Source organism: Lepidochelys kempii, chromosome 8, assembly GCF_965140265.1.
Source record: "Lepidochelys kempii isolate rLepKem1 chromosome 8, rLepKem1.hap2, whole genome shotgun sequence".
In the NCBI taxonomy this organism is placed as follows: Eukaryota; Metazoa; Chordata; order Testudines; family Cheloniidae; genus Lepidochelys; species Lepidochelys kempii.
The window spans coordinates 37,418,785-37,489,615 of record NC_133263.1 but is presented as its reverse complement, the minus strand read 5'-3'; the positions used below and the strand labels follow the sequence as shown (position 1 = coordinate 37,489,615).

At 48.3% G+C, this 70,831-nt stretch overlaps 2 protein-coding genes across 6 annotated transcripts; one reads left to right on the top strand and one right to left on the bottom strand.

Annotated features, from left to right (window-relative positions):
• Positions 1-27,890: 27,890 nt before the first annotated feature.
• ZMAT2 (zinc finger matrin-type 2) lies at positions 27,891-54,911 on the bottom strand. The gene is made up of 6 exons (XM_073356094.1): positions 54,787-54,911; positions 42,872-42,965; positions 41,546-41,669; positions 40,297-40,370; positions 31,582-31,727; positions 27,891-29,554 (listed from the first exon to the last, which is right to left on the bottom strand). Exons 1-6 carry the CDS (start codon positions 54,802-54,804, stop codon positions 29,411-29,413), a joined length of 600 nt encoding a protein of 199 aa, XP_073212195.1. The 5' UTR covers positions 54,805-54,911; the 3' UTR covers positions 27,891-29,410.
• A 181-nt stretch (positions 54,912-55,092) lies between these two features.
• LOC140915792 (histidine--tRNA ligase, cytoplasmic-like) lies at positions 55,093-68,695 on the top strand. Of its 5 annotated transcripts, none has more exons than XM_073356089.1 (13): positions 55,093-55,559; positions 56,773-56,862; positions 57,432-57,551; positions 57,931-58,026; positions 59,059-59,184; positions 60,929-61,036; positions 61,285-61,383; positions 62,042-62,135; positions 62,493-62,620; positions 62,702-62,944; positions 64,482-64,598; positions 65,338-65,484; positions 65,966-68,695. In XM_073356089.1, exons 1-13 carry the CDS (start codon positions 55,449-55,451, stop codon positions 66,020-66,022), a joined length of 1,536 nt encoding a protein of 511 aa, XP_073212190.1. In that variant the 5' UTR covers positions 55,093-55,448; the 3' UTR covers positions 66,023-68,695. The 5 variants fall into 5 exon arrangements, with proteins under 5 accessions (XP_073212190.1, XP_073212189.1, XP_073212193.1 ...); XM_073356088.1 differs by having other exon boundaries at positions 55,094-55,559; positions 62,490-62,620; XM_073356091.1 differs by lacking the exons at positions 57,931-58,026; positions 59,059-59,184 and having other exon boundaries at positions 55,099-55,559.
• The last annotated feature ends 2,136 nt before the right edge of the window (positions 68,696-70,831 follow it).

Here is a 70,831-nt window from a genome sequence, read left to right as displayed (position 1 = left end):
AAAAGTTAGGCATTGCAACACTTAAGTGTCTTTGAAGAACTGGGCCAGGGTTATGGAGTCTTATAGACTATCAGGGTTGGAAGGGAACCTCAGGAGATCATCTAGTCCAACCCCCTGCTCAAAGCAGGACCAATCCCCAATTTTTGCCCCAGATCCCTAAATGCCACCCTCAAGGATTGAACTCACAACCCTGGGTTTAGCAGGCCAATGCTCAAACCACTGAGCTATCCCTCCCCCCTTAAAGATTAAGATAACAGAGAGAAGCAGGGCTGGTCTTGGAACCCAGGTCTCCTTTCAGTTAGACACACATCTTAGCTACTTGTGATAAGCTCCAAATACATTGTTAAATTAAGTGCCTTCGTTTCCCTAGCTGTGAAATTGGGCTAATGGTTAAGGCACTTTGAGAGCGCAAGGTGACAACACACTACATAAGGCAACCAGTGTCTCCCACTACAGTCATCCTTTACAGAGTCAGGGTCTAATTCACAAGGGTGTTACTCCAGCTGTACACTGGCTTAGCTGCACTGAAATCAGTGGAATAACACTGATGTTAAATTTCAGAGTAGCAGCCGTGTTAGTCTGTATTCGCAAAAAGAAAAGGAGTACTTGTGGCACCTTAGAGACTAACCAATTTATTTGAGCATAAGCTTTCGTGAGCTACAGCTCACTTCATCGGATGCATACTGTGGAAAGTGTAGAAGCTCTTTTTATACACACAAAGCATGAAAAAATACCTCCCCCTACCCCACTCCTGCTGGTAATAGCTTATCTAAAGTGATCACTCTCCTTACAATGTGTATGATAATCAAGGTGGGCCATTTCCAGCACAAATCCAGGGTTTAACAAGAACGTCTGAGGAGGGGGAGGGGGGTAGGAAAAAACAAGAGGGAATAGGTTACCTTGCATAATGACTTAGCCACTCCCAACCTCTATTCAAGCCTAAGTTAATTGTATCCAATTTGCAAATGAATTCCAATTCAGCAGTTTCTCGCTGGGGTCTGGATGTGAAGTTTTTTTGTTGTAATATCGCAACTTTCATGTCTGTAATCACGTGACCAGAGAGATTACCGGAAACCTACTGACCGCTATTCCTACCTACATGCCTCCAGCTTTCACCCTGACCACACCACATGATCCATTGTCTACAGCCAAGCTCTGGGATACAATCGCATTTGCTCCAACCCCTCAGACAGAGACAAACACCTACAAGATCTCTATCAAGCATTCTTACAACTACAATACCCACCTGCGGAAGTGAAGAAACAGATTGGTAGAGCCAGAAGAGTTCCCAGAAGTCACCTACTACAGGACAGGCCCAACAAAGAAAATAACAGAACGCCACTAGCCGTCACCTTCAGCCCCCAACTAAAACCCCTCCAACGCATTACTAAGGATCTACAACCTATCCTGAAGGATGACCCAACACTCTCACAAATCTTGGGAGACAGGCCAGCCCTTGCCTACAGACAGTCCCCCAACCTGAAGCAAATACTCACCAGCAACCACATACCACACAACAGAACCACTAACCCAGGAACCTATCCTTGCAACAAAGCCCGTTGCCAACTGTGCCCACATATCTATCCAGGGGACACCATCACAGGGCCTAATCACATCAGCCACACTATCAGAGGCTCGTTCACCTGCACATCCACCAATGTGATATGTGCCAGCAATGCCCCTCTGCCATGTACATTGGTCAAACTGGACAGTCTCTGCGTAAAAGAATAAATGGACACAAATCAGAGGTCAAGAATTATAACATTCATAAACCAGTCAGAGAACACTTCAATCTCTCTGGTCACGCGATCAATCTCTCCCCCTACCCCACTCTCCTGCTGGTAATAGCTCACCTTAAGTGATCACGCTGTCACAGTGGCTAGGTGATGGTCAGAAAATGGGGCCAGCCGAATGCTGGAGGAGTGGGCTCATGAGAGATGGAAGCGTGATAGATAAATTCGGTCCAACCGGGAGTGGCTCGACCGGTGGGCTTCCACCCGGACAAAGGTGAACGTGGAAGTGTCATCTGGGTGGTGGTCACACCCACTGCTCGGTCCCCGAGCGGTCTCGCTCCTCGAGGGTGGTATTAAAATCCCCTCCCAGGACCAGGCACTCGTGAGAATCTAAGGTGCCAAGGAAGGCGGACGCCTGCTGATAGAATTGCAGCTGCTCCGGGCCCGATGTCGGGGCATAGACGTTAACGAGGTTAACCACGAGCCCCTCTATATGGGCCCGGAGATGCAGCAGGTGACCCTGAATGGCCTCGGCAACCCCTAGCACCTCGGGCCGTAGGTCGGGGGAGAACAGGGTCACCACTCTAGCCTGCCGAATCGTGGAATGGCTAAAGTAGACCCTGTCCCCCCACTTCAGCCGCCAACTATCTTCGGCGGTCGGATCCGTATGGGTCTCCTGCAGGAAAATCACAGAGTACCCTCCCTCCCCAAGGAAGGAGAGCACCTGGGACCTGCGGAAAGCCATCCTACAACCCTGGGTGTTCAACGTTGCGATGGTAGAGGTGTCATGGGGAGGGCTGGGGGGGGGTCCTCACTGGCAGGGACGCTCGCATCCCCCAGCGGGCAGCGCAACAGTCCTTGACCCATCCCGTAGGTGAGTAATTGGTCACGGAAAACGCAGACCCGCCAGTAGGCCGCGGCATCCTGCTTCCCCGTCCCTTTACCTTCCCCCATGAGGGTCCTTGTGGCCCGGAGGATTTGAAAAAAATCCCCCCATCACTGGAGAGCAAGCTGTACCTTGTTGCGGGAGCCACGGACATCCTCTAAAAACTTCCGCAGCTCTCCTCACAGCTCATGGGGGGGTGGGGTTACGGTTTCCAGGTTGTTCCCCGGCGGGGCCCTTGATGCAGCCCCGTGGTCCACTAAAATGGACAAGCAGGGTGTGGACCCCCGACGGGGTGCCTGAGGGGCTGGAGCTTCTAGGCCTGCCTCAAGCTCTGGGGCGATAGGGGGCAGTGGAGGGAAAATAGCAGCCCCTAATGGGTCAGGGCAGGAGAATGCAAAGGCCGCTCCCTGGGGGTCATCAGTTGGAAAAGGGAAGGAGACAGCCCCAGGGCCGGCGATAACATCGCAGGGGGTAGACTGGGTAGGGGCAGGGGCAGGGGCAGGGGCAGGGGCGAGGTTCTGGGTTTTAGGAGGCAAGCAGCTGGATGGTGGCACCTCCCGATCAGGCTCAAGGGTTAAGGGGGTGGGGAGGGAGCTCTCTGTGACACTGGGCACACACTCTGTGGTGGATTTAGCGGCCACAGCATTAGGAGGTGGATTATCTTCTGTTGGGCCCCCGCCAGGGAAGGAAATCAATTGCTCCGCACCAACGGGGGGTGCCCCTCGTGGCTCGTGCCCCGGCCGTGTGGCACTGGCTGTCACCTGAGCAGCCTCGGTAGTCGTCAGCGGGGTGCCATCAGCGGCCGGGTTGATGGAGAAGTTCAGGGGCTCCTCGGAGGTGGGATCAGAAACAGCAGTTAGGGGGAGGGAGCATGGGGAAAAGAGGGGTGGAGTGAGGTCGCCCAAATCGAGGTTTGCTGGCAAAAGGTTGTCCTCCCCCTGGGTGATCAGGGTCAGATCTAGGGCCTCGATCTCTTCAAACATGGAGGAGAGGACACTTTTTGTCACCCCGGGGTTCTCCCCACTGGCACCCGCCACAACGGTTGCCTCGGGGTTCACAGGGGCTTCGGGTAGTGTCAGGACAGAAGGGGCTTCCTCGAGGGTCTCGGAGGGGAGGGTCTCCCATGGAGGGGAGACACTACTTTCTGGTGCTACCACGTCTTTCTCAGATGGTAGCGGGGGCAGTGGGTGGGCGAGATGACGAGGCGGCAGGCAGGGGGGAGCCTGCCATCGCCCGGGCATATGTCCTGGGGGCTGGGGGAGGGACATTCGCAGAGCTGGTGGAGGGACCAGCAGGGGGGGACGCCACGGTCAATGACGGGGCCACAGCGGTGGGGGCAGCCCCTGCCATGGGGGGAGCCCCTGCCATGGGGGGCCTGGTGGTTTTAGCGGGGCCCTTTCCTTTCTTCCCGCCCTGGCCTTTTCGGCCAGCTAAGGGGGGGTTCCCAGAATCTGGGGGGGTGATGGACGTAGCAGTGGCAGTAATTGCCCCAGTGCCTCCTGCTGCTGGTGCCCCAGCGGGGGCGGTGGCAGGTATTTTGACAGTGGGGGGGGGGGCTCGGGGGTTGGGTAGGGGGGGAGGAACAACTGATATTGGTAAAGGGGCCTCGCCCCTCTCATTCCCCACCATTGTGAGCAGGGAGAGACAGGGAGACACCGGAAGGAGGAGGGGGGAGGGGAAAGCAGATTAACCGCTCCTCTCTGCTGGGCTGCAGGCGGGGGGGGGTTACCAAATGGGTTGGACTGGAAGGGGGGGAAAAGCAGAAATCGGGGTCCAGTGATAGGGGCAAGCTGTGGGATAAACAGTCCGGGGGGGGGGGGGGGTGTGGACCCACGCACGTTTGTCCAAAGAGTCTCGTTTGGTCTGCTGTTATGTCCAGTCCGAAAGGCAAAGTTCAAAGCAAACAGCTGGATCCGAAGGCAGATGGCAGGTTGCTAGCAGGGACAGACGGTGGGGGGGGCTGTGACAGTTGTAATAATGTTGGGGGGGGAACCGATGGATCGGGGGCAGCTCCATGCTACACCCCCTGTGCCGCCACAAACGCAATTAAGCCACAGTCAAACTCCCCCCCACTAGAGTATAATTCAAAAAATTACTCAGTCTTACGGCCCTTTCCAAGATGATTTGTAGCTTCCCTGGGTGATTTCTTCTGTCTGTTATCTTCTTCTTCTCCAGCTGTGTTGGCTGTGTTCCAAGGCTTTCAGCAGGCCGAGAAAAATTGCAGAAATAAGCTGACAGCAAAACGGCTGGGTCTGGGGGCTTCCACTCCCCCCTCCGGATAGCGGGTCGGCAGTCTTCCCCCCACTCCTCCGGGGGTTTCAGCTGAGGCAAATAGCTGCGCCCGGGAGCAGGCGTGGGGGGGGTGCTGGCGGCAAGTTGGCAGCTGACCAGCACTCAACGGCAGCAGAAAATGGCAAAAAGATAAAGCGAAACAAAAAAGCGTCTGGCCCAGTCGGGGGGGAGAACTAAGGCAGGCTCAAAAAGTAAGAAAAATCCAGGCCAGGGGGCTTTAGGAAAGAACAGAAAGCAGATAGCTGAGGAGCAAGCAAAAGACGTTCCGTTTCCTAACAGGGAAGGTTTTTTGTTTTTTTTTTGTTTTTTTTTTTTGAAACAGAAAGAAAATTTATTGGTAACGCTTACAGAATTACCAAAGGAAACAAAACAACTATGCAACAAAACAACGCAATCAGAAGGTATAACACAGCAGTGTTCAGGAGGGAGAAGTGTTCAGGCTAGCCTGGGCCCAGAGCGGGGGGGCTTCCTCGACACTCGTGGTCTTCCACCCTCCTGAGTTACCTGATGGCCTAGAGCGGGGGGGCTTCCTCGACACTCGTGGTCTTCCACCCCCTCGAGTTACCCAGTGCCGCGCCCAGTGTCACCGATCCTCCCTCTCCTGAGAGTGCCCGGTAAGATGGGCACGGCTGCGGGGTGGGCGGTTTGGGGGGGGGGTAGACACCCATGTATTATAGGACCCCTCCTAGATGACAGGAATGATGGTATCCACAGCGGCAATGGCTGGGGCTGGCGTCTCTCGCTCTTCCCCTCAATCAAAGGGTCAGACGGAGGGAACCGGACGGGGTCACCGAGCAGAGAACCCCAGACAGCGCCCACGGCTCCTCGAAGGCTTCAAGGGAGTCGGTGGACGCCGCCCAGAGGAACTCCGCTCGGATACGTGAGTGTACTGAGGATCGGAAAATGGCCCCACAATCGCAGGACGTTTCATAGAATCATAGAATCATAGAATATCAGGGTTGGAAGGGACCCCAGAAGGTCATCTAGTCCAACCCCCTGCTCAAAGCAGGACCAATTCCCAGTTTCATGGGCCAACCTCCTCTCTCTGGTTTTATAAATGGCTGTTTTAGCCAAAGCTAGGAGGAGGTTGACCAGAAGATCCCGCGACTTTGTGGGGCCATGGATGGGAAGTGTATAGATAAAGAGGTGGGGGGAAAAATGAAGCCAGAAGCGTAATAAAATATTTGTGAGGAGCCGGAAAAGGGGCTGCAATCTGGCACACTCTAAATACATGTGCGCCAGGGTTTCCCTCACATTACAGAAAGGACAAGTGTCCGGAATGGGGGTAAACCGTGTCAGAAACACGCCCGTGCTCACAGCTCCGTGAAGGAGCCGCCAACTGATGTCCCCGACGGGCCTTGGGACCAGGGTGGAATACAGGCTGGCCCACCGAGGTTGCTCACCCTCCAAAGGTGGCAGGAGATCCCGCCACTTTGTATCGGGGCGGGACACCAGGATGTGGGCGTGAAGGGTGTGAAGCGTAAGTGTATATAAATATTTCCGTGGAGCAATTTGAAAGCTAACCGGCTGCAATTCGTGCAGCCGGCTTGCAGTGAAAGGGTGAGGGGTTTGTTGGGATCTACGGGGTGGGGGCCCGATGGAAAGGTCCGGCGGGCCTGGGGTAAGGGATGGGCGGGGTGCGCCTTCGCACAAGGCTCGGCTAACATAAGCCCGAGCAGCGGGGGTCAAGGCGGCCTTCACCTCCTGAAGCACGCGCCGGGGGGTACGGAGGCTAGAGAGCCCCATGCGCCGAGCGAGCATCAGGGGATCCAGCCAGTCTCTCCGGTCGTAGTCCAGGAGGTCTCCGACCCTCGTAACTTCCGCCAGGACCAACCTCTGGCGCACCGAGCGGGACTCCGCCACCTGCACACGGAGCTGGGGGTTGTATAGCAGGGGCTCCGTGAGGAGATCTGCCCCCACGGTGGCCGCCACAGACCTGGTTGTTAGAAATAATTTCCAGGTCCGGAGGAGGTCCTGGTAGAAGGCCGGCAGCCCGGAGAGGTCTCGCGGAAAACCCCTCGGAGAAAGATAAAAGAGCTGCCGGTCATATCGAAGCCCTTGGAAACGGCGCAGGAAGGCGTGCGCCAGTATGCTCCATGCCGAACTACTTGCACTATAAAAGAGCCTCTGCAGGGCCTGGAGGCGGAAAACGCGGACCTGAGTGTACAGACACTTCAGGCCCTGCCCTCCTCCCTTCAGGGGTAGATGAAGAACTCCAACAGGGGCCCAGTGCATTCCTGACCAGAAGAACTCTAGAATCAATCTCCGGAGGTGGGTCAGGAAACCCGGGGCCGGGGCCAGGGTGTTGAGCCGGTACCAGAGCGTGGACAGGACTAGTTGGTTAAGCACCAGTGCTCTCCCTCGGAGGGAGAGACATCGGAGAAGCCTCGTCCATCTCCGGATCCGCTCTATCACCCCGCCCTCTAAATTTTGCCAGTTCTCCGGCGGGGAAGGATGCGTGGTGGAAAGGTAAACGCCGAGATAGAGCAGTGGACCCGCACTCCACCGGATGGTCTGAAGTGCGGGTGGGAGGGAGCTCACCTGCCGCCAGTCCCCCACCGCCAAGCCAGAGCTCTTGACCCAGTTGACTCGGGCGGAGGAGGCTGCCGAATAGATGGCTTGGCATGCCTCCACTCGCGCCAAGTCGCCCGGGTCCTGGACCACGAGGAGTACGTCATCGGCGTACGCCGACAGGACCAGCCGCAGCTCCGGCTCCCGCAGCACCAACCCTGTCATCCTCCTGCGGAGGAGACAGAGGAAAGGCTCGATCGCCAGAGCATACAACTGGCCCGAGAGGGGGCACCCCTGCCGCACTCCTCGCCCGAAGCTGACCGGTTCAGTCAGGGTCCAGTTGAGCCTAACCAAACACTCCGCGGAGGCATACAGCACCCGGAGAAAACTCACAAACTGAGGTCCAAATCCAAACGCCTGCAGAGTGCTCAGGAGGTACCCATGGTCTACTCTATCGAACGCCTTCTCCTGATCAAGAGACAGGAGGGCGAACGATAGACCATCTCTCCGCCCGAGTTCCAAAAGGTCTCGGACTAGAAAGAGGTTGTCGAAAATGCTGCGACCCGGGACAGTATAGGTCTGGTCTGGGTGGACCACGTCCGCCATCACGGACCCTAGCCGCAGCGAGATTGCTTTCGCTACGATTTTGTAATCCATGCTAAGGAGTGAGACGGGACGCCAGTTTCGTAAATCGCGGAGGTCCCCCTTCTTCGGCAGCAAAGCGAGCACCGCTCGCCTGCATGACAGAGGGAGGACCCCGCTCTGCAAGGACTCAGCCCAGACGGTGACTAGGTCTGGGCCGAGAATGTCCCAGAACGCGCGGTAAAACTCCACGGTCAGCCCGTCCATGCCCGGAGATTTATTGGTGGGCATGCGACGGAGGGCTTCCGAGAACTCGGCCAGGGTGAGAGGCAGCTCTAGCCGGTCTCGGTCGCCCACGCTGACCGTGGGGAGTTCCTCCCAGAGCACCTCGCAAGCGTCAGGATCGGTCGGGTCCGGGGAGAAAAGGTTTGTGTAGAAGTCACGGGCCCTCCCACACATCTCTTCCGGATCCGTGAGGGGGGTGCCGTCTTCCGCAAGAAGGCAGGTGACGTGTTTCTTGGCCCCCCTCGTTTTCTCCAGGGCATAGAAGAAGCAGGAGCCGCGGTCCATCTCCCGAAGGAGGCGGATGCAGGATCGAACGAAGGCACCTCGGGCCCGGTGGTCCTCGAGGGCCCGGAGCTCCTCCCGCTTCTCCCGGCACACTCCGCAGAGGGACGGGTCCTCGGGATCGGCGGCCAGGCGCCTCTCCATCTCTAAGACCTCCCATTCCAACTGCTCTATCGCCGCATTTCGCCGTCGGCTGGTGCCCCGAGTGTAGTCACGGCAGAAGAGCTTGGCGCGCACCTTCCCGAGATCCCACCATCGCCGCACCGAGGGAAAGGCACGCCACTGCTCTCGCCAGGCCAGCCAAAACTCCCGGAAGGACATCACAAAGCTCTCGTCCTCCAACAGGCTGTTATTAAAGTGCCAATAGGCCGGCCCCGGTCTCTCTGCACGGAGGGAGACCGTTACATTGACTAAATGATGATCGGAGAATGGGGCCGGCCGAATGGCGGAGGAGTGGGCCTGTGAAAGATGGAAACGGGATAAGTAAATACGGTCCAACCGAGAGTGGTGTGACCGATGGGCCTCCACCCGGACAAAGGTGAACGTGGAGGTGTCATCTGGGTGATGGTCACGCCAGACGTCCACTAGGGAGTGATGGTCGACTATCCCTTGGAGAATATTCGCAGCGGCCGGACTCGGTTCGGCCCCTGAGCGGTCCCATTCCTCGAGGGTGGTGTTAAAGTCCCCTCCCAGGACCAGGCACTCGTGCGAATCCAGGGTGCCGAGAAAGTCGGACACCTGCTGATAAAATTGTGGCCGCCTGGAGCTCATTTGCGGGGCATAGATGTTAACAAGATTTACCACGAGCCCCTCCATACGGACTCGAAGGTGCAGCACGTGGCCCGGCACGGCCTCATTGACCCCTAGCACCTCAGGCCGTAGGTTGGGGGAGAATAGGGTTGCCACTCCAGCCTGCCAGGTCGCAAAGTGGCTAAAGTATACCCCATCCCCCCACTCCAGCCGCCACCTGTCCTCGGCGGCCGGGTCCGTATGGGTCTCCTGCAGGAAAACTACAGAGTACCTCCCCTCCCGAAGGTAAGAGAGCACCTGGGACCTGCGGAGAGCCATCCTACAGCCCCTGGTATTCAGGGTCGCAATAATAAGAGGCGTCATGCGGAGGGCTGGGGGGGTGGGGGCCTCGTATTGGCGGGGGGGTTCAGGGCCCCCGGCGGGTTGCACAGCAACCCATGACCCATCCCGTGGGTGAGTAGATCGCGTCGGAAGTTGCGGGCTCGCTCGTAGGCCGCAGCACCGCGCTTTCCTTGCCCCCTGCCCTCCTTTATAAGGGCCCTTGTGGCCTGGAGGAGTTGATCAAAGTCCCCCCATAGCCGAAGAGCCAGCTGTGCCCTATCGCGGGCGCCACGGGAGTGCTCTAGGAACTTCCGTAGCGCATGCCGCAGCTCATGGGGGGGTGGGGTTACAATTCCCGAGGTATTCCCTGATGGGCCTCTTAATACAGCCTCGTGGTCCGCTAAGGCAGGTAGACAGGGTGCGGACCACCGACGGGGCGTCTGACAGGCTGGGGTTATGAAATTCATTTCACGCCTTGCGGTGGAGGGGGATGACAGGGGAAAAATTGCCACTCCTAATGGGTCACGACTAGAAAGTGCAAAGACTGCTCCCTGGGGGGAGTCTGCAAAAGGCGGAAAGGAAATAACCCCAGGGGCGGCATTAACATTGCAGGAGGAGGGACCTTGGGCGGGGGCAGGGGTGGGGGCAGGGGTAAGGCTCTGGGGTGCAGAAGGCGAGCAGCTAAAGGAAAGTGCCTCCTGAGCAGAGTCAAGGGTTAAGGGGGAAGGGGAGGGGCTCCCAATAATGCCAGGTGCTGGCTCCATGGTGGTCTTAGCGGTCATGGCATCAGGTGGTGGACCGCCTTCTGCAGGGTGCTCACCCGGTAAGGCAAATAGGGGGAGGGAGTATGGGGAAAGGGAGGCTGGGGTAAGGCTGCCCAGCTCGAGGCCAGCCGGCAGCAAATCATCCCCTCCCTGGGTGACCGGGGTCAAATCTAGGGCCTCAATCTCCGCATACACGGAGGAGAGGCCAACTCCTGCCACCCCGGGGGCCTCTCCTCTAGGGCCCGCCTCAACGTCCGCCTCGGGGTCCGCGGGGGGTTCGAGTAGCGTCCAGGCAGAAGGGGTGTCCTCAGAAGTCTCGGAGGGGAGGGTCTCCCGTGGAGGGGGGATTCTGCCCTCCAATGCCAGTCCGTCTTCCCCTCCCGACACCGGCGGATGGATCTCGCTCACGGCCGTGGCGGGAGGCTCGATAGCAGTGCTCCCTTTCCTGGTCTTCCGGGGGGCTTCCGCGTCGGGTGGATGCAGCGGAGCTCGAGCCTTCCGCTTGCCTCGCTTCCCCTGGACTAGGGTCCAGCCCTCCATAGCATCATCTGGGGGCTGGTTAGCAGGGGTCGTGTCGGGGGGGCGGAGGCGATGGTTTAGGGGTTCGGGGAGGTAGCGGTGGGGCAGCATGAGGGGCGGGGGCTTCTCCTTGGGGAGGGTCCTCTCTTATACCCGATAATATCCTTGCCACACCCTCCTCCATGGGCTCTATTGGGTTGGTACTAGCAAGGGTGGAAACCCCTTGCTCGCCCGGGCATTGTAGGGAAGGTCTCTCTTGGGCCCGGACGGGAGCAGCGATGGGTCGAGTAGGAGGAGGGTTGGTTTCAGGTACTGGGCAGCCAGGGGCGTCGGCAGCGACGGGGCCGATGTCCTGCCGGGTCTCGGGGGTTTCGGGTGCCCCTCCCCCCCGAGCCAAAGGGCAGTCTCTGCGGACATGCCCCGCTAAACGGCAGAGGTAGCACCGGGCCTCTCCGGTAGAATAAAAGACCCGATAGCGGGCTCCCTCGTAGGGGACTAGAAAGGACCCCTCAAGCGCCTCTCCGTCACGCGCCCCTGCCGGTGGTAGAAGCTGCACTTGCTGGCGGAACGAAAAAATGTGACGGAGGGTGGGGTCCTTGCAGCCCAACGGGAGAGGGCTGATGACAGAAACAAGTTTCCCCAGGGTGGAAAGAGCGGGTAACAGGGCAGCATTGGGTAAGAAGGGAGGAACGGAGGTAAGGACGAGGCGAACGCCCAAATCTTCTAACGGTTCTAGGGGGACAAACACCCCCCCTACCGTCAGGCCCCTCTCCACCGCCTCCTTATCCTTGTGGGATAAGCAATCCAGGGGGGGGGGGGGGGGGTGCAGACCCACACACGTTTGTCCAAAGTTCAAAGCAAACAGCTGGATCCGAAGGGAGATGGCAGATCGCCAGCAGGGACAGACTGCGGGGGGGCCGTGACAGTTGTAATAACGATGGGGGAGTAGGGGCACCGATGGATCGGGGGTGGGGGTCTCCACGCCACACCCCCTGTGCCGCCACAAACGCAAGTAATCACAGTCAAACTCCCCCCCCACGAGAGTATAATTCAGAAAGTTACTCAGTCTTACGGCCTCCGTCACGATGATTTATATTATTTCTTCTGTCCGATGGAATCTCCGTCTCCGGCTGTGTTGGCTGTGTTCCAAGTCCTCCGGTATGTTAAGAATGCTATAAGGTCCGAGCTACTGGCGAAACGGCTGGGTCTGGGGGTTTCCACTCCCCCCTCCGGACAGCAAAATAGGCAATCTTCCCCCCCCCCCTCCGGGGGCTCAGCTGAGGCAAATAGCTGCGCCCGAAAGCAGGCGTGGGGGGGATGGCCGGCGAAGGACGTAGACAAAAAAAAAACACAAAAAATGAAAAGAAAAACAAAAAAGCGTCTGACCCGGTCGGGGGGGACTAAGGCAGGTGCAAAAAGTAAGAAAAATCCGGGCCAGGGGGCTTTAGGAAAGAACAGAAAGCAGATAGCTGAGGAGCAAGCAAAAGACGTTCCGTTTCCTAACAGGGAAGGTTCCAGAACAATCAGGAACCTTCTGGAGACAATTAAGACAGACAGGCTGATTAGAACACCTGCAGCCAACCACAATTAAGCTGCTAGAATCAATTAAGGCAGGCTAATCAGGGCACCTGGGTTTAAAAAGGAGCTCACTTCAGTTTGTAAGGAGCTGAGAGTGAGAATGCGGACTGTTGGAGGACTGAGGGGTACAAGCATTATCAGATACCAGGAGGAAGGTCCTATGGTGAGGATAAAGAAGGTGTTGGGAGGAGGCCATGGGGAAGTAGCCCAGGGAGTTGTAGCTGTCGCACAGCTGTTCCAGGAGGCACTCTAGACAGCTGCATTCCACAGGGCCCTGGGCTGGAACCTGGAGTAGAGGGCGGGCCCAGGTTCTCCCCAAAACTCCCAACTACTGGTCAGACACAGGAGGAGTTGACCTGGATTGTGGGTTCACGAAAATGGCCAAACTGAGGGCTGCTGTGAAGCTCCAAGGCGAGCAAATCTGCCAATAAGCGCGAGACCCAATAAGGTAGAGGAGGAACTTTGTCACAATACCGCTTACTGGTTTCCATCACGTTTACCTTTACTATTTGCAATACACATTGTATAAATTTTATTACCTTTATTTTTGAACATGAATTAGAAAAAAAAAATTAAACCATTGCCAGACAGGCCAGCAGCCATTAGCAAACTAAACCACCAGTAATAAACCAACAGCAAACCAGGAATAAAACAAAGTGCATAAATCAAACGATGAACAGTGAAACCAGTGCCAACAACTAAACCCCCTACTGCTGTGTGTCCCCTGGTACCCCATTCTCCTTTCCCTTCCTTCCTTCCATGTTTAGCACTTACTTGGCACCTCTGTAGTTGGGTGGAGGTATTCACAGAAGTGGAAGTTTGCATTGGAGTGGAAAACTGCAGGGAAAAGGGGGTCAACATGGGGATGGACAAATGCAAGGAGGAAGGGGCCTGCATTGGGGGAGCACTGCATGGGGTAGATTTGCCCTGTCCCACTGCTGTTAAATCCCAATTGTATAGGCCCGACCATGGAATTGTCTCAAGTGTTTCCGGTCTGCAGCACATGGTACTGTGCAGCGAACTCCGGATGTGGCACAGGTACAGCAGGAGTCTGCACTCTGGCAGCCATAAGTATAAGCAGCTCTCAAACAGGTCTCTCTGCTTGAGTCTATATTACTCCCTCAGCCGACGTTCCTGCTCCAGAAACTGAGCTAGAAACCTCTCCTTGCACGCTGAAATTCTCTCCTTTCACTCTGCAGCCTGGCTGTGCCTTTCCACTAGCTGTGAATCCTTCTCCCTCTGGAACTGCACCTGCTGAGTGGCCCATGCCAGAATGTTGACCATAAGTTCACCACAGAAACACTTCCGCTTGGAGTGGTCTGTGACAGTTCTGCATCGTCGGGACCTGCTGGAGTGGGCCCATGCAGCCGAGGTGGAAGGATCAGCAGAGGATTGAAGGGCATAAAAGCAGACATCAAACAGTGTATTATTGTATTAGTGCTTCTGTGATGCTGGCAGACCAGATACTAGCTCATGCTAAGGCCCCTAGGTCCCAACTGAACCCTGACATACATAGCTGGAACCACTCACACTCACCTGCATGTTAGTATTATTAAAATAGATATTAGTTCTAAAAATGTGTTTAGACTTTATGGAACACTTGTGAGTTGCTGCATGCATTAATCTCACTTATAACATCTGTATCCCATCTTTCAGATAATATTTACAAGTTTGCTCTGCAACTGTAAATTGTCAGATAGGAGAGAAGCATTAACAACTGTAAAATACTAGTTTGCCCCAAGAGGTGTATAGCAGAGTGTTTGGAGGGCCAGGCGTCCTAGTGGTTGGAGCACCCAACCTCAGGCCCTGCATTTTCCTGGTCAAGGTGCCTCAGCCTTTCAGGCAGTGGGGTAGGGTGACCTGGGCCCTCTCTCTCCACTGGATCCCAGCCCAGGGCCCTGTGTGAGTCAATCCCTGAACAGGGGGCCCTCCCCAGAGCATCCCCTCGTGGATCTTGGGCGATACCCTGCCCCAGTCCCAGGCTCCTATGGGTGGAGCAGCTATATGTTTGGTGAGGCCAAACCTGCAATGTCTCTGTGCTTCAGTCACGCAGTTACCTCAGTTGCCAAAGGCTCTAGATCTCCTCCACAGTCTCCCTTGGCTGGGGAGAAGGTACTTACTCCCTGGTGACTGCCTTGGCTGGCAGGCTAGTGACCCTTCCCCTCTGGCAGGGAGGCAGCTAGCTCCTGCCTCTTTGCCAGTAAGCCCCGAACTGAGCCGGACTGTCTCCTTTTCTCCCCTCTCCAAGCCTGGCATTGAAAGCAGGCATAACAGGGTGGGGCTAGCTGGGCCCAAAGGCTCTCCTTACCCCTGGCATGCTTGTGGGCAGTTTCTCTGCCTCATCACACATCCCCACATTTTATGAACCCATTTGGAGTTTGACTCCTCAGTCCCCCCATCTGCTCTCCTCCATCTTGTGAACGGAAGTCAGCATTCATGTGGGTTCTTCCTGCCCGGTGTTGGATGCAGAAAGAGAAGGGCTGGAGGGAGAGGTACCACCTCAGAATTCAGGGATTAGTATCCTTCATGGCACATATCCATGCACCTCCGTAGGATGGCTTGTGACTAGAAGGTGGTAGCGGAGGGAGCCCATAGCCCCTTGCACTGCCAACGCCTCTTTCTCAATCACAGAGTGGGTTCTCTCCCTAGGGAACAAGCCTTGGTCCACTGGATCCTCTGATAGACTTTTGAGAAGATTGGTAAGAGGGGCTGCAATGGTTGAGAACCCCAGAATAAATTGATGGCTGTACCCAGCTAGTCCTAAAAACCGGTGTACTTGTTTCTTCGAGGAAGGTGTGGGGTATGTCTGGAAGGCCTGGACCTTATTGATCAAGGGTCGCACTGTGTCTTTTCCCAAAGTGTACCTGAGATAGGTGGTCTCATCTTTGCCAAAGTTAAAGTTATTAGGGTTCGCTGTCAGGCCGGCTTCCTTGAGGGACTGTAATATGGCTGTCACATGTTCTAGGTGGTCTTGCCAGTTTCAACTATAGATTATAACAACATCTAGGTATGTGGTGGCATAATGGCTATGCAGTTGGAGGACCCGGTCCGTTAGTTGTTGGAACATGGCTGGTGCCCCATGTAGTCTAAAGGGCATTGTTCAGAACTGGAAGAGCACGAAGGGGGTGGAAAAAGCTGTTTTTTCCTGGGATTCTGGTGTGAGCTGGATCTGCCAACACCCTTTTGTCTGTTGAACCATTCCACCAAGTTGTCTATTTGGGGATGGTGGCCAGACATTCTGAGGACCTTGGTTTTCAATAATTAGGAAAGTTGCTGTATCATCTCAGACAGTTTTCAGAGTAACAGCCGTGTTAGTCTGTATTCGCAAAAAGAAAAGGAGTACTTGTGGCACCTTAGAGACTAACTAATTTATTTGAGCATGAGCTTTCGTGAGCTACAGCTCACTTCATCGGATGCATACCGTGGAAACTGCAGCAGACTTTATATACACACAGAGAATATGAAACAATACCTCCTCCCACCCCACTGTCCTGCTGGTAATAGCTCATCTAAAGTGATCATCAAGTTGGGCCATTTCCAGCACAAATCCAGGTTTTCTCACCCTCCACCCCCCCACACAAATTCACTCTCCTGCTGGTGATAGCCCATCCAAAGTGACAACTCTCTACACGATGTGCATGATAATCAAGTTGGGCCATTTCCTGCACAAATCCAGGTTCTCTCACCCCCTCACCTCCCTCCCAAAAACCACACACACAAACTCACTATCCTGCTGGTAATAGCTCATCCAAAGTGACCACTCTCCCTACAATGTGCATGATAATCAAGGTGGGCCATTTCCAGCACAAATCCAGGTTTTCTCACCCCCCCATCCCCATACACACACAAACTCACTCTCCTGCTGGTAATAGCTCATCCAAACTGACCACTCTCCAAGTTTAAATCCAAGTTAAACCAGAACATCGGGGGGAGGGGGGGGAGGTAGGAAAAAACAAGGGGAAATAGGCTACCTTGCATAATGACTTAGCCACTCCCAGTCTCTATTTAAGCCTAAATTAATAGTATCCAATTTGCAAATGAATTCCAATTCAGCAGTTTCTCGCTGGAGTCTGGATTTGAAGTTTTTTTGTTTTAAGATAGCGACCTTCATGTCTGTGATTGCGTGACCAGAGAGATTGAAGTGTTCTCCGACTGGTTTATGAATGTTATAATTCTTGACATCTGATTTGTGTCCATTTATTCTTTTACGTAGAGACTGTCCAGTTTGACCAATGTAAATGGCAGAGGGGCATTGCTGGCACATGATGGCATATATCACATTGGTGGATGTGCAGGTGAACGAGCCTCTGATAGTGTGGCTGATGTTATTAGGCCCTGTGATGGTGTCCCCTGAATAGATATGTGGGCACAGTTGGCAACGGGCTTTGTTGCAAGGATAAGTTCCTGGGTTAGTGGTTCTGTTGTGTGGTATGTGGTTGTTGGTGAGTATTTGCTTCAGGTTGCGGGGCTGTCTGTAGGCAAGGACTGGCCTGTCTCCCAAGATTTGTGAGAGTGTTGGGTCATCCTTTAGGATAGGTTGTAGATCCTTAATAATGCGTTGGAGGGGTTTTAGTTGGGGGCTGAAGGTGACGGCTAGTGGCGTTCTGTTATTTTCTTTGTTAGGCCTGTCCTGTAGTAGGTAACTTCTGGGAACTCTTCTGGCTCTACCAATCTGTTTCTTTACTTCCGCAGGTGGGTATTGTAGTTGTAAGAAAGCTTGACAGAGATCTTGTAGGTGTTTGTCTCTGTCTGAGGGGTTGGAGCAGATGCGGTTGTATCGCAGAGCTTGGCTGTAGACGATGGATCGTGTGGTGTGGTCAGGGTGAAAGCTGGAGGCATGCAGGTAGGAATAGCGGTCAGTAGGTTTCCGGTATAGGGTGGTGTTTATGTGACCATTGTTTATTAGCACTGTAGCGTCGTCCAGATGATGAAGATGTCATCAATATAGCGCAAGTAGAGTAGGGGCTTTAGGGGACGAGAGCTGAGGAAGCGTTGTTCTAAATCAGCCATAAAAATGTTGGCATACTGTGGGGCCATGCGGGTACCCATAGCAGTGCCGCTGATCTGAAGGTATACATTGTCCCCAAATGTAAAATAGTTATGGGTAAGGACAAAGTCACAAAGTTCAGCCACCAGGTTAGCCGTGACATTATCGGGGATAGTGTTCTTGACGGCTTGTAGTCCATCTTTGTGTGGAATGTTGGTGTAGAGGGCTTCTACATCCATAGTGGCCAGGATGGTGTTATCAGGAAGATCACCGATGGATTGAAGTTTCCTCAGGAAGTCAGTGGTGTCTCGAAGGTAGCTGGGAGTGCTGGTAGCGTAGGGCCTGAGGAGGGAGTCTACATAGCCAGACAATCCTGCTGTCAGGGTGCCAATGCCTGAGATGATGGGGCGCCCAGGATTTCCAGGTTTATGGATCTTGGGTAGTAGATAGAATATCCCAGGTCAGGGTTCCAGGGGTGTGTCTGTGCGGATTTGATCTTGTGCTTTTTCAGGAAGTTTCTTGAGCAAATGCTGTAGTTGCTTTTGGTAACTCTCAGTGGGATCATAGGGTAATGGCTTGTAGAAACTCGTGTTGGAGAGCTGCCGAGCAGCCTCTTGTTCATATTCCAACCTATTCATGATGACAACAGCACCTCCTTTGTCAGCCTTTTTGATTATGATGTCAGAGTTGTTTCTGAGGCTGTGGATGGCATTGCGTTCCGCATGGCTGAGGTTATGGGGCAAGTGATGCTGCTTTTCCACAATTTCAGCCCGTGCACGTCGGGGGAAGCACTCTATGTAGAAGTCCAGTCTGCTGTTTCGACCTTCAGGAGGAGTCCACCTAGAATCCCTCTTTCTGTAGTGTTGGTAGGGAGACCTCTGTGGATTAGTATGTTGTTCAAAGGTATTTTGGAAATATTCCTTGAGTCGGAGATGTCGAAAATAGGATTCTAGGTCACCACAGAACTGTATCATGTTCGTGGGGGTGGAGGGGCAGAAGGAGAGGCCCCGAGATAGAACAGCTGCTTCTGCTGGGCTGAGAGTATAGTTGGATAGGTTAACAATATTGCTAGGTGGGTTGAGGGAACCATTGCTATGGCCCCTTGTAGCATGTAGTAGTTTAGAAAGTTTAGTGTCCTTTTTCTTTTGTAGAGAAGCAAAGTGTGCGTTGTAAATGGCTTGTCTAGTTTTAGTAAAGTCCAGCCACAAAGAAGTTTGTGTGGAAGGTTGGTTTTTTATGAGAGTATCCATTTTTGAGAGCTCATTCTTAATCTTTCCCTGTTTGCTGTAGAGGATGTTGATCAGGTGATTCCGCAGTTTCTTTGAGAGCGTGTGGCACAAGCTGTCAGCATAGTCTGTGTGGTATGTAGATTGTAATGGATTTTTTACCTTCAGTCCTTTTGGTACGATGTCCATCTAAGTTTGTTCCCTGATCCATTAAGATTTCCCGCAGAAACCCCAACCCAAATGAAGATTTTTTTTTTAAGTTCAGCAGCAACCACTTTGGCATTCATAGAGTGTAATGGTACATCTTCAGAATACCTGGTTGCATACTCCACTATAACTAAAAAGAACTTATGTAGCCTATGGTGCTCTTCTCCAGTGGGCCAACTATGTCCATTCCAATCTGCTCAAAGGGTGTGCCTACTAGCAGGAGGGGAATCAAGGGAGCTTTCTCTGTTGGCTATGGGGCTGTGAGCTGTCACTCTGGGCATGAGGCACAAAAATACAGAACATCTTTGTAGAGTCTGGGCCAGAAAAAACTAGGTTAGAATTTGGACTAACATCTTCTCCCTCCTGAGGTGTCCCAAAAAGGGTATGGCATAAGCCACCCACATAACCTCCCTCTGACAAGGTCAGGGCACCAGAATCTGTCTCCAAACTTCTTCGGTTTGCCGGTCCTTCTCAATGTGATATAGGCAGTCACCCTGAATTTCTAAGTGTGGGGACAATGCCTCTTAATGGAGTTTGATGGTTTCCCCATTTACTGCTGCCACATGGGTGCATGCTTTGCTCAGAGTGTCGTCTGCCTGTTGTTCTTCTTCGAAGTTGGACAACTGGGTCAGAATCTCAGACTCAAGTAATGGAATAGCCTTCCCATAAGGTTGGAATGGGGCCTTGTCTTGCAGGGTCACTTTGATTAGCTGAATGTTCCCTCCCCAGGATCAGCAATCTCCCCAACCCCTGCAAGTTCACTGGCTCAGGCAGGCTTTTGGGTGGAGGCTAGGAGGCCTGATCTCTGGAGAGGGTTAAACAACTCCCCAAAATAGTTCTAGTTTAGGTTGATAATAACGTGACAGGCGAACGGTGGGGCTAGGCCAACCATCAGGGGGTTTGTATGCTCCACCACTACTAAAATCACTTAAATGCAGGGATACAACTTAATGTCTCCATGCACATGCTGTAACAAGATGCTGCCCCCAGTTGAGAATCACAGAGCTCCACATGAGGGTCTGGGCATACCCTGAGTCCATGAGCCCCAGCATTTCTATCCCATTCACCTTTACCGGCATGGTCCACTTTGCTAGGTTTCCTTGTTAAGCTCGTGCTCCGGGGGCCCAGATGCACTTCATATAGGGGAAGGGGAGTGACACCAAGGCACTGATGTGTGATCCGCCACTAGCAGATACCTGTTGCTGCCCACAGCTTGTTGTACATTTTGCATTGAGTCATAAACCAGAAATCCTCTCATCCCTACATCAGTAACAACAAACATGGAACCAGAAACTTACCAGGCTGAAGGGCTATTTCTGCCTTTTCGGTTTTTGCTGCCAGTTCTGTGGCAGGCTGTTACTCCAGGGGGGTTCAAAAAGCTCCTCTGAGTAGGGACCCAGAATGTGTTCCAGAGGCAAAGCCTCCTTGGGCATAGGTGCCAACTCCATGGGTGCTCTGGGCCTGGCGCACCCACAAGAAAAAAATAGTGGGTGCTCAGCACCCACTGGCAGCCCCACTGATCAGCTCCTCCCCCTCCCACGAGTGCCTCCCGCCTGCTGGCAGGCCCCACCGATCAGTGGCTCCCCCTCCCTCCCAGCACTTCCCATCTGCCACAATCAGCTGTTCAGCAGTGTGCAGGAGGTGCTGTGGGGTAGAGGGAGGAGTGAGAGTGGGGTGCACTAGAGGGAGGGGGAGGAGTGGGGAGAGTCAGGGCGGGGTGGGGCCTTGGGGGAAGGGGTGAAATGGGGGCAGGGTCTGGGGAGGAGCAGGGGTCGAGCACCCCTGGGGAAAGTGGAAAGTCAGTGCCTCTGTCCTTGGGGATGGGTTTGAGCACAAGAATCACTTTGGCAACCTCATGTGGCATTTGCTGGCTTTCCTACACTGTATTCAGGGCTGTGAAGGTTGCCATCCTGGCTGACCAGGCTACCGTGAACTGCTAGTGGCTCGGTGCAGTACCCAGCACCTGGTCAAATGCCTCGTAAAAGGCGTAGGATGATGGCAACTTCCCAGAGGTGCAGTTCTCATGCCTGGCTTTCCAGCAGTCATTCCCGAGCTGATTAAAGTGCTCCCCGTACTGGTCACTGCTCCAATGAATCCCCAACGCTTCCAGCTTCCTGGCTATTTCATTAAACTCTCACTAAAATTCATGGGCAGCACATGCACCCCCATTCAAGGAGGCTAGCCCTCCTGCCCTGCCTCTTCTGCCCAAGGCGTCCCCCTCCCTGATCTTGCTGGCTGGCCCACTGGTGCAGCCTGGAAATGTGGTTGGTGCCCAGAGCATCCCTGAACCCTGGCTGGCCCACCAGTGCCCAGAGCAGCCCCACGCCTGGGCCAGCCCCCAGAGCAGTCCAAAGGAGCCCCAAGCCCCAGCCAGGGATGAGCCCTGAGCCTGGGCCACCCAGAGGAGCTCGGAGTCCTTCCACGACCTGGCCCTGGGGCTGCAGCGGGAAGTATTAGCTGAGGTTTGGGGAGGCTTACCCACACCCAGCCTCCATTACCTGCTGCCCAGGCTAAAATTGAACTGTTTGCTCACCTCACACTGGAGATTAACCAAAATCCGACTGCTCCTGTAACGGTGCCTCAGTGGGTCACAACTGAGAATACCAAATTCAGGACAAACTGTTGAGAAATAGGGCAGATAACCACCAGTTTTGGGGTGTATTCCCCCATAAGATATACCAAACCAGCAACAAAAGTAAAGTTCTGTCTCACCCCACTGGCTAACAAGAAGTCAGAAAAGCAGTTTCCTCAGGTAGTCCAGTCCTTGTATCACCACCAAAACACTAGACTTACAGATGAGTGGTTCTTTAAAACTAGTCTTATCAAACAAAAAGGTACTTTTGATCCCAAAAAAACCACCTACTTACCCAGGTCAATATGTAACTCAGATCTTACCCAATAATCACACGGTTGCCAATCCTTTAGTTTCCAAAATCTAAAGGTTTATTTATAAAAAGAAAGAAAGAAAGGTGAGAGTTAAAGTTGGTTAAAGGAATCAAATGCATACAGTAACCTCAAAGTTCTTGATTCAGGATTGTAGCAGGGATGGAATAAACTGCTGGCTTAAGTCAAGTCTCTGGTTGCTTCCAAATCATTGGAAGGTCCTCAGTCCATTGGTTAGAATGCTCCCATTAGTATAAATCCATAGTCCAGAGGTTTGAGCTGGAAAAAGGCTGGAGTAGGAAAGAGGCAAAATGGAGGCGTTTCCAGGGCCTTTTATAGCTTTTGCTATGTGGAGGGAAAACTGTTGTTTCAAACAAAGCCCTCAGCCCAGCTAGGTGACAAGATGGTGTTTGGAGTCACATGGGCAAGTCACATGTCCATGCATGATTACGCTTAGGGCATGGCTACACTTGAGAGTTAGAGCACATTAAAGCAGCCCTGGATGCCCTAACTCACAACCTGTCCACACTGGCAAGGCACTTAGAGCGCCTGGACTCTGCAGCTGAAGCGCTCCTGGTAATCCACCTCCACGAGAAGCATAACGCTTGGTGCATCTCGGCTGAAACGCCCCAGCGTCAGTGTGAATGAGGTGTTACATTACTGTGCTGTGATCGGCCTCTGTGATCGGTCCCATAATCCCCTGAAGTCAAGTGGCCACTCTTGTCATCATTTGGAATCGGCTGCAGGAATGTGGATATGCCCTTTTGAAGCTCCATTTCTGAAAGCCGACATGCTTATCTGCTCCGGGACAAAGCAACCATTAGTGTGAAATGTTGCTCAAGAGGTGGGGGGAGAGGGGTGTGTTGCTGTCTGAACTTACAACACAGCATGCTGACATGCTCTCTCCCCCCCCCATACACACAACACACTTCCTGTCACACTCCACCCCTCCCCCCATTTGAAAAGCACGGTGCAGCCACTTGCATGCTGGGATAGCTATCACAATGCACTGCTCTCTGTGGCCATTGCAAGAGCTGCTAATGTGGCCACGCCAGTGCACTTGAATCTGACAGTGTGGACACACTGCAGCACTTTCCCTACTGCGCTCGCCAAGGGCTGGTTTAAACTCACAGTGCTCTACATCTGCATCTTGCCCTTAGTCATAGTAGAAGTCATTACCTATACCTCAAACAGCACTTTCACAGGAAAGTCCATTCAGGGTAGATGGGAATCTTCCATTGTGAGTTAAATGTTCTTTTGATGGGCCACTCAATTTGAATAGTCCCTCCAAGATGAGCTGGCTAACTATCTTGTGGGTGCTATCCAGGAGCAAACATTTTGAATACAGGTATAAAGCCAACAGTCATAACTTCAAATAAAAAAATGATACATGCATACAAATAGCATAATCATATTCAGCAAGTCATACCCTTTCCAGGGACATCTTACCTGACAACCTTTGTACAAGATGTGTTGCAATTATAGAACAGTGGTAGCAACAATGATCTACATGGTCATATTTTAATCAGATAACATCACAGCTCCTTTGACCAGCTAGCAGCATACTGGCAAAGGACTTCTTAGCGTCAGTGATCATAGCTAAAGTTCACTCTCCTTGCCGCTCAGCAGCCAGATAAAATGGAAGGATTAAACACTGAGCAGCTCTACGTGAACCAGGGCTGAGGCTTCCATTTCCTGAGAGTCAATTGGCCAGTCTTGGGTTAGAAAGAACTAAAGACACTGTCCCATGGGATTGTGGTATAGCTTTAGTGGACTCTCACAACCCAAGTCTGGGGGTGCCCAGGCTCGAGCTGTGTTCACACCGCAAAGCAATGGAGTTTGGACCTGAGTACCTGGGCTCAAACCCTCCATTCCTGCTCGCTCCAGGGGGCTACGCTCAAGTCAGATAGAATTGTGTGTAGACAGAAGGGGAGGTTGGGCTCAAGCCTGAGTCTGAGTCCTGGATAGAGACATACATCATAGACTCTTTAATGTCTACACACAGCACACAAGGGGTATTTAGTAAGCGTAAGAATCTGCCCACTGGTCCCTGCCCTACTGTTGCGCAGTGTCTTACCAGATAGTTATCTGCTACCCTTTCCATCCCTCACCCCCAGACACTGCTGCAATTCCATATTGCTGAATATATGTAACTTCCAAAGTGCTTTAGTATGGCAGGTAGACTCTATATGCAACATTACTGGGACAAAATAAATCAGGATGGCTGTTTTACCAGGATGTCTCCCATGAAAGCTGATAGTGAATAGCTGTTACTTAATTGGGACAGGATTAGCATATGTTCTGTCTAATTGGGAAGGAATGTAGCTAATACCAAGTAGTTAAACACTGAGTCAGTAGGTGTTAAACGGGTGTGAAATACTAAAATCTTGTCTTTTAATACCAAAATTGCCAAGTAAAGCTTGAGGTGTATTCATCTGGGTATTCTTCAGGCTCATGCCAAGGGCAATGGGGTTTTAGTGACTTTGATCAAAGGCAAGAGAGGTTAGAAGCCATCGAGCAACATGGGCCCAGATCCACAAAGGCACCTAACTCCCATAGGAGCTAGGTATCTAACCAAGCCAGCACTAGGTATAAGCAGACTAAGTATATGTTTAGGGCCATGAGCAGCTCAAGAGGGCCCCCTATTCTCTTTTTTAATTTGTGTAGAGGGGACCAAAAATATTCCTGCTTAGGACCCCAATGGGCAAGCACCACCTCTGGCACCTAAATACCTTTGCAAAGCTGGGTCACGGTTCCAGCTTATGGAATTCCCTTGCCCAAGAAGTCACAATGACCACAACTCGCACCTCCTACAGGGCAAAACACATACATTATTATCATTATTTGTATTGTAGCAGCACCCATGGGGCCTAATCAGGGCCCTATATGTATTAGGTGCTGTGCACACATATAAGACAAAGAAAGTCCCTGCCCCAAAGAGATTACAGTCTGCCTATAAAACATTAGACACACAAGATGGTTACAACAAACAGATGTGGAACCACAAGGTAACAGCGAGGCCGTTTCGATTAGTGTAATAAGCAGCCAGTGCAGCACAGCAGCTCTCTCACCCTTGTCAAGAGTTTTGTAGGGTTTCTCATCACCTGAGCTTTCTCACAGCAGCAATATTAAAAATGATATCCACTCTGCCCTCTCGTGGGGAGGAGAGTGTGGAGAACATCAGCAGTGATAAGGCCACAGGGTAGATCTATGTAATTCTGTAAGGCACTCAGCTATCATGGTTATGAGGCCAGAATAAGTGCTGAGATAGATGGCTTAGATGAACTAGAGAGATAGTGAAAGCTGAGGTTTTTTTCATAGGCTGACATAAAAGCCTATGCTTTTTTCCAAGTGCTCCTATAAATATTTCATTGCATTAAGCAGTACGAGAATCCCCTACAGCTGGCCACATCCTGAAGCCCTGAGTCCTTTCTCAGGCAAAGCTAGAGACAGCTCTACCTGAGCAAGGGCTACAGGACTGGGGCTGGCACAAATCACAATAGATTGAGTGGGTATTTGAAAGGGGGGTAATTGGTCATTTTCCCTGCCTAACACAGCACCCTTCCCTTCAGTGCAGTTCCGCTTTGGCCAGGGCTCCAGCCACACCCATTGCGTATTTTACTATAGAGCTGAGACAAGGTGAGTTAGGGAATATCCTTTATTGGCCCAAATTCTGTTGGTGAGACAAGCTTTTGAGTTTATGCAGAGCTCTTCAGGTCTGGCTCACCTGCCCACCTTGTCTCTCTAATATCTTGGAACTAACCCAGCTACAGTGTTACTCTACAGATGCAAATTCCACTCTTTCTCATGCTCCCAGGGTCAATCCCTGGCCCTGACCAGCTCCTCTGAGGTGGCTACTCTGACTCCGGGCTCCCAATGGTCTCCTGGGAGGTGAAAGCCAGGGCAGTGCCCACAGGACTTGAAATCCAAGCAGAGTTTGCTCAGCCAGAGCATTTACAAAGTAATGGCTGAACTAGAGCCAGCCGGGAAGCAAGAAGTGCCTGGGGAAGCTATAGCAGCTGGTGAAGAGAAGCACCCAGCCTGCTCCAGGTAAAATACATGCAAATATGGGGTGGGGTGCAGTGAAGAGGGCAGGAGATGCGGCTGTGAACCCCACCCCCACCCATGTCCAAGTCCAAGCTAGTGTGAGAGTTCCATGGAAAGGCGCCCCAAGCTCTGGGAGTAGGGTGGGCAGTGATGGCAGGGGGCCTCCCCCCCAGCTCCATGCCTTCCAGCTTTCTTGGGGTGATTGGTGTGGCATAAAGGCTTGGGGAAGAGTGGGGAGCAGCCACCGCCCTCGGCATTGCAAGAGGCAAGCAGGCATTGTGCATGGCTATCTGGGGAAGGAGCATGTCCAGTCCTGTGCTAGATCTAAACCCTGGAGAAAGCATTTCCTGCCTTGTAGGAAGGCTGTGCCTCTCCCTCCCCCCACCCCAGGAATATCACCCCAACAGGGTCTTGGTTTAATACTCATCAGGGGTGGGGGGTGGAGAGAGAGGAGCTTAATGCTCTGTGCTGGGGGATTGGAGGGAGGGAAATGAAGGGTTAATGCTCAGTGCCAGGCAGGCAGGGGAGCAGAGGGTTAATGCTCAGTGCAGTGGATTATCTTTTTTTTTTTTTTTTGCTAAATATTATTTCCTCCCATGAAACTGGCTTTTCATCCTTGGCTGGAGGCAGCTCCTGCTGCTGGGAATCCAGCACAAGCCTGTATCTCTGCCACTGCACACTCCACCGCTCCCAGCAAGTAACCAAGACAAAGAGCCTTCCCCCTGAGAGCATAGCCCCAGCACTGGGACTGAGGAAGCAGGCAGAGATACTGGCATGTGTAGGCGGAAGCTTAGGCCCAGCAGAGGGAAATGGCCTCAGGCTTGGGTTTAGGTAAAAGGCTTTTAATGCAGAAGGGGGAAGAAATGCAAATGAAAAACAGCTCCTACCCACCCCCCACTATTCTTCCAAGGGATTCCCCCCTTCTCCAGGGCAGCTGGGAGACAGAGCTGTATCCATCCCTGCTAGTGAAATACGATGCACACACCCAAAGATAGCCAGGTACGGTGACACTGGGGGTCAGCTCTCCCACTAAAGTAACATCCCTGGCCTGGTAATCCTTTACTGGCCACATCCGCAAGTGCTACCAAACTGAGTCAAGAACTCACCTAGACCTCAGTTGTCTTGTGCTAACCTGAGACAAGCTGGATGACGTAACGTCTTTAATTGGACTAATCGGAGAATGGCCACAACCCTGCCCCATTGCACTGCCAACTATTCCTTCAGAGATTACGCCACCCTCTTTGCCTGCTCCAAGGAGCGAGGGCTGTGTGCCTTGGGGGCAGGGAATCTACAACATAATCACTATGCAGACATTAATTAGTTAATCCCCATAGCAGCACGTGCTCATTTTACATAAAGGGAAATGGAGGCACCTACCTGTGAAGTTACTTTTCTCAAGGTCATGCAGCAAATCAAGAACAGAGCCAGCACCAGGGACACAGGAGGTCTGCCCTGGTTCCCACTTCTATCCATGGTCCACTGGACCATGCTGCTTTTCATCAGCACAAACCAAACTTAATTAGTTCAGTCTGTAGTCATGAGTGGTTTGCAAATGTGTCTGAGCAAAAGATCGAAGGGCCTTAGCCTGCTGCAAAGCCATTACCCAGGGTAAAATGGCTGATGTAAAAAATCTCATCTAAAACATCCGAAACTTTTAATGTGCATGAAACAGCTCCATGGCAGTGTAATCCCTTCTCCCCCACCCAATAGGCACTGTGGGTACAATCACAAGCTTCCTTTCTCTTGCTCATTTAAATGTAGTTTGAGGCTTTGGTTTGAACAGGGACAGGTACGTGGCTGGAATGAAATTCATTTTTCCACTTTGTGCACTGAGGACATTCCTGAGCCACAGTAAAAGGATTTTTGGGTTTCAAGGGTCAAATCACCAAGGACAGTTGTATCTCAGCTGGCAATGCTACTGGCTGTATATCATTTCAATAGCATCTTCAATGGGGATTATAATCTGAATTGAAGTGGAAATATCTGAGGCAATGAAGCTGTCAGCAGTCTAAAATTAAGGAATTAAAAACAGCAGAAAAACATTACAGGATTTATTCTGTGTGTATTAGAAAGAGAAAGCTAAATACACTGCAGCCCTTCCTTGAGTCTGAGACTTCACAAAGGTACAGAGAGCGAAAAGAACAATGATTCCATCAATATAAAAAGGATGGCACTATGAAAATTAGCGACACGAGATGTAAATCCTCCTAACCCGAAAAAGCAGCTGAGTCACAGAGGGTTGGACTGAAGTAAATAAAAGGAGCAATGAAAAGGATTTGGGGAATAGGAGATCGGAAGTTGCTCAGAAAGCAGGTCCCCAACCAGATGCAAGATGGGAAAGAAAAAGCTCCAAATAAGATCAGAAATATTTAGGGACATACTACAACGGCCATTAAATACTAGAGTCCATTAATTGCAGCTGAGGCAAGAAACTCCAATCTGGGATTTCCTACCAACATGCATAGGAGACCCAAAGATTCCACCCCCGCCAACGCCCCCCCTACCCCCACACAAAACAAAACCCACATATCAAACACACACACACGCTTTGAAAGCCATTACTGTTCTGTTCTCAAGTCCTTACTTAAAAAGAATAAAAACAAGATTCCCTACAAAACAATCTGATAGTTTCCAGCAACAAAAAAAAAAATTATTTATTTTAGGCAAATTCCACATATTTCTCTGCTGTTTTCCCTTTAGCTCTATCCTAGGTAAGTCCCAGAAAGGTATTTGTTACCTAAGCTAAAGAAATTCTGATTACACCACTGAACACAAGGAAAACAGTGAAAATAAAAATAGAGCCCATTGCAGATAAAATACAAAAAGAAGTTTCAGCAAACCCAGTGTCCAAAAAACCTCAAGCTCTTCTCAAGAAATAAAAATTCAACCTATACAATCCATATTTAAACACTCATTACAGTGTAATTCCTTTAGTTACACATTCTAAAAAATATTAAAGAATTATCTGTATTTTAAGCAAACAAAAAGTATACTCATTTCTCAGATGGACGAGCAATTCCTGAACCATACCATCTGTACAGAATTTTATTAGTTTAACACTAAAAGGTACCCAACAGGATGTTTCCCGGCACACACACAAGGCCACAGAACACAAAGTGACAAGCAGCCAGGACTAGTACAAAGAATGAGGTGGCTAAAGGCCAATGGGGTTTCCAAAAGAAACATTCAGCTTGCAGACTCCTCACAAAAGATGAAAAGAATCAAAGACAGAAACCAGGAGAACTCCACAGAATTTACTGCAGGATGGGACAGGGGGAGTTTGTGGAGAAGATGCTAATTGAAAGGTCTGTATTTGGAATTTAGAGGTTTGCCAGCTAGGCTAAGGTTATGGTATCTCTGCAGGCAGTGGGGCACTAATGACTGGGGACAGAGCTTGTTCTGCAGCACAAGTTGAACGTGAAATTGCTTCCCAACTCCTCCAGCCAACGTCTAGGGGGAGAATTACATACAAATTCTCCGTCAAGTCTTTGAAGAGTTTTCCAGAGTCCTGGGGGTATAAACAATCTTTATAAAGAAAGAGAAAAGTCCAGAACTGATCAGTGAGTCTTCTTGGTAGAGCCAAAGCCAGAGAAACCCATCACAGCTGCCATTTCATCATCCTCTTCAAATGTCAAGTCTTCCTCTGCCCTCCTCTTCTTCTCTCTCTGTTTTTCCTTCTTATAGGCTTTGGCCTTTTCCTCCTGCAATACAAGGAAAGAAATGCAGTGTGATTCTAACTTTCTTATACCACAAACCCTTTAAGATAGAAGGTCTGGACACTTATCAGTCAGTCTAATTTCTATCACCAACATAGGGAGACAGGATTCTTTTCAGTCTGAAGGACAGACAATGGATGGAAGGAAAATGGTGGACTTGGAGGAGAGTGGCTTCCCACAGGGAAAGGCCATGGTCCGGTGATCCTAACAGGTAAATTACACCTAAGAGGATTATACTGCAATAGTTTTGTGAGATTCTCAGCTTCCCCTGTTAAACAAATGCCAAAGACTTAATCGGAAATTCAACAAGGCAAAAGGAGAGTTGTTTTTAAAACAGGAGACATTTATCTTGTACTGATGCCCTGTTCCAACAACTGTGGTGCTGAATGACAGCTACAGACAATGTCACTGTCTGACGGCTTTTGATGCAGCAGAGTGAGAGCTGCTCAGTGGAACATAAGCTGAGTTCTGAGTGGCTCGGGGGAATAAAGGGTGGCTTAAAAGGGTTTTTCATTGAAACATTCTGATTAGAGCATTCTACAAAGATCGCAGGCCCTGGAACGGCGCCAGACTTGTGCTGGGGGTATGCAGAAGTGTGACTTCAGCCCCCAACTCAGCAGCAGTTCCTGTTGGTGCTGGAGCTCAAGGTCTCTCAGTGTTTTCCATCACCACCTGCATGTCTATCGCTTTGTAACTCCAACACAGGGGATTTAGTCTAAAACAGCCATACTCAGTAGTATGTGACAGCAATAAGCTGCTTATTTTTTAGAATATATAGACTTCCATCAGTTTTTCATCCTAAGGAATTTCCTGCACCCCTAATATGTCTCTGCATTTGTATTTCCCTAAATAGATTAATAAAAATTCCTTGGGTTCATCAGCAACAAAACCTGCAGTTGACCAGCTTTGTCCCAACCAAGCCAATACAGTTGGAGGCCATGTTTTAGGATTCCGTTGGTGGCCCTGTGGATAACCCCTGCTGTAGAATAAAGCTCAGAGAATCTGGAAACCAAGGTGGCAGGGGAGCCTTATGTATCAGGAGCTTTTTTTTGTAATGACCATTCATAGGAAATAAAAGCATCAAAGAGCTCAGGCACGTACAAGATGCTTTTCAACTCCCAGAAGAACTTTCCTGGTTATTTTGAAATGAAATCTGAGGCAAATCTTCATTCTAGGGCTTTGCTTTTGCCATTTAAAAACATGTTCGAGAGGGAAGGAAGTAACATGGGGCATTTGATTTTAACAGAGTTCCTGTGTGCACATTTCAAGCTTCTTAAAGCTCTGGCACCCATGGGAGTGGCATAGATGCGGTAAACATAGGAGAAGTTCCTCTCCTTCCTCAGCACCAGAAGCCATGGCAGTATGGAAATATATAAGGAAATATATGAAAAGTCAGCTTTAATTACCAGTTTCTGAGCCCTGGGACCACATGCAGGTTATGGGAGTTATATATTGAATGTTATATATTCTGATCAGTGTCACTATGGTTGAAAACATGAGGATGACAGTTTTGTATGAAAACAACTACTCTGACAATTCAGATAAAGGACTTTTTTGGGGGAGAGAGAAGAGAAGACCTTCTTTTAACCCCGCAGAGATCCTGGTGTACTGGGAGCACCTGCTGCCAACATTCTTTGCACATTTTTGTTTGATAGTTAGACACATGGTGGCAGATGACAGAACGAGGAGTAATGGTCTCAAGTTGCAGTGGGGGAAGTTTAGATTGGATATTAGGAAAAACTTTTTCACTAAGAGGGTGCTGAAACACTGGAATGCGTTACCTAGGGAGGTGGTAGAATCTCCTTCCTTAGAGGTTTTTAAGGTCAGGCTTGACAAAGCCCTGGCTGGGATGATTTAACTGGGAATTGGTCCTGCTTCGAGCAGGGGGTTGGACTAGATGACCTTCTGGGGTCCCTTCCAACCCTGATATTCTATGATTCTATGATTCCTTCAATGAAGATGTCATTTCTTTCAGGTCATGCTAAATTGTTGAAATGCTGCCATTGCCTCACCTCTTCTCTGAGCTCCTTCATCCTCTCCTCAAAGTCATAGTCCTTTTGCTTCTCCTCCATTTTCTTCTTGTTCACTTCAAAGCGTTTTTTCACTTGATCTAGTGTGGAGCGCTCCACCCTCATGGACATGCCCAGATTCCTTTGATCTGGAGGGGACAGGAATGGACAGAGCAGCCATGTTACTTCTACTTCAGTGCCCATTAAATATCCGCAGACAGCCTATTCCAGGACCCAAAATTAGAAGTTTCAACACACAGTGTCATTTTAACCTCCTCCAATTCCCATTCCACCCCCATACATCCCCTTGCACCAGTGTTCCCCAGCCCATTTTGAGTGCCACCATAGAGCCCAATTAACTGTTGCCCTGTACTTTGTGTAGTCATTTACTCAAATGCAAAGCAGATGTAAAATGCTGCCATTCTGATTAGTAGCACTTTATACCCACTTCGCACTAACAGGGCAACAGTAAATCCAGCCCACAATGTGCTCACTGCCAATGCTTCACAAGTGCAACCTCTGAAAGATCAATTAGGGAAAAATGCCCCAGAAGTGATTTGCTGGTAGAGCTCTGTGCTACTAGACAGCAAATTAGAGCTCCGGTCTCCATTTTAGCCCCTGGTTTCCACATTCTGTGCAGTTTGCAGTGTCTGACAGGTGATGAGTTTTAAAGGGATATTTCCACAATCTAAAACAGTGGTTCCCCACATTTTTTTGTCCAAGTCCTGCCCCCCGCACCTGGAGCTACAGTTGGGAACCAGGGCCAGGGGCTGCAGTCAGGAACAGGGCTGGTGCTGCAGCTAGACCTCAGCTGGGAGTGGGGCTGGGTGGCACTTCCTTCCCAACCCCGGGGGGGGGGGGGGAGAAGGGGGGGCTGACCCAGGCTCCGCTGCACCCTGAATGTTTCTCCACATCCCCCTACGGGGGGCGCGCCCCACAGTTTGCGGACCGCTGCTCTAAAACCTAGTCAAAATTAAAATGTATATTTAAGATCCACACCTGCACCTGAGCCCCCAAACCAGTGTGTGTGGATTTACAATCACCTGTATCTATTTTTTATTGTTTCTCTCTCTTCCATGTCTGTGTGAAAGAGCCACACAAACAGGAAGAAAACCACAACATCATTGATAAAGTTTGCAGAGGACACAAAAACTGGGGGAGTAGTAAATAAATGAAAAGGACAGGTCACTGACTCAGAGCAATTGGGATTGTGTGGTAAACTGGGCGCAAGCAAACAATATGCATTTTAGTACAGCTAAATGTAAATTGTATACAGCGAGGAACAGAGGCCATACTTACAGGATGGAGGACTTTATGCTGGGAAGCAATGAGTGAAAGATTTGGGGGTAATGGTGGATAATCAGCTGAACGTGAGCTCCCAATGACACCATGGCCAAAAGAGCTAATGTGATCCCGGGATGCATAAAAAGGGAATTCTCAAGTGGGAGCAGAGAGGTTATTTTAGCTCTAAAAACAACAAGGAGTCCTTACAGCACCTTAGAGACTAAAATTTATTTGGGCATAAAGCTTTTGTGGGCTATAACCCACTTCATCAGATGCATGGAGTGAAAAATACAGTAAGCAGGTATAAATATACAGCACATGAAAAGATGGGAGTTGCCTTACCAAGTTTTATTTCTGTATCTGACACTGGTGTGACCGCTGCTGGAATATTGTGTGCAGTTCTGGTGCCCACAATTCAAGAAGGATGTTGATAAATTGGACAGGGTTCAGAGAAGAGTCATGATAAAGGATTAAAAACCTGCTCTATAGTGATAATCAAAGAGCTCAATCTATTTAGCTTAACAAAAAGAAAGTTAACGGGTGATTTGATTACAGTCTATAAGTAACTACAAGGGGAACAAATATTTACTAATGGACTCTTCAGTATAAGCAGAGAAAGATATAGCACAATCCAATGGTTGGAAGTTGAAGCTAGACAAATTCAGTCTGGAAATAAAGTGTAATTTTTTGACAGCGATGGTAATTAACCATTGAAACAATTTACCAAGGGTTGTGGTAGATTCTCCATCACCATTTTAAAATCAAGATTGGATGTTTTTTCCTAAAAGCTTTGCTCTAGAAATTATTTTTGGGAAGTTCTCTGGCCTGTGTTATACAGGTGGTCAGACATAATGATCACAATGGTCCCTTCCAGCCTTGGAATCTATGAATGAAACGGGGGAAACTGCATGACTATACAAGGGAAACTGTGCTTTTGACAGCACTTGGTAAAGAAGCAGTTTCACATGTAAACTAAAAAAGGAGGGTTGGGAGAGAAAGGCCCATGTCTCATTTTTTCAGTGACAATAATCTTAGTCAGTACTCATAATAATAGGAAACAAAATATTTACACACAAAAGTGTGACAAGTTGACTTGTTCCTTTAAAGGTGCCACGATGGTAGCCCCTATCCCATCCCAGATATTTTGAAATGTTGGGAGTTGAGAATGGAAATCCAACTCTGTCCTGTCCACAAAAGGTGCAAGTGACTGGAGAGATGTAGAGTGCTGATGTGGGAGACACTACTTATCAGAATCAAGTTCTGCCATAGCAGCAGACCTCTTCAGTGATGACAGAGCAAAAAGAAAAAAAAATCAGTGGCATTTTGTAGAAGCTCAGTGTTAAGCAGAAAGAAAAGGAGTACTTGTGGCACCTTAGAGACTAACCAATTTATTTGAGCATAAGCTTTCATGAGCCACAGCTCACTTCAATACAGACTAACATGGCTGTTACTCTGAAAAGTGTTAAGCAGGGAATTTCTAGTCATTGGTAAAATGCAGGCAGCGAGATTAAAGAGCTGCCCATCCTCCAATGAAACACCAAGATAAATAATTATAAATAACAGATTCATAGAAACTGATTAGGGTAATTCAACGCTCTCTATAACAAGTGGAGTTGATTATGAACAAGTTTCCATGTGGCAGTGTTTCCAAAGCACTTATGCCTGGCCAATTCACCATGAATTCTTGGCGTCCTGCCACCACACTGCCAGATAGTCTGCTGCCTGTCTGGGACATGCCTTAGGGCAGCAGATTGCTTTGGAACCACCAATGCCATCAGCAGTTAAGGAGCAGTACAAAGCTCAGGCACAAGATTGCTACATGTCTGAAACCAGCTTCAGAGTGGTCCAGAGATACTAGGCAGTTTCACTTTGCATCCAGCATTCTCAAACTTCATTCTGTGAATGAGTTTTTATAAAAAGAGAGATACCCTTGAACACCACCTCCCTTCCCAATCAGCAACTCCCCCAGGATCTTACAAAAAGGATAGAGGTTAATAATAAGTGAAGATCATGCAGGGAGGAAATAAATGTGTCCCAGAATTTCTACTTCCAAATTCTATTGAAATGTAGATTCATCTCTCACCACCTGACCCGCAATGTGTGTCAAATATAGGCCTGTTCTCCTAACAGAGCCATATTTAAATACATTTCAACAAACTACAGTGGTTTACCCTCAACACTCTTAAAAATCCCTTTTTTTCCCTGATTTTTCTTGCTTTTCACTTCAATAGGTTTATTTTGAAAATTTTTTGCATTGTTCATTTTTCCATACTCAAAACTTCCAACATTCTCTCTTCCCTCTGATTTCCTATGTTCGTCTCTTCCCGCAGTATTCTCCTATGATTTTCTCCCATGCCCCTTTAGCTCCCCAGAATTGGGCAACTGGTCCAAAGATTATCCCAGACTACACAGTCCCATTCCATTAGTTTACCTTTTGTGTACAACGGAAAAAGAATCACAAAACTCAGATTTGTTATTATGCAATACAACAAAGTCTTATATAGTTGCTATTGTAAACTCATGGGGTGAAAATGTTCACAACTGATGCATGCACAATTTAAACTTTCTAGAACAGTGGAATTGCCTCATTTCAATTCACATCCTTCATCAATAGTAAGGAAGCAGATCCATAGACAATTCAAATACTTTGATGACCCCACAGTGGTTCATGAATTCAGAGGTTTTCAAGTTGTGATTCATCCAGGATGCCTGTGCTTATCTAGGACAAAAAGGTTCCAGAACCCAACTGTAAACAAGGACTGCACCCAGAATCTGTACTCTGCTCCTCTTTGACTTAGAACATCCCAAAAGGAATGTCTCTGAGGAAGAGAGGAGGCGGCAAGGTTAGCGAGGATCTGCAGAGGTAACACATTCTATTAATATAAGTTAGTGCGTGAATAATGTCAATTTTTCCTTCAAAGATTGTCTTTGAAACCACTCATTGCAGAAGACTAGAAAGTAACATCAGAGCGAAAGAGCGGTGTTGAACGAGCCTCTAATTAAACAGAGAATCCCGTTCAAACTGTGTAACTTTGGACTGTGTCCAGAATGTAACCCGTTTTGGAGAGGTGTCATTCATAATCTTGCTCAGGGAGTTAAGAGCATTCATGGCACCATGACACTCAGCACCATGAGGTAAAATCTGGCTGGTGCACTAGTTGCTCTGTGACTAGCTGCACTGTCTCTAACTCTTCAAATGTATCAAGCAGCAGCAATGCCAGTCCCTTTGAGAAATCCAGAGTTGCTTTGTGAAAGTCAGACTTTGACTAGGCTCCAACAGCACTTTCTCTGCATTTGATCAGCCTCTGAAACAGGCAGATTGCAAGAGATCTTGAGCCACTCTGCCAATTGGCTGGCTAAGCCAAAATTATCCTAAGAGCAGACACACTTGAAAACTTTGTCTTCTTAAGTGAGGAGCCACCACAGATAAATACCCTGAGGCTTTGGAAAATGCAAAATGCCAATACCTTGTATTGGAAATGCTTGTTGCTGAACTGGAACTTTGGACATTTCCTGGGTCTTTCTCTTATAAAAATACAAAAATAAATGTCTGAGCACATTAAACCTGTGCTGTGAAATAATGGAAGGAATATTTGACAGAGAAACTATGTAAGACTTAATTCTTAATGTATTTGTTTAGCTTTTTAGAATAGAGATAAGACAAAGGCACTTTTTTTTTTTTAAGGACTTAAGAAAAATACAAGTACAGGGAATAGAAGCCTTTGCCTTTGAACTCAACAGACACTGTTCCCATAGTACCAATCTTTAAAAGGGAAGTAATTTTTCCCCACAGCACCTTCTTGTGAGAAAGACCCCTAAAAAGAGAGAGAAAATACAAAACAACTGCCATTTCCCATCATTTCTAGCACCCATGTGTCTGACTGAAATGGAAAAGGAAACATGAAGCAGTCTATCCCCAAAAAGTATTGTAAGGGGAACAGATGAGGAAAGAAACTATTTGGGGCTTTTATAGATGCCATGAAACCTGCTCTTTGATAGAGGAACAATGGCTTTGAGGAACAATGGCTTTGAGGAAAAAGTGGTCTCTATGAAAGTGGGACATAACGGACTTACACTCCCACTATCTTCCTTTTCAAACGCATGAGAGATCCACAATGAAACAAAAATAGATAATTGATATTTGGGTCTTTAGAACAGGAAGACTGAAGATCTATCTACATTTTTATATGGCCCCCACCACTGTATCACTGAAGTACTCCACAAATATCATTGAATTTGACCAATTCATTTCCTTTACTATTGCTGGTACTGTGGCCAGATGAGCCCACAACTTCCTAGCCATATCCAAAAGACCTTTAATATTGGGTCAGAAACCTTTTTTTGCTCTGTGCACACCCAAGAACGTATCAAAAATTCGGAGACTTTTCATTTTGGGCTAGAAAGAGGGGAAGGTCCAGAGCCCTGGGCATCTAGACTATGATCTCTAGAAAGGCCTTGGAATCTTCGGGTGGTGACACAGAAGAAAGGACCATAGCTTCCACAGACAGTGAAGACAACAATCCTCTATTTCCTCCTCTTATTCCTCCTTCCTCAGTTTTTAACCAATTCCTTCTTTCTAGGAGATGGGGATATTAAAGTAATATGGGAATTAGAATCAGAAACTCTCTCTAAGGACTTTCTTTCGAATACTCAGAGGATGCTGAAGCCAGTTACAGCACAGACCATATTTATGATGAATGCAACAGTGGCTGCCTCCAACTGCCACAGCATCCTAAAATGGTGGTTTGTGTCACTCTTGTATGACACTGCACCAGACATAAAAGCAGCATATGAGGAAGGGACCTACTAGTGAAAGTGGCACTGTTTATAGTCAGTTCCTGGAACAATACCAAAGTATGTTTCTGTTAACTTGGACTGATCAAATCTTTCTGTGTGCCTATGCACCATAGCAGAGTCAAATTATACTAATCCCTTATGAGCTATAGATCCACATTCCAGCTCCAAAGTCAGATGAACAGCTCCTCCACTGAGAGGACAGTATGTCCTCCATGTCCTCTAAAATTTCTGCCTTTAGGTGGTGTAAAGACTTGACTAGTGTAGACTGGGAAACTAAATCCCAGTGGTCACCCCCCACAGAAGAACGAGTTGTCAAAACCTTTAAGAACTGATGAAATCACCCCTGGTAACTTCCTCAGAACAGATGGGTTCTCAGTGTTGTTAGATGTTCGGCCGCGTGTGTGTGTTCTCCGTGTGCTGCCCCAGCTCTGCGCAGACAGCTGGCACAGCAGACCTCGAGTGAACCATCCAATGTCCACGAGATCCATTAAGGTACAAAAGCACCAGGCCAGGTATATTGTCGACAAAACACAGTAACAGCACCTGGCAGACTCTACGAGGATACTAAGACATGTATGCCCACGACAACGGACGGAGCTCAGTGAATGGACGGACTTTTCCATTTCCCCCTCAGCTGGACCAAGACACTCGCTTTATACCCTGATACAAACAAGTTATGTACTGCCCTCTGACATAGTTAGTTATTGCCCCCTGACGTGCTAGTTATCACCCATCCCCCTTGTACATGGTGGTTCGATCAAAACATCTCAATTCATCACACTGTCATCCTGACCTTATCTTTCAGGAGGGGACACTGTGTTCCTGTTATCCATGGGCAATGTTTTTACACCATCCTTAATATCGGGATATTCTGGTACCATTCTTCTGGGAAGTGTTTGCGGGAGTGCTCTGTGCCTAGCAGTGCTTAGGAATGTGTGTTTCTGCAATACCCACCCCCTTCTTGCTGGGCTCTGTGAGCCTGCAAGCAGGCAGAGCCTGGTGTTTTCTCACAGCCTGACTTTTGCTACCTTTGCTTTATATCAGCAAAGCCTGCCCACTGCTTTAGCTCAGGCCTCATACCCGGCCTCTGATACAAGGGTTTATATCTCAGGCTCTCTTCCTACTACACAAGGACTGAGGACTACTTAGATTGAGAACTCTTTGACTGATCACTTTGGACTAGGATGTTGAGATCTCCTTTTCCACCACTTTTTTTCCCATAGCAACAAATGGAGAAATCTGTCTTGCCTTCCTTCTTCACTTCTGACCTGAGGTGATGGATCCCAACTCTCTCCCGTTTCCTTGAATAAAACGATATCTGTGCCTGCCTTGATGATGATGGCCTCTGATTAACGTCTGGACAATGCTGACCTCAAAGGCAGAGAACACAGGCTCCAACCTGAGGACTTAGACACTGACAAATTAATCAGCTTTGAAGAGTAGGGGCATGGAGTCAAATCCTCCTCCATCAGGAAGACCTCCTTCTCCACTCCCATCATGCTTTACGGGGGACAAACCCACACAGGATGAACACCTGCTGGGACAGTACTTCTCTCCTAAGCACTCTACTCACTAATAGGTTGATCTACAGCAGATATTTTACTCAGCAAGAAACATACTTTGTGAATCCAGCCTCTCATTCTGGGTCAGCTGCAATTCCAACAGAGTCAAGACCAACAGAATTGCTCAGTCACTACAAATTTATTTTAAAAATTCAACACTACAGCTATACCTAATTATAAAATAGGAAAGCTAAGCCAATGTGAAATTTAAACTAACCAGAAGATAAAGTTGAGAGAACAGGAGTTCCTACTTCCATGAATGATCACACAAATAGAAAAAGGAAATGAGAGTTGGACCAGAGGATGCGGGGTAGCTTTTTATATGTCATGTCATGGAACCTTTTGATCCCATCTCGGCACAAGCATCTCCTGAATGGTTGTGTTGCTATCAACAGGAGCCCGGTACATGGCTTGCACAGTATAGCTCTACAAGGCAATTCAATAATTCTTTATAAACAAAGTAGTTAATCCCCACAACACCCCTGTGTATTTGATCCATGTTTTACAGATGAGGAAACAGACACAGAGGTTGTTCAGAGCCAAGGAGGGAGACCGGGTCAGAGTTGGTAACAGAGCTCAGGAATTCATTATGCTCACACCACTTCCGTCTAACAGAGGGATCTAGACATGAGGGGACATATCCCTATTCCTTCCTTAGGAATCTCCTTCCAACATTGATGCTCCAATGGTATTTATCATCCACTTTTAAAGTTCCCTGAGGAACTGCACAGCTTGCTGACAATGGGGTTCTCGAACAACAGAAATTCTGAAGCATTTTCTCACTCCCAATCCAATGAAGGACATAACTCTTGCAATTTCTCCTGAGCTCATTTCACACCAGTGGCCTCCAGCACCATGGAGAAGTTGTTAGGAGATAACAGGTCAGCATTTCCATGGCCCTCACCAGCAAATGTTGAGTAAATCCTAATATCAAAAGCATTTATTTCCACATGTGCCAACACTTGACACTGTAGGCCCTGGCCACACAGAATGAAGTAAATTTGGTAGGGGAAAGGCTTGTAACAATATTTTAGTGATCACACAACATGGCATAGAGAAAATACATTATCCTTACGCTTTTTGCCATTGATATGATCCAAGAAGTTGATGGAGTCTTTCACCACACAGTCACATACATTACAGTAATATCTGGGGAGAAAGAGAGAAGGGATCAGCTCCAAAGCACAAAACAAAATTCATCCTGCAAGAATTTTCCTTTCACGCCAATTAAAGAGAGAAGTTCACCTGGACCTGGTTCAATTCCAGACAGCAGCCCTAGATTCAAAATACTGCACCGAAAGAAATCTAGAATGCTAGATAGTAAGCTAAGTATTCAGAAATATGGTAAGTAGGAGTCCAGCATTACACAGGAGCATTGAACTGTATTGTCTGGACTCTGATAAGCCTGATTCTGGGATAATAGCTTCTGGGATAATAGCTCCAGGTGAAAGGGAAGTTATCTACATCATAGAGAGCCCAAGAAACAATGTGAGCTAGTAGAATCACCACCCTATAAAGTCTGAAGGGATTGCTCCCACGTCCTACTTCCCACATTTGGGGAGGTGAGGTGAGAGAAGAGCTGGAAGAGAAACTGACCCATCTTTGCAGCTGTATGATGGCTTATTTTTGCTTTCAGTCAGCCCCTTTCTAACAGGAAACCCCTTCTCTCCCATCCATACATTTCTCTTGGTACCTTTTGCTACCTTCCTCTGACAACAGGCTACTGAAATGCTTATTACTACTCTAGGCGATCTTTAAAGCTCCTTGTTCCAGAGACTTGATGGCTCAGAATACTGGTGATGGGTTAAGGAGACTTTCACTAGCTTAAATGTAACGCCTGTCAATAGTAACCAAGAGTCCCGACTACAGCAGAGACCTTTGGGGATTTCTGTAACGCAAACAGCTCTCAGCCCCATTTCTAGTGGAGAAGTATCTAGATCACAAAGCATCTTAATATGCAACTTGCCTCCTATTGCCAGTCTTAGCCAAGAACTGACCAGGCTATAGATTGCCTAGAGGTTGTTCCCAGAGTGGCTGAGAAACACTGATGTGGAGTGGTAAGGGAGGAAGAAGCTTGTACTGCTGCACTTCTGGCCATAATTCCAGAAAGTTAATTTCCAGATTTAACACAATATAGACGCTGGTCGAAGTTGCTGTAACTAAAAAGTCTTCCTCCTGTGCTGCTGAGAACGTACAAAAACTGGCACTCTATAAGGGTTCCTTGCTTTGCCATGACCCTAGTTGCACGTAAGACTATCCTGAGACTTTTTCTTTGTTAACATCTGAACGCATGAGAGCCTGGAAAAAAAATAAAGGTGCTTTACCCTCCCATCTCTGACTGAGGGGTAGTTTTGGTGATGACAATGGTTTTCCCCAGCTTGGATTCCAGATCCACTTTATAGTCTCGGTGCCGCAGAAGTTCCCTCTTGACAGGCTGAACTGGTTTGCCTAAAAACAAACACACAACAGAACTTCTTCAGAAAGGTTTGGGAACCTAAAACAATGGATCACAAGTTGCTCACAGTGGAGAAGGCCATAGAGAACCATTGGGCCATCTGGTTCACGCTGGGATTCCATTTCTAAAAGAGTAATTCTTCCCTGCATTGTAGGGAACATAAGAGTAAGTGATAGTTTATAATTAATAAGATTGCTAAAGAATCCCCAGTCAACCAGTTGGGCCACAATCTGAGCTCTTCCCATTTCCAGATGTTGATCATTCCTCCATCTCTATATGGAATAGAACAGGAAAGGAATAAGGTTCCTGGCCTTTTTTTTTTTTCTTCCCTTCAAAAACATATTCTATGACAAACAAAGGAAAAGGAACAGAGGACAAACTGGCCCTGAATTCCTGTTATTTGCTTCCAGCTGATTTCCCTCTCACACTCAAAGGGGCTGGATGAGTCACTGTAAGACACAGGTGGGCACACTGCAGCCCTTCAGACATTTTAATCTGGCCCTTGAGCACCTGCCAGGGAGTAGGGTCCAGGACTTGCCCCGCTCTGGGTCTCCAGTCAGGGAGAGGGGTCTTGCCCTGCTCCATGCATACCGTGGCTCCACAGAGCTCCTGGAAGCAGCAGCATGTCCCCCACTCCAGCTCTAACACGTAGGGGCAACCAAGGGGCTCTGCACACTGCCTCCCCCAGCACCAGCCCTGCAGTTCCCATTGGCCAGGAACCACGGCAATGGGAGCTGCCGGGGCAGTGCCTGCGGATGGAGCAGCATGCAGAACTGCCTGGCCACGCTTCTGTGTAGGAGCCGGAGAGGGGACATGCCCCTGCTTCTGGGAGCTGCTTGAGATAAGCGCCAACCAGAGCCTGCATGCCGACCCCCTCCCGCGCCCCAACGCCCTGATCCCCCTCCTGCCCTCTGAACCCCTTGGTCCCACCCTCCTGTACCCCCTCACTCCTTCATCCCCAGACCCGCATCCCAGCCCGGAGCCCCTTCCCACACACTGAACTCATTTCTGGACCCACCACAGAGCCCACACCCCCTTCCGGAGCCTTCACTCCACCTGCACCCCAACCCCCAAGTTTGTGAGCATTCATGGCCCGCCATACAATTTCCATACCCAGATGTGGTCTTTGGGCCAAAAAGTTTGAACACTCCTGCTGCAAGAAAAACAGTCTGCCTGGAGTCAGTGCACTACTCACCATCTTTCTTCTCTCTCTCTTCCGTGAGCCGTTTCTCTGCAAGTTTCTCATATTCATCTTTATCCCACTTCCGACGGAAATCCAGGTTTTTAGTCTGCAAGGGAAACAAAATGTGAGGCTACACTGCACAACTCCACTAGCAGCAAGAAAAGACTGATCCTGGACAAAGCTGGAATTGTGTGGCTTGTTGGGCCATGGCAACAAGTAAGTGCACTAAAAGTGCACACTCCAATGACTTCCTCTTTACCCACAGCCAGGAGCAGGCGGGCTGGTGTAGGAAAATAACGCTTTGCAGTCGTACAGCACCTTTTAGCAGAGGATTTCATGGCTCTGCAAAAATGAAAGCTTAGGGAGCTCTTGAGATAATAATCCCCATTTTCCATTTATGAGACAAATAATGGGGTTTTAAAAATTATGGAAACAAATATTTATAAACACCAAGTGACAAAGCCCAATAATACAGAAAAAGTGACATCTCTCTCACCAAAGTCAATTAAATCTGAATCCACAAAAGATCATGCTGATAAACCTAAGATTGAGATACTCTTGAGAGATAAGTTTCAGAGTAACAGCCGTGTTAGTCTGTATTCGCAAAAAGAAAAGGAGTACTTGTGGCACCTTAGGTGCCACAAGTACTCCTTTTCTTGAGAGATAAATGCATACAAAGGTGTGTGTGCACATATGTCTATACCTGTACACATAGAGTACATGATGGTGTGGTACAGAGGTTTAATCAACATGATTATGAGATGGACGCCCTATTCACAAGAAACAAAGCCAAAGTGACTTATACAGAATATTCCAACTAAGTATGGCATACACAGAATACAAGTTGTAGAAAAACTAAGCACTTAAAAAAAAAAATTAATTGGGCCCTGAAATTTTTGTATCCCTGCAATTGCAAAGGCCAGATTCCAAAAATACCAGGAGACCAACTGCACATATTTCTGGTGAGCTATGGCCTCTTAAGAATAACCTAGAATAGATCTTCTATGCATAAACATTTCACATTTACAGTTGTATCCCTGGTCCTTCCACGACTAGAAGTGAGTGTTGGGTTTCAATGGGAAATTAGGGACCTCCCCTTTCCAACGGGATAAGGCTCTTGATTCCAGCCCTGCAAGGTCATCACTAGGGCACTACCAAATTCATGGCCATGAAAAACATGTCATGGACCTTGAAATCTGGTCTTTGGGTGCTTTTACCCTATGCTATGCAGATTTCACGGGGGAGACCAATGTTTCTCAAATTGGGGGTCCTGACCCACAAGGGAGTTGCAGAGGGGTTGCAAGGTTATTTTAGAGGGGTCGTGGTATTGCCACACTTGCTTCTGTTCTGCCTTCAAAGCTGGGTGACCAGAGAACAGCGGCTATTGGCCAGGCACCCAGCTCTGAAGGCAGCACCCCACCAGCAGCAGCACAGAAGTCAGGGTGGCAACACCATTCCATGCCACCTTTACTTCTGCGCTGCTGCCTTCAGAGCTAGGCAGCCAGAGAGTGGCGGCTGCAGACTGAGGGCCCAGCTCTGCAGGCTGCAGTGCAAAAGTAAAGGTGGCAATACCATACCATGCCATCTTTATTTCTGCGCTGCTGCTGGTGGCGGTGGCTCTGCCTTCAGAGCTGGGTTCCCAGCCAGCAGCCGCTGCTCTCCGGCTCTGAAGATAGTACCATCACCAGCAGCAACACAGAAGTAAGGGTAGCAGTACTGCAACCTCCACTACAATAACCTGTGACCCACACACACACACAGCTCCTTTTGGGGTCAGGACCCCTACAATTACAACACAGTGACATTTCAGATTTAAATAGCTGAAATCATGAAATTTACTATTTTTAAAATCCCATGGCTATGAAATTGATCAAAATGGACCTTGAATTCGGTAGGGCCCTAGTCACATATCAGACTTTAAAATCATTACTTTTTTTTATTTGCAGAAAAGCTGTCTCAGGTCCAAAACCGTAACTCTCCTATTCCAGCGTCTCTGACAAATGGGGGAGAGGAGGGGAACAGGAAGAGAAAACACATTTCTGGAACGGAATTTTTTTTTTTTAAATGTCTTTTGATCAAAAACTAAGAATGCTCAAGTGAGTGCCAGGGAAGATGGGCAGTGACACTGTCAAATGTTCAAGGATACAGGATTAATTATGGAAAATAATTAATCACATGGATATGACCTCTGCACACATGATGTGCAAATTTTATCTAGGCATCAGTGGTGATGCCAAAATTAAGGTTGTGACAAGATATGCACTTGTGATTCAATTCAGTCTCCACGTTGCCACAATTATTTTTCAGATAACTGTTCTGCTCAGCCTTTCTGCCAGTCTCTGAGCCTCTCCCCCACCTATGCCCTATCCACAATTGTTAAAACACAAAGAAGAGCCCCATTCAGACTGATCTAATCATATATGTCCCTCTAGCAAACCACAAACGGTTCACTAAAGGCAGCAGCCAACTGGAGTGGTGCTTTCCCCATGCCTGAGGCATCTCAAGTAGCTAATCTCCCTCTCCTACCATAAAATCATAGAAGTGTAGGACTGGAAGAGACCTTGAGGTCATCTAGTTCAGTCCCCTGCACTCAAGGCAGAACTATGTAATAACTAGACCATTCCCGACAGCTGTTTATCTAACCTGCTCTTAAAAACCTCAAATGATGGAGGTTCCACAACTTCCTTAGGCAATTTGTTCCAGCGCTTAACTATCGTGACAGTTATCAAGATTTTTCCTAATGTCCAACCTAAACCTCCCTTGCTGCAATTTAAGCCCATTGCTTCTTGCCCTGTCCTCAGAGATTAAACAACAATTTTTCTCTCTCCTTCTTGTAACAACCTTTTATGTACCTGAAAACTGTTATCCTGTTTCCCTCTCTCCACACTAAACAAACCCAATTTCTTCAGTCTTCCCTCATAGGTCATGTTTTCCAGACCTTTAATCATTTTTGTTGTTCTCCTCTGGACTCTCTCCAATTTGTCCACATCTTTCCTGAAATGTGGCGCCCAGAACTGGACACAATACTCCAGCTGAGACCTTATCTGCGCAAAGTAGAGCAGAAGAATTACTTCTCATGTCTTACTTACAACACTCCTGCCAATACATCCCAGAATGTTTGCTTTATTTGCAACAGTGTTACACTGTTGAATCATATTTAGCTTATGATTCACTATAACTTCCAGATCCCTTTCCACAATACCTTCTCTTAGGGAGTCATTTCCCATTTTGTATGCATGCAAATGATTGTTCCTTCCTAAGTGAAATACTTTGCATTTGTCCTTACTGAATTTCATCGTATTTATAGAGTGCTGCACAGATACAAATGTATACCCATGGATATAAATCGGTATCCATGGAACCGCAGGGCTATCCCAGGAAACATGGCAGCGAAAGGAGCAGAACATGGGGCTGCTGCTCCCAAGAGCCAGCGCCCCGCACCGGCAGTTCCGCTGGCATGGCTGTACTGACCCCAACCCCACCCACTGGGGCTGGAACCAGGCTCACCGGTTGCGACCGGTCCCTGGTCGCGCTCCTGTGTTCAAACAGCGTGCACATCCCCAGACAGGAGATACAGACAGCTACGTGGAAGGAACAGGGGCAGAGCGGGGGATGGTACAGCCATGCAGGAGGAGCTGTCGGCAGGGGGCGCTGGCTCCTGGGAGCGGCAGCCCCATATTCTGCTCCTTTCGCCGCTGCGGTACCTGGGAGAGCCCTGTGGTTCCACGGACATAAATTTGTGTCCGTACAGGGCTCTGCCTATTTACTTCAAACCATTTCTCTAGTTTGTCCAGATCATTTTGAATAGTAATTCTATCCTCCAAAGCACTTGTGACCCCTCCCAGCTTGGTATCGTTCGCAAATGTTCTAAGTGTACTCTCTATGCCATTATCTAAATCACTGATGAAGATGTTGAACAGAACCGGATCCAGAACTGATCCCTGCGGGACCCCACTTGCTATGTCCTTCCAGCTTGACTGTGAACCACCGATAACTACTCTCTGGGAATGGTTTTCCAATCAGTTATGCACCCATCCTAGAGTAGCTCCATTAGGCTGTATATCCCTAGTTTATTTATGAGAAGGTCATGTGAGACCGTATCAAAAGCCTTACTAAAGTCAAGATATACCACATCTACCACTTCTCCCTATCCATAAGGCTTGTTACCCTGTCAAAGAAAGCTATTAGGTTGGTTTGACACAATTTGGTCTAGACAAATCCATGTTGATTGTTACTTATCACCTCATTATATTCTAGGTGTTTGCAAATTGATTGCTTGATTATTTGCTCCATTAACTTTCTGGGTACTAAAGTTAAGCTGACTGGTCTGTAATTCCCTGCATTGTCCTTATTCCCCCCTTTTTTAAGATTAGCTCTATATTTGCCCTCTTCCAGTCCTCTGGAATCTCTCCAGTCTTCCATGAGTTTTTGAAGATAATCGCTAATGGTTCAGACATCTCCTCAGTCAGCTCCTTGAGTATTCTAACAGGAGTTCTCAGGACAAATATTTTGGTGGCCTCAGAATACGGCCACCAACTCTTGCTGGTGGCCGCACTCACACTTTTTCCATAAAATACTAATTAGCTTTAGGAAAACCAAATAAATATGAACAAATTACAATGATTTGGATGTGTAGATATTTATTGCTAGCTAGTAAGTCTGTTGTGAAGTGATATTAACAATCATACAAGTATCACTTTTCACAGCAGTCCTACTCAGCCCTGGCAAGCTTGGGGACAAATTAAGCCCTGGGAAGGCAGGGGGAACCAGGGGAGATGGGGGTTGGGGGAGGTAGCAGGGGGCTGGAACTTGAAGCCCTGCTGCAAGAGCCTGAAGCCTTGTGGCTGGAGGATAGGGTCCAGGGATGGAGCCCAAAGCCGTGTGGCCAGAGTCTGGGGCCTGTCTTCACGCAGCCAGAGCCCAGGGCAGGAGCCCGAAGCCGAAGCCTGAAGCCCCATGTCCAGAGCCTGCCACCCGAGGGCTGAAGCCCAAAGCCTGAGCCCCAACACCCCTGAGAATGCGGGGAACTCACTGGCTGCCTGGTCCTCCAGCATTGTGCCCCAGGTGACTCCAGAGGGGGGCAGGACCCAATCCCTGCTGGTAGCCCCAGCAACCAACATCAAGGCAATGCATCCAGAAGCAACAGGGAAGGGGAGCCCCACCCACCCATCACAGCCCAGAAGGCTGTGGCAGCAAGAAAAGCCCCTGATGGCCACATCTGAGAAACATTGCTCTTGGATGTATTTCATCAGGCCCTGCCACTTGAAGACATCTAACTTATCTAAGTAATTTTTAACTTGTTCTTTCCCTATTTTGGCCTCAGATCCTACCTCATTTTCACTGGCATTCACTATGTTAGACGTCCAATCATGACTAACCTTTTTGGTGAAAAACAAACAAAAAAATCAGTTAGCACTTCTACTATTTCCAGATTTTCTGTTATTATCTTTTCCCCCCTCACTGAGGAACAGGCCTAACCAGTCCTTGATCTTCCTCTTGCTTCTAATGTATTTGTAGAATGTTTTCTTGTTACCCTTTGTGACTTTAGCTAGTTTAAACTCATTTTGTGCCTTGGCCTTTCTAATTTTGTCCTTACATCAATGATCCCTCTAATTTTTTCCACCCATGTGTGGAATAAATTTTGTTACGTGCACCAAGGTAATGTGTGAATGTGCGCTACCAGTAGAAACAAAAAACCTAGATATAATATATATTTTTAAAAAGTTACCAATAGGGATAATTACTCCAGCCAGAAATAAAAATTATGAAATGCATAGACCAGTCAAAAAACTAAAACACATTTTGAAAGAATAATATTACAGAGAATATATGCAAAAAGAAAAGGAGTACTTATGGCACCTTAGAGACTAACAAATTTATTTGAGCATAAGCTTTCATGAGCTACAGCTCACTTCATCGGATGAGAGAGAATATATGTGCATTACAGGAAGTACCAAGAAGTAAAAACAACAACAGAGTTGGGAGATGTGTGACACAGAGAGAGATACAGCTGCTAGGGAAGTTTCTGAGAGATGCCCATCTGCTGTCTCTTTAAGGCACTCACTGAAAGCTCTCCTCCTCCTGAACCATGGCCCCCTTCCCCAGCTCTGCAGAGATGGGGTACATGTGCAGGGAAATAGACAGAGTGTGTGTGCACGTGAGAGACAGAGAGAGTCTGTGTGCTGGCTGCTGGGGAAGTCTGAGAGACCATGGACTATCTCTTTAAGGCACTCACTCACCCTGAGCCCTGTCCCCTCCACCCTGCTCTGTGGAGATACGGTACAGGGGGTGGGGGACACCCTGACATTAGCACCCTCCTTTCTCCACTCTGCACAGCCAGCAGAAGGGTACTGGGAGCAGCTGCAGGAGCAACATGGCTGAAAAGAAGCAGGGGGGGGGGCACCTGAACACATTGCTGGCTGGATGTGCATGGCTCTGCTAATCAACTGCGCAGCACTTGAATCTCTTCTGGGCGACCACACGTGACCAACCACACAGCTTACAAGGAACACAGCCCTGCATGCTTGTGTAGTTTGTTTAGATTTTTTTTTTTTTTTTTTTTTTTTTGAGTTTCAGATCATTGAAGATTTCCTGGTCAAGCAAGCATGGTCTCTTGCCATAGTTCCTATCTTTCCTGCGCAGTGGGATAGTTGCTCTTGTGCCCTTAATGTCACCTCTGAAAAACTACCAACTCTCTCAGTCTGTTTTTCCCCTTAGACTTGCTTCCCATGGGATCTTACCTACCAACTTCCTGAGTTTGCTAAAGTCTGCCTTCTTGAAATCCATTATCTTTATTCTGCTGTTTTCCCTCCTACAATTCTTTAGAATCATGAATGCTACCATTTCATGCTCCCTTTCACTATAGCCCAGCCTGTTATTGATATAAGGTTGGGGGTAAAGTGGAAAAGAGAAAGAATTGCAGCTCAGGATAAGAGTGGAGACAGTTCAAGTTGAGATGGTGAACAGATAAGCAAAGTGTAGATGGAGCTTTAAAAATCACAACTGCTTATTTTCTTGCTTTTTACAATTTGTATTGGTAGACGATGCAATCTTAACTCAAGTTCACTGTATTTTTGGCAGGAAACACATGCAGGATTATAGCCAAGAGTGAGACAATTTCATTTTAAGTAGCCAATTAATTTTAATATGCTATTATATTTGCCAACATAGGATATTCTAATCAGTAAGTATTCCATCTCATGTATCTACTCTCTGTGTGTGCAGTTATATATTCCATTTGCTCCAAAAGATGAGGTTCTTTACCAGACCCAACACCCAGATGGTTATAAGTTAGGAACACTGACTAAGAAAGAGGTTCGTAAATGCTTAGACACTTCATTTTGTAGAAAAGTGTACCCCCACAACTTCAACTGATGATTAGGATCAAATATATGTTGTTCTCTAATTTTATTTTGCATGCATGCTTTTAATTTCACTTTGATAAAAAGAAAAACATTTATGTGAATAGTGGTTTCTCTGCTCGCAGCTGGGGAACAAAAAGAAACACTATATACCCTCAATACATGACACCTTTTCCTTACTTAACCAAATGAAGACTCCAATCATGATTAAAAAAATAAAAAATAACAAACATTTGAAATTATAGCAACAATACAATCATTCAAAACTTCCCCCTCCTGGCAATCCTTAAAATGGAATGAACATCCAGTGATAGGAATAAAAATGTCTTGGAAAGGGGTAGAAAACTTCTCATTTATTCCCAGAGCTTCCTAAGCATTGTAAAACATGTCAGAACTAAGATTATTAGCAGCCTCCCCATGTAAAAAAAAAAGGGAAATTCACAAAGTGCAAAATATTATGTTTTGGGGGTATTTTCCAGACTCTAGATTCTTCCACATAAAAACAGTATTATCACGAATCAAAGTCAGTTGAAGCCTTAAGAGAAGGCAACCTCGTTGCTGCTTCACTCTCTTTTTATAATAAAAAGTATGTAGTCTTTTGAAGATATTTTACCAGCATCCCCAGGCCAGACACAGTGAAATGAATTAGATCCAACTTCTGAATGACCTGTAACAAGGGCTTACCTAGTGATTCTAAAGGAACTTTTTCAGATTGATCTAACAGGGGATGGAGGTTGCCGCAAGCCCCTAAATCTTTATATTAACAATTGCTTATAGGTTACAGATGATATTTCCCCTGTAGATGACATCTGCTAAGGACTGAAAAGTACCCGAGGCCCCATGTTAATTGTAGGGCACAGACAAGTTGAATGGCTGTGAATGTGACATAGCAAAACAGAGACAAAGCTGAAAACGAAACCCAAGAGTCCTGATTCTAGTCCTGCTCTAACGAATGACCATCACATCCTCCTATGGCCAGGAATAGAATTCAGGGCCTGACTGTCTCCCGCACCAACCATTAGACCATTCTGCCCCTTGAATATTCCAGTTGTTTTGCTCATTTTTTCCACTATGTGACTCAAAGCAATGGAAAGCTTCGCCAAGGAAGCAGAAAATTATAAATAAGCGCCCCGGTGGTGCTAACAACTGATTCTTTGGCATTACCTTTGTTTGTTAAAACAACAGTCTTGATCTCTAGTTAGCAAGTGGTTTTAATGAATGCCTTAACTTTTATCTCAACCTTATCCATGTGACCCCAATGCTCCTTTCATTCAGTTTCAACATGAAGCCCTGAAGGGTTTTTATGCAGTCAGAATGGCCTCCTCACAACCACATAGCATGGATTCAGCAACGTACGGCTAGTCTACATTGGCAACGCTAAAGCGCTGCCACAGCAGTGCTTTAACGTGGCTTGTGTGGTTGCGGCAGAGTGCTGAGAGAGAGGTCTCCCAGCGCTCTAAAAAAAACTACCTCCACAAGGGGTTTCAGAGTAGCAGCCGTGTTAGTCTGTATTTGCAAAAAGAAAAGGAGTACTAGAGACTCTAAGGTGCCACAAAAGGAGTACTTGTGGCACCTTAGAGAGTCTCTAGTATTCCTTTTCTTTCCACAAGGGATGTAGCTCCCAGCACTGGTGCACTGTCTACACTGGTGCTTTACAGCACTGAAACTTGCTGCACTCAGAGGGGTGTTTTTTCACACCCCTGAACGAGAAAGTTGCAGCACTGTAAGTTGCCAGTGTAGACAAGCCCTTAAACTGAGTGTTGGGATAAAAGAACTGGTAGCAGTTTGAGGCACCAGGAAGAATATGGTCTAGGGGAGTGAGGCTTCTCCACTTAGCAGATGGGCAATGAACAACAAAAATCGTTACTGTATACACAGTAACACAAAAGCCAATCTGGAAGCTGTCACTTTTTTCACAGATCAGAGGACAGAGGGGCTAAAAGGAAAAAAAAAAAAAAGAGGCCAGAGAAACACAGGGCTGGAACAAGGGAAGACAGCAGCAACATGAGAGATTTGGAAATCCTATCCCCAAGTGCAGAGAGAGAGAGAGAGAGAGACTCATGTCCCCCAAAAGCCCCTCAAGTAGCTCAGAATCTAAGAGCTCTCCCTGAATTTGCAGGGAAAGGTTCCCCAGCACTGAGGGGTTTTCAGAAAGCATAAGTCTATCTCTGGGCTTGGGGATAAGATATCTCCAAGCTTCTTTGCTTGAAGTTTAGTGAAAATAAAGTCTCTTCTACAGGGGATAATAAATATATTTGCCCAAGTGCATTTTTATGGGGGAACTCCACCCCCTTCTACTTGTGGCTCAGAAGAGCAGGGTTTCAAGTGCGACAGAGAACAGTGTCTGTCTTCTGCTCAGGTCAGGTTTTTGTTTCATTTTGTTTCTGAGAGGAGGGGGAAGAGAATGGTGAATTCTCCCTAGGTATCTTTTTGTAAGTTCAAGTTGGAAGAAGGAAGCAGTTACCCCAAATCTGTCCCTCTGCCCCTCAGCACTACCATCTTCTACATAGACTATAACCTGTCAGGTGTCTACTACAGCAATTCTCAAAACCCAGACTCCCACTAAACAACTGATAAAACCTACACTCATGCACATGAATGATCTAAGCATGCTGTCATCCACATATACCTGTAGAAGCATTTACACCTACTAGAAACATATCTGGTAGTCTAGTGCTTAGGATTTGGCACTCTCACTGCCACAGTAGGGATTTGTTTCCTGGTGTTGGCCTGCTTCAAGCAGGGGGTTGGACTAGATGACCTCCTGAGATCTCTTCCAACCCTAACCTTCCATGATTCTATGATCTCAACATATTAACATAAAAGTTTAACATTGATAAAATAAGAGTTCTGATCTTTCAGGAAAAGCCACAAAACAAATAAAGTATTTATAATAAAACAGCAATTTAAGACATCTTAAATTACATATACTTAAGTCACATAATAAGTGGTTGAGGGGATTTCAAACTAGTTATAAAAGAATTAGAGAAACCCCTGCAGGACCTACTATGCCACAAAGAAACCACTAGACAGATACACTCGCCTCCCATTCTACTACTGATTAAGGGAGCAAGTCTGGGGTCCAACTTTGTCAGAAAAAGCATACATAATGGCACAAGCCCCAAGGCTATGTCTAGACTAGCACTTTAGTCGGTAAAACTTTTGTCCATCAGGAGTGTGAAAAAACACACCCAACCGACTGACATAAGTTTCACCAACAAAAACACCAGTGTAGACAGTGCTATGTTGGCAGGAGAGGCTCTCTCCCATCACTCATTGGGGGTGGCTTAATTAAGCAGATGGGAGAGCTGTCTCCTGTCAGCATAGAGCAGCTACACGCGAAACCTTACAGTGACTACAGTCTGTAGTGGTGACCTAGCCTAAATAGAAACCTTCCACCTACCGTCCTGCAAACAAAATTCTATATGTACAGCAGAATAGGAGTCACAGACCAAAAGTGAGATGAACCTCACCCTCATTAGCATATCCAAAAAAACCCAACCACTGCACTCCTAGCTCCATCTCAGCCAAAACAGCAACAATCCTACTGCAAAATAGTGAAGGAGCAAAATCTAAATCTGAATAAGCACTTATGAATGGATTAACAGCAGTCCCAGATCTCCCAATATTAACCTCCAACCAATGAAGGAAACTTCTCCCAGAATAACTGAAACAAACAGTGATGAGGACACTACATCAAAACCCAGAACACTAATTAATGCAGTGGTTCTCAACAAGGGGGTACATCAACTCATTTAGATATTTGCCTAGTTTTACAATAGGCCACATAAAAAGCACTAGCAAAGTCAGTACAAACTAAAATTGCATACAGAAAATGGCTTGTTTATGCTCCTCGATATACTATAAACTGAAATGTAAGTACAAATTTATAATCCAATTGATTCTTTTTATAACTCTATGGTAAAAATGAGAAAGTCAGCTATTTTTCAGTAACAGTGAGCTGTGACACTTTTGTATTTGTATGTCTAATTTTGTAAGCAAGTAGTTTAAGTGAGGGGAAACTTGGGTGTACACAAGACAAATCAGACTCCTGAAAGGGGTACAGTCGTCCAGACAGTTGAGAGCCACTCAATTAATGTATCTGGAAAAACTAGATCAAAATCTCCACACTACACTGCAACTAACATCCCTGCCACGGAATGGGAAGAGCTAAAGCAGGCTCCCACCAAATACGAATCCTGTCCAAAAGCTAGCGGCGGACGCTGGGAGAGACAAAGCACAGCGCGACCGGAGAGGGGAACAACCCTCCAGCCAGAGAAGAGGCTGAGCCAGAGGGAGCGCGGCTCCGAAACACGACGGAGGGCGAGAACCTGCCTCAAGAGACCGGCCACGAGTTCAGGCTGCCCCGAGCGCACGGGGAAGGGAGTGAGCAAGCGCCAATTAAGACAGAACCTGGCCCCGAGCCAGGGCCCGGAAGCGGCCCCAGGCGGGCGGGGGCACAGAGCATCCCGGCAAGCGCCTCCAGGCTCGGAGTGGGGGTCTCCGCCCCGGCCGGGAGAGAGAACAGCCCTGGACTTCCCCTCGCGCCCCCTTCTTAACACCTACCCCGCTGCCCGACGCCATGTTGAATGTGAAGTGAATAAGGAACCAGAAAGGGCCGTGCTCTGGCAGCAAGAGTCGTAAAGTGAGCCAGTCCTCCCGAGTACCATAGAGTGGCGGCCGCGGTAGCTAGAGCGTAATATCGTTCTTTGAGATGAGACGGCAAGTGACTGGCGGAAGCGGATGTTCAAGGTTGCGCAGGCTGGGTGCTTGGAGCATGAGTAACTTTTGAACTTATTTTTGTGCCTCTCTAGAAAGTCTCCTGAGACTCCATGGTTCCAGATAGTCTTCCCTGGTGCTGACTCGGAACAGCTCTGTCCGGTTGGCTCCGGGACGCTCTAGTTCTGCGGAAACGCACTAGAGGTTCTGAGGCTCTATGGTTAGAGAGGATGAACTTTCTATCCGTAGCCACTCTCTACTCTATGGCGGCAGTGAGGCTGAGTCCTCCGGGGCAGGGTGTCCGTGCAGCTCTTGCCTCCCCCGGGGGCTCCCTGTCAGCCTGTGGCCCTGCGGAGATCGCTGGGGCCGGGGAGCTGAGGTGCCTGCGCCAACCCCTTACGCGTGTCTCGCCCCCGTTTCCCCGCTCCCGGCTGCGTAGCTTCGGGTCTCCCCACACCCAGCGCAGGGCCGGGGCGAGTTCCAGCCAAGATCCAGCTACCTCCTGAGTCATGAACTGGCTGCGCCCCCTCGCCGCGGGGGGCTGCCGGGTGCCCTTGGGGGGCCAGCACCTGGCACCGTCCTACGCCCTGCGGGCCTTTGCTGCCCACCCCCAAAACCAGGTGAGTCTCGCTCCGGGTGGCGGGTCCTGCTCCAGCCCCGAGAGTCCGTCCGCTCCCAGCGGACAAGGCTTTGTCTTTCAGGCGGGCTCTGATTCCCGGGAGGAGACGTGGGAGGTTGGAGCCTAAGCCTGGCAGAGCCCGCGAAGCTGTAGAGAAACAGGGGCTGGCACTTGGACCCTAACCCAAGTTCTGATATTGACGCTGTGTGGTTCTGGGTAGCTGGACACGCTCTCCGTGTCGCTCCTATTGCCATCTTTATTGATGGCGAAAGCATCTCCTGGGGTGTCGTGAATGTTGAGGTAATTAATGACACGCATCCGACGAATTGGGTATTCACCCACGAAAGCTCATGCTCCAATATGTCTGTTAGTCTATAAAGTGCCACAGAACTCTATGCCGAGGGAATTAATGTGTCCAACTGATTTTCAAGGTGTTAAGTGCTATGTGAGCACCAACAGTTATTACCAGGATGTGACCTGAGTGCACAGACTAGAGGTTCCAGTGTGTGATGCTCTATCTTGATCCCGATTAAAGGACTGGGTTAGATGAAGGCAGCAGATCCCAGGCAAATTGCCAGTGCAGCCCTCTGGTGGGCAAAGTTTGGAGTCCCCCAGGAGTTCTGGCAGGGATTATTCAGGCTGGATAGAAAGTGATGATAATCCAGATTTGGGAGCCTTCTAGTTTATCTAGCTAAAACAACTAACTATATTTTCTACTCTGTAGTCAGTGGGTGTCAATGGCTCCCAGATTCCTGTGCATTCTAATGGGGGCTGCTAAGAATCCATTGGCTGTCCTGCTAACTTAAAACGTCAAATGCAAGAAAAACTAGGACAAGCAAGGACTTGAATTACACTGGAGCTGTTATTTGCAGTATTGTTGTAAGCCGTGTTGGTTCCAGGATATTGGAGACACAAGGTGGGTGAGATAATATATTTTATTGGATCAACCTCAGTTGTTGGAGGGTACAAGCGTTCAAGTTACAGAGAGCTCTTCTTCGGGTCTGGGGAAGGAAATCAGATTGGGAACTGATAAGGGGAAAAGAACTTCATTCTCAAAACCCCAAAGGTAACTCCCACCTCCTTATAGTGGAGCTGTTAGAAACTAGGGAAACCTCCTGCAAGCCTTGTAGGTCCACCAGTTGAATTGACATCAGACAGACACTCAGGGGTCAGTGTCTTATTCTGTTAATCAAAAGCCTTTTCTCTATCCCCAGGTGGCAGAGGGTGTGGTAAAGCTCCAGCAGCCAAAGCCACAGCTGGGAACTGATGAGGGGAAAAAAAACTTCATTCTGAAAACCCCCAAGGTAACTCCCCACCTCCTTCAGGGAGTTGGGTCTCTCATGGGTTGCTTCCTCTCCTGGTTACCCCATCTCTACTTGCATATGACTTAGGTGCTTTCACCACTGAAACAAACTGCCCCTTTCCTGCTTGTTATCCTGCACTTTGTGGTAGGGTGCACAGTTTTTCCTCAGCTCCAGCCTCTCAAGCCTATGGCTCTTTCTCCATTTCCCATTCTATTGCCTCTTCCCAATTGACTCTTATGCCTAAGGGCATATCTAAACGAGGAATTAGTGCATAGCAAATGGGGGCATAAATCTACAATGCTCCAGCAAGCCAACTGTTCATGTGGACCCTGTGCACTAAAACTTCCCTAGTGTTTCAAACAGCAGTAGGTCTAATGAATCATCAACTTCCATTATTCTAGGCCTAGCTGACCTTTGTTATAGCGCCAAACTTTTGGGCTCAGAGCTTTGAGCAGCCGCAGGAGCTGGGAACAGTTTAGATATTGGATGGTTTTACTGTTGCAGGTTGGTGGTTATAATTCTTCACTTTTAACATTTCTCACCCACTTCCCTTTGGTTTGGGCTCTCAGGGCACCAGGGACTACAGCCCCAAGCAAACAGCCATCCGGGAGAAAGTCTTCAACACCATCATCAGCTGCTTCAAGCGCCATGGGGCTGAGGTCATCGACACCCCTGTGTTTGAGCTGAAGGTGAGGGTAGGGTCTGTGATGTGACATCTGGGAGGAGGAAGTTGTGCTGCTGGAGGCACTGATCCCTGAGTCAGATGTGATCCATAGGTTTGTGGCTTTATGCCCCTTGTAATTATTGGGTGCATTTTAAATGGCAGTAGCTGCTTTCATTGTGACCTGAAGGGCAGCTGCCCTGACTAAGAACTCAGCTGTGAATAGCTTCTGTGGTAAAGCTGGAGGGGGGGGTTAGATCATCTGACCGGAGTTAGATCCAACTGATCACCTCTAAAATCAGGCTCAAGGATTCTCCCTGCTTTCTTTCTAGGAGCTTCTTGCTCCTGCTTTCTGCTTCTGGAGCTCGTCCTCTCTTGCCTGACACAGTTGTCTTGCTTTTCTGTAGGAAACTCTGACAGGGAAATACGGGGAGGACTCAAAGCTCATCTATGACCTGAAAGACCAGGGTGGAGAGCTGCTGTCTCTTCGCTACGACCTGACTGTATCCTGCTAGAGTCCCGGGCCTTGGGAAGCACCATCTCATCCAGGGGTTGCTGGTGTTTCTTAGGCAGGAGTACATGGGGTGGAGGTGAGGACATACTGAAGTCTCTGTCACCTCCTCCTAACTGGGGAGGAACATGCATGCTAATGCCACTTTGTATACATTCATCCCATTCCTCTCCAGTGTTTCCCTTGTTTCTAAGCCTACCTGTAACTGCCTCCATGCCATTGTCCATGGACACCTCTATCTCAACTCATCCTCATCCAAACTTCCATCCCTGCCACCTAGCTCCCGTCTCTAGGATAAGCTCAAGTCCCAGCCTTTCCAACTCCAGCACCTGAAGAATTACTATTCACCACTAGACACACAGAATGGTGACTAAATCACCCCATCCTCAAAACTAGGTTCTGGGTGACCTCAGGGTCTGTACATAGAAACCGCCCATGGGCTTGCTCCATCCAGTGTACTCCCTGGACACTGAATCTCCTCTCTCTACTGCCTTCCCCATCTGCCTGTGCTCATCTTGGCTAGCCTCCTTTCTGATTCTTCACACAACCTCCCTATTCTCAGTGAAAGAGCCGTTGCCTTTGTTACTGTTGCCAAATGGGTCATCCATCCAGGACCGTGCTTTACTGACTGCAGCTCTGTCAAAATTTCACCTGAAAGCATTTTTGCTCCCTTATCTCTGGCCCTTAATCTGTCACTATATTATGTATGTAATCCCAGTTTGTATCATAGCAGCAAAAGACTGCAACATCTGTTCAAATGACCCACCAATGAGGCTGTTTGTTCTAGCTGTTAACATGGTGTGATTACTAAGAAGGTGCACTCATAGGGACTGAGATTTTACTGTCCATTAGGACAGGTGGCCACAGTTTGCAGGTGACCTTTAGCATAGGCTTTGCTGTGGGGTTGTGTTGTACTGGCCCAGCAGCTGCCTGTAGAGTGATAATGGGGCTGAATGACTGGCCCTGAACTCTCCAGGCCACAGGAGATTATCTCTAGGTTCCATCCTTAACCCTTTGTGCTCAGGTGCCCTTTGCTCGTTATTTGGCAATGAACAAAATCACCAACATTAAGCGCTACCACATTGCCAAAGTTTACAGACGGGATAATCCGGCCATGACGAAGGGCCGCTACAGGGAGTTCTACCAGTGTGTGAGTACCAGGAGCCTGAGTGTTCTCCATGCAGCAGGAGCTGTTTCTGGGCCCAGAATTCCTTGCGTGGGGTCTTGGGTTCTGGCTCCCCACAAAGCATGGGGAAGGGGACAGGGAGGAAGAGGGCTCCATGTGTGTCTGGGGCCTGTTGTGCTGAAAAGGGGAGTGTCTCATGGATAAGATGCAGTGAAACCCTTTTTACTGTTACAATATCAAACAGTTAAGTGTGGTCCAAGGTTTTGTGACTCCCATTGTAACAACCACCATAACAGTCTTTTTAACCTTTTATTAAAAATACAGGAAAAGATGGAAAAACAGTTAATGCATTTGAAATGCAAAGTATTAAGTCAGACTTAACAATATCCCTTATTCCAGGGGTTCTCAAACTGTGGGTCGTGAGGTTATTACATGGGGGGCGCAAGCTGTCAACCTCCACCCCAAACCCGGCTTTGCCTCCTGCATTTATAATGGTGTTAAATATATAAAAAAGTTGTAAGTTTTTAATTTATAAGGGGGGTCGCACTCAGCGACTTGTTATATGAAAGCGGTCACCAGTAATAAAGTTTGAGAGCCACTGCCTTATTCCCTTTAGCTGAAGAGTTTGAACAGGGGAAACCCCCTATTTGACAGACTTTTAGGTTCAATTAAATATGTTACTAACTGTCCTTTTGGGGGAAAAGAGAAAAAGTTAGTTAAGATGGGCTGGAACTGTTGTTGAAGTCCACTCCTGTTTCTTTAAGAGAAAAGAAGACAAACACCCAAGGAGAGAAAACAGAAGTGCAAAGGTAGAAAATGCTGCTTCTGTCCTGGGTGCTGACTCTCATTTACAACCTCACTGCTGGTGAAAATCAGACCCAGTATGCTCAGAGTCCTGGCAAACTTGTACCCGCATTGGGCTGTTGAAGGCATTGCTTTTAGCTTGCTTCTTTGGTCACAGGCTCAAATCAGTGTTGCAAAAGATGGTGTTGTCTTGGCAGGCTAAATCAGACTCTTTAGACAGAAAAAGGAAAGGGAGAGGAGAGGGAAGAAATAAGGTGAAGAAGGAAAATGACATATGAGGGAGTGCGACAGCATGAATGCAAATCTCACGTTCCGGGTGGAGACAATGATGTCATCAGTTCCCTCTCTCTGGCCCAGTCTGATCAGGCCCTGTCTCAGCATCAGGTTTATGAAGGCCCAATGGTGTCCTGGTGGATTCCAGGAGATGGTGGAGGTGGCAACCATGATGGTAAAGCTCACAACTTACAGTCGACATGTCCCATTCCATCCCTCTCTTTACCAGGAGCTTTGCAGTTCCCTAAGCACAGTGGTTTAACTTAAACAGTCCAGTTTATCTTAATCTGGTTGCCTCCAATTTGTGCTAACTTTCATAAACAATGGCTTTCTGTAACAGGCTGAGTTGGATTTCTGTTACCTTGAACAGTTTAGAGTACAGGCCTCCGCATTACGTGCCTGGGCTCCCCTTTGGGTACAGGGAATGGGGTGCAGCACAGGGAGCTGTGTGTCTGGGGACCCTGATTTACCTAGGGAGGTGGTGGAATCTCCTTCCTTAGAAGTTTTTAAGGTCAGGCTTGACAAAGCCCTGGCTGGGATGATTTGGTTGGGGATTGGTCCTGCTTTGAGCAGAGGATTGGACTAGATGACCTCCTGAGGTCCCTTCCAACCTGATATTCTATGACTGCCTCTGCGGTGTCCCAGCTGGGTTACACTGCCTGGATTCTCACTGCCTCTTCCTGTATCCCAGGACTTTGACATCGCTGGCCAATTTGACCCTATGATTCCTGATGCTGAGTGTCTGAAGATCGTGCATGAGATCCTGAGCATGTTGCAGCTCGGAGACTTCCTCATTAAGGTAAAACCATAGCCCACTGGTTTAATAAAGTTACATGTCTTCCCAGGCCAGAATGAGCCTGCCCTCCCACCCCCTACTCTAGTGTGCCCTGCGTACGAGAAATCCCTTCCTTCAGAGGCTGGGGGGATTTTGACTACAGCTGCTTCACAGACCTCTGGAGCCATATAGAAACCAAGTGGAAGTGATTCAATCTTACTGGGAGGCTCCATTGGGCTCCGATTCAGAGTGACTCTGCTTCCCACCCCCAGATCAACGACCGGCGCATTTTGCATGGAGTTTTTGCAGTATGTGGCATTCCAGACAGCCTGTTCCATAGCACTTGCTCTACTGTGGACAAACTGAACAAGGTAATGCTCTGCGGATTTCCCTGCCCTGGCTGGCAGACACTGACTGCTGTCTAGCACTGCCCTAGCTCTCAGCTGTGCATGCTCTGGTGGGAGGACTGTGATCCATCTCCAAATGTGTAGGATGGAAACACGTATCTGAAGCAGGACTTTCAGAGCTGACATTCTCTTTGGCTCTCCCAAGTGCCAAGAAGTTTGGATTCTATCCTTGAGCAAGTCGCATCCGCTCTCTGTGCCTGTGCTTTCCCGTCTGTAAAATGGGGATAAGACTTCCTGCCTCTCCAGGGATTTGGAGGGATTAGGGCTCAGATCCTCAAAGGTCTGCTAACTTCCAGTGAAATAAGTAAGCTCCTAACTCTCAAATACCTTTTGAGGATCTGGGCCTAACTCATTAATAGCTTTGAGAGGTTAGACTGAAGGCACCAAATGAGAGTGAAGTCTATTGTTAATTATTCTGGGAAGGCTAGAAATGGGAGATCCCTAACTGGATTAGCCACCAGGCAGTGGTCTCCCCTTTCCTGCAGTTTCCTCAGTGTGTGTTCTGAACCCATGGGGTAGTATTGGTGTGGAGGGGAAAGCTGGGGAAGGGGTTTTGCATTCCCAGGAGCAGCAGATTCAGCCAGGAAAGCTGTGATTAATGTTCTCATCTCCTCCACCCCAGGCAACATGGGAGGATGTGAAGAGTGAGATGGTTGGAGAGAAAGGTCTCTCACCTGAGGCTGTGGATCGCATCGGGGAATACGTTCAACTGCATGGTGAGTTCTGTGGAGCTGTGAGACCTGGTTCCCTGTCCAGCCTCACCCAGGCCAGCTGAGAGTCCATGTGGGTCACTTCACCTTCCCAGCAGCTATTCCAGCTTCCTTGGTCTCTGCATGGGGCGTGTCAGGGTTCCCCAGTTGTTTAGTTGCTCTTGCCCAGGCCGAGCTGACTTGCAGCCTGGGTGTCCCGGGTGGGATGCAAGGTCGGTATCCCCTGGGAGGAAGATAGAGATGCACAAGGCTGAAGAAGTGAGGAGGTGGGTGTAACCCAGGCTGGGTGGAGTGAGTCCATAGGAGCTTGGCCACACAATGTCTCCCTCCCTAGTATATTTCAGGTGTGTCTCATTTCAGCAGGTGGGCTGGGTCTGATTGAGCAGCTGCTCCAGGACACTAAGCTGTCCCAGAACAAGTTGGCCCGGGAAGGGCTGGGAGACATGAAGCTGCTGTTTGAGTACCTGACCCTGTTTGGCATTGCAGATAAGGTGAGTGATGGAGAAACACTGAGCAGGCCTGACTGGGTCATTTGTTGTGCCTGGTAATGGGATTCCCCTCCTGTTTCACAGATCTCCTTCGACTTGAGCCTGGCACGGGGTCTGGATTATTACACTGGGGTGATCTACGAGGCCATCCTGCTGCAGCCTTGGAACGACCACAAGGAGGAGCCAGTCAGCGTGGGCAGCGTGGCTGGAGGTGGCCGCTATGATGGGCTGGTGGGGATGTTCGATCCCAAGGGGCGGAAGGTGCCCTGTGTGGGAGTCAGCATCGGAATCGAGCGGATCTTCTCCATCATGGAGCAGAAAGTGGAGGTGAGTGCCACTCAGAAGTACGCAGAATGGCCCACCACTGTGGGGACCAGCCAGGGGGTGCAGGTAAGGAGGCCACTTTCTGTAGGATACCTGACACGTTTGTTGCAGAAATTGGAAGATCTGTAGTGGATGAGGCATGGGACTGTAGTAAAGAAAGGATGGGCTTGTGGTTGACTGAAATGCAGGAGACCTGAGTCCTCTGCTACATGTTTCCTTGGCATATCCCTTGAATTGGAATTTTCACTAAGGTAGGGCTGGGACATAGGAGGTCTTGAGTTCTATTCCGGGCTCTTCCACTCCTTAGCTGAAGCTTGGACCAAGTTGCTTTTCTGTCAATTTCCCTGTCTGTAAATTGGCATCCTCATTTTGGCCGGTAGGACATGCACACAAATGCTACAAATTACACCTGGTAGGACATGCACACAAATGCTACGAATTAACCTGGTAGGACACGCACAGTTCGAATCTAGGCTGAGGCACATAAACAAAGTCCACAACTGCAGAGTTCCCAAAAAACACCAAGTTTATTACGCTCGAGCGTGGTGCCCCCCTGCTAGCCAGGAGGGGACCCTGAATACAGATTATACAAAGGTTATATACTTTTTAGCAAAGCATGTTGCCCTCGTGCATCGGAAACCTTAGCCAATAAACAAACCTTTTTCTTATCTACCACCTATCCCTGCTTGGTGCATTCCTCGTGCTAAACCAGTATGTTAATTACACAGCATGGTCCTAAAGCCATGCATCAGTAACTTTTATTATCAGAATGGGAGGCCTCACATCAAGGCCAAGAGACAGGCAGGCAGAGACTGACAAAAACCAGATACTGGGAGTCAAGGCAGACTGGAGACGAGGAGGATTTTCACAGGGATTCAGTATCTAAGGATCACTCCTCCTGGTGTATGATGTGCTGGCATTTAAACAATGGTGGGCCCCAAACCAAAATGGAGTCACATGTGCTAACTTTTCCTTAACATTTTCCATCTGTAAAATACTTGTCTCCCAGGGCATTATGAAGATAATTAACTTAATGGTTGTGAACGTCATACTACTATGATAGATGGCGGAAAAACCCATGAGGAAATCAATAATTCTTTATTTAGTTTAGTGTTGGGGTGATGTGTGGTAAATAAGACAGAGGCAACTCATTGTCTGGTGAGGCTCAAAAAAATTATTGAACAGCTGCCTCATTCCCAGGACAAGTCCAGTGTGTGTTCAGAATGAGGCAGGGATCCTGTGGAAAAAATAGTACATAATGAAATCCAGAGTCATGATGCATGTGCCCAAGGGAGATAAATTAAGGTTGCACAAGTTTGACATTGCAAAATAACATTCTTTGAACACAGTTTGGTGGGTTTTTGTTGTTGTTTTTCATGTAATCCTCCCCTATATAGGCTGTGTTAGGAATATGGTAGCATTCTCCAGTAATAGGTACAAGGGGTGGGTGAGGAGCAACTGTCACGTGCCTTGCAGCATGTCTTCATGAGCAATAGGATGTTTCCATATGTTTCATTCACAACTCTGTTCCTGCTCCCAGGTTTCTAAGGAGAAGATCCGGACGACTGAGACGCAGGTGCTGGTGGCAACCCCGCAGAAGAACTTCCTTGATGTAAGATTGAAACTCATCTCTGAGCTCTGGGATTCTGGGATCAAGGTAAGACTTGGCAATTGGACTGGCCTAGTTGTGCTTCTCAAAGCCAGCCCTTAGAATGGGGGGAGAGAGAGCGTCTCTGGGGAGAGGTGGCACAGCAAGACCAAACTTGCCAACCTCTTCGTTGTTTCGCTCTGACGGAGAAAGGCAGCTGCTGGTACTGAGCCTGTTGGAACCATCTGCCCCAGGGGACTCTGTGCTAATGGCTAGAGCTCTGAGGAGAATGGTAATTCTGTTTCATGGAGGCATGTGGAATTTCAAAATTTGGTTTAGTTCCAATTTGGAACAAAACCCAGAAATTTCAAAACCCACAAAAACAGAATCCCAAAAAAATCACAATTTTGATCATTTCCAGATGAAATTCCACCCAGCAGGCTGAAGGGGAACTGGGAGCTCTAGCTGAGCCAGGAGCCTCAGAGTTTGGGAGCTGGTGCTCTCAGGGCCTTGGCCCTGTCAGCTTGCTAGGTAGGCTGCAGAAGAACTGGTAGCCCACGAGGCAGGCCAGCTGGTAGGAAAACCTGCCTAGCAGATGAGTTTCAAAACTTGCCTGGGTTCCACTGGAGCTTAGTCGAAATCAAACCACCTCCACAAAATGTTTAGATTTCAACTAATCTGCATTCTCCACCAGAAAACCATCGGCAAATTTCCAGCCCGTCCTCGCAATGAGTTAGAACTGGGTAGGGTCTGTCACTTCATATTCTATGTAACCTCTTGAACACAACCACATTGCCTGCCCCTCTAGGCAGAGATGCTGTATAAGAAGAACCCCAAGCTGCTGAACCAGCTGCAATATTGTGAAGACATGGGAATCCCTCTCGCAGCCATCGTAGGAGAGCAGGAGCTGAAGAATGGAATTGTCAAGCTACGAGTCGTAGCTAGCAGGGAAGAGGTGAGGATGTCCTTTGATATTGGGGATAGGCTAAGGGGTTCAAAGGCTGCCTCCAAAACCCATTGAAAGGTTCTAGACAACATTCTCCCTGGCTATTAGGGCCTCTTTGCGAGCTTGCAGATCGCTAGAGTTAACCAGGCTCCAGTACAGATTGAATCCTCTTTACAAACTAGTCTAAGTCCACAGCGAACCTTCCTCAGAGTTACAGATCACTTAAAGCTCTCTGCTGAGCAGTCTAATCCTGTCCCTCAGGGGTGTGGAACAGGAAATCCCTAATCCTCACTCCTTCCACAAGTCTCTCCTTGGTGGTCAGGGGATGGACTTTTATGGGGTGGCACTTCCAGTGGGAGTTCACAGAGAGGAGGGTTTGAGGGATGGCAGAAGACAGGTAAGTGGGCATCCTGATATTGTTGGGAGCTCAGGTCACTTCCCATGAGACAGTTTTATTGCTGAGACCAGTTCCTTCCTGTTTGTTGTGCAGGTCGATATCCCTAGGGAGAAGCTTGCTGAGGAAATCAGAAAAAGGGTGGAGTCCTAGAGCCCTTCTGTGCACAACAGCTTGACTCACTGGACCTGTTTCCTGCCATGTGGATTGTTTCCAGCCATGGGATGCGCTGCTAGGCCATGATTCTGTGAGGATTTGGGTAGTGCTGATCGGGCTGAAGTACATCCTGCTGCACTGAGATTAACCTTGCCCCATCAATCTTATGACTTGGTACAGCATCTCCATTTGTAGGGAGTGGACATGGTTTTAAAGGCATAGGGCAGATTACCAACTGTTCACCTCTCAGGTTAAGTAGCATGAAGAGTGGGTCTATTTTAATGTGTCTGTATTATGGTAGCAAGCTCATTGGTCAAAGCAGAGCTCCTACATTTGCAGTAAGGCAGATTCCCTTGCAATGACCTAGGCCTTAGCGCAGAGTTAATTCGCTATCTTGAAGGAATTCACACTTGCTGGGTCCTGCCCAATGCCCAGATGCCTTTGCAAGTTGACTCAGCAATTTGCTATGTTCAGGCTTGCTGAGGGTAGCCTTGTGAGCATCCTCACATATCCAGAACCTCCATGGAAACTTGTCCTTAGAATCTATCTGCCCTTCGCCTGTGCAGGGCAGCTCTGAATCGCTGGAAGGTCAGTCCCCATCTGTGGGGCTCCCTTCCCCCACCCCCAGTTATGGAGCTGAACTAGGAAATTTCTTTCCCTGCTCAATGGGATGGGAGTATCACTGCTGTCCAGGACACACATGAACTATGCTTCAAGGATGCTCTTCAGTATCCCTACATGTCGTCAGGAGATTAGACATGACATTCCCATTTTGTGGCTGGGCTGTTGGCATAGTGCTGCACAGTAGCTACAACCCTCCTCCCAGGAAATGACCCCATTGATCCAGGTTTTAGTGATCTAGTCTCTTCTCCCGTGGTTTTGTCTAAAGTGAATGAGGCTGTGGATGAGCTGAGACTTTGGTTTCCATGCAAACATGGATAAATTATGTAAATAAAATACTGTGGGTTGCTGAAGTTGTTTGACGGCTGTTTATAGGTCTAGCTGAAGTCAGCAATGTGCTACACCTGAGTTGTAGCTACTTTTGTGAGTTCCCAACTGGGATTTTCTTTTTGTCACTTATAAAGGGTAGCTTCCCCAGCTTGCTAGGGTAGAATAGTTTTTTTGAAAGGAAAGACTATTTTCAAATGTGTGAAACAGTGAGCTGTAGAGCACAGCAGTCACTGGAATAATGGGCTATTCCAAGTTCTGGTGTTTGTATGTATGGCCCTTATCTAAGAATGGCCCTACAGGGTCAGACCAATGGTCTGTCTAGCCCAGTATCCCATCTTGTGACAGTGGCTGGTGCCAGATGCTTCCGAGGGAGTGAGCAGAACAGAACAATATTTTTTTTCAGTGAGCAATCCCATCATCCAGTCCCAGCTTCTAGCAGTCAGAGGTCTCCAAGCACTTGTGGAGGAGAGAAAAAACCATTTAGCACTTTCACCCTGAGGAGCTTGTCTACCTGGGGAAAGTCTTAGCAGCTATACAAGTATCATTTCCATCTCGCCCACCCCTTGTGGACATTATTATTCCACTGTAAGAGTGATTTTATCTTAACCCCCTTCCCAGGAGACATAAGGGCACTCTACTGAAAAAAGAGTGCCCAGATCGGTTTTATACTGGTATAACTGTAAAATTTGACACCTCTAGATCACAGAAACAAAGTTATTGCATAGACAAGGCCTGTTATGGCTCAGGGCTCCCTGAGGCTCTGTCCCACCTCTGATCTCTGAGGACACCCCTTCTCAAGTATCGGGGTTTGTACCTGCACATCTCTCAAGGTGGAATCATGTGACTCTCCACTCTCAAACTGGGCCATGGGCACTAGCAGTTCTTACACTGCATGTCCAACTGGGTTTGGATACCTGCAGTTCTTCCTGCTGAGAGCTTACAACCAGGAGCTCATTCCATGACCCAAAACAGCCTTCTTAAAGCCAAAAGTATTGTTTATTTAGCTATGGGAACAAAGCATTCAATGAAAAGGATTAAAGCAACTAAAAAATCTACACACACATTTCATACCTCTTGTCTAACCGTCTATGTGATGACGACCCTGAGAAGTCTAGTTTTACACATACACAGCAGTCTGCAGGGGTGTCCTCCTGTTCTTGCATTCTGCTCAGTGTTTTGACCTGTGAAAGCAAGGCCTGGTAACCCCAGTGGAGGGTTAATAAAGGCCTTGACTCTGCTACACAATTAAATTGACCAAAGTTATGTCGACTTACAGCCACCACAGTAATTACTGCTGTTTTTCATGTCCCCACTACCCCCCTTCTGCTAGTGGTGTGTGTCGTTAAGTCGGGGGCAGCGTGGAATGCTGACAGCCCAGGCTGGGAGCTTAGCTACCCAATGCTGAAAACCGAGGCTGTCAGCTTTGCGCAGAGAGTCCAGCTCCAGGCAGCCAGTTTCTCAGCACCAAAGTTTCAAAATTATGCACACAAATATGTCTCATATATGTAATGTCTAAAATGGCCATGGGGGCAGCATCCAAAACCCATAACTAGAGACAAGTGGGGGAGGTCTGGAGTAAGAATATACCTCTGCTCTATTGAAATTCATTAAATGAGAGGTCTTCCTACAGAAAATTGCCTTCCTTTTCTGATATTTTTGCCATGGGCTTTTCTAAGCCAAGTATAGAAAACCAAATAAAGACAGACAAGGCTTTCGTAATGCATGACTAATGTAAGCTGCTTAGTTATTTGTTAAATTTTTAGTTTTTATATAACTTTTCTACATAAAAGCTAAGTTTAAAGCACATTTCTACTCTGAAAGCGAAGTGTAAAAATACAATAGTAGGTTTTCTATGGACTCTGATACTACACTGGTGGGGGCGGGGGGCATAGGGTACATATAAGTACTTAGATAAACTTGCTCCACTTACAAATAAGTAAGGCTACAGGGACAAACCATCCCGATGTGTAGAAAGAATAGTAAATATGGCAGGCGACCAGCTTGGCTTAACGTGAAATCCTTGATTATCTTAAATACAAAAAAGAAGCTTACAAGAAGTGGAAGATTGGACAAATGACCAGGGATGAGTATAAAAATATTGCTCGGGCATGCAGGAGTGAAATCAGGAAGGCCAAATCACACCTGGAGTTGCAACTAGCAAGAGATGTTAAGAGTAACAAGAAGGGTTTTTTCAGGTATGTTAGCAACAAGAAGAAAGTCAAGGAAAGTGTGGGCCCGTTACTGAATGAGGGAGGCAACCTCGTGACAGAGGATGTGGAAAAAGCTAATGTGCTCAATGCTTCTCTGTCTTCACAAACAAGGTCAGCTCCCAGACTGCTGCACTGGGCAGCAGAGCATGGGGAGGAGGCGACCAGCCCTCTGTGGAGAAAGTCGTTTGGGACTATTTAGAAAAGCTGGACAAGCACAAGTCCATGGGGCCGGATGCGTTGCATCTGAGAGTGCTGAAGGAGTTGGCGGATGTGATTGCAGAGCCATTGGCCATTATCTTTGAAAACTCATGGCAATCAGGGGAAGTCCTGGACGACTGGAAAAAGGCTAATGTAGTGCCCATCTTTAAAAAAGGGAAGAAGGAGGATCCTGGGAACTACAGGCCAGTCAGCCTCACCTCAGTCCCCGGAAAAATCATGGAGCAGGTCTTCAAGGAATCAATTCTGAAGCACTTAGAGGAGGGGAAAGTGATCAGGAACAGTCAGCATGCATTCACCAAGGGCAAGTCATGCCTGACTAATCTAATTGCCTTCTATGACGAGATAACTGGTTCTGTGGATGAAGGGAAAGCAGTGGACGTGTGGTTCCTTGACTTTAGCAAAGCTTTTGACACTGTCTCTCACAGTATTCTTGCCAGCAAGTTAAAGAAGTATGGGCTGGATGAATGGACTATAAGGTGGATAGAAAGCTGGCTAGATTGTCGGGCTCAACGGGTAGTGATCAATGGCTCCATGTCTAATAGCAAGCCCGTATCAAGTGGAGTGCCCCAAGGGTCGGTCCTGGGGCCGGTTTTGTTCAATATCTTCATAAATGATCTGGAGGATGGTGTGGATTGCACCCTCAGCAAGTTTGCAGATGACACTAAACTGGGAGGAGAGGTAGATACGCTGGAGGGTAGGGATAGGATACAGAGGGACCTAGACAAATTGGAGGATTGGGCCAAAAGAAATCTGATGAGGTTCAACAAGGACAAGTGCAGAGTCCTGCACTTAGGATGGAAGAATCCAATGCACCACTACACACTAGGGACCGAATGGCTCGGCAGCAGTTCTGCAGAAAAGGACCTAGGGGTTACAGTGGACAAGAAGCTGGATGTGAGTCAACAGTGTGCCCTTGATGCGAAGAAGGCCAATGGCATTTTGGGCTGTATAAGTAGGGGCATTGCCAGCAGATCGAGGGACGTGACCGTTCCCCTCTATTCGACACTGGTGAGGCCTCATCTGGAGTACTATGTCCAGTTTTGGGCCCCACACTACAAGAAGGATGTGGAAAAATTGGAAAGAGTCCAGCGGAGGGCAACAAAAATGATTAGGGGACTGGAACACATGACTTATGAGGAGAGGCTGAGGGAACTGGGGATGTTTAGTCTACGGAAGAGAAGAATGAGGGGGGATTTGATAGCTGTTTTCAACTACCTGAAAGGGGGTTCTAAAGAGGATGGCTCTAGACTGTTCTCTGTGGTAGCAGATGACAGAACAAGCAGTAATGGTCTCAAGTTGCAGTGGGGGAGATTTAGGTTGGATATTAGGAAAAACTTTTTCACTAGGAGGGTGGTGGAAACACTAGAATGCGTTACCTAGGGAGGTGGTGGAATCTCCTTCCTTAGAAGTTTTTAAGGTCAGGCTT

Coding starts and splice junctions, on each gene's coding strand:
- ZMAT2 (XM_073356094.1), bottom strand. Junction 41,670..42,871: donor AGAGAGAGAGAAGAAAGATG/GTGAGTAGTGCA, acceptor GTTTGTTTTTAG/GCAAACCAGTTCAGCCTGTC. Junction 40,371..41,545: donor CCTCAGTCAGAGATGGGAGG/GTAAAGCACCTT, acceptor CTTTCTCCCCAG/ATATTACTGTAATGTATGTG.
- LOC140915792 (XM_073356088.1), top strand. CDS start 55,449: ATGAACTGGCTGCGCCCCCTCGCCGCGGGGGGCTGCCGGGTGCCCTTG. Junction 55,560..56,772: donor CTGCCCACCCCCAAAACCAG/GTGAGTCTCGCT, acceptor CTCTATCCCCAG/GTGGCAGAGGGTGTGGTAAA. Junction 64,599..65,337: donor TCTGGGATTCTGGGATCAAG/GTAAGACTTGGC, acceptor CTGCCCCTCTAG/GCAGAGATGCTGTATAAGAA.